Source organism: Alligator mississippiensis, chromosome 6 (genome assembly GCF_030867095.1).
Source record: "Alligator mississippiensis isolate rAllMis1 chromosome 6, rAllMis1, whole genome shotgun sequence".
NCBI classification, from domain to species: domain Eukaryota; kingdom Metazoa; phylum Chordata; order Crocodylia; family Alligatoridae; genus Alligator; species Alligator mississippiensis.
In genome coordinates this window covers 67476935-67549023 of record NC_081829.1, presented here as the reverse complement: position 1 = coordinate 67549023, position 72089 = coordinate 67476935, and the positions used below count along the sequence as shown (strand labels likewise).

Genomic DNA, 72089 nt, shown 5'->3' with positions numbered 1-72089 from the left:
GAAGACCAAACACTCTAGAAGGAGGGAGAACTCTGAGCAGCCTTGACCTGGGTCAGACATGCCATGGAGGGCTGGGCTGAACCAAGAGCAGCTTTGTCCTGGGTCAGAGATGCTGGGGAAGGGGCTGGGCTGAGAGCAGCCTTGCCCTCGGTCACAGATTGCAGGGTGGCTGAGACAAGGCATAAGACAGGGCCAAGAGGCCTAGAGAGCAGATACCCAGAGAGGCCTGAGACTGAAAGAGCTGGACTAAAGTCAGTGGGTCAGGGCTGGAAGCCTACAGCCAGACAGGCAAAAGCAGAGCTAAAGCAAGAGGATTGACTGAGGCCTCTACAAAAGAACTAAATTGTGGACAGAGTAACATCTGCAAGACATGGACGTGACTGTAGGGATAGAGGAGGCTCAAAAGTCCCAAGGCTTAAATAAGGACCATTTGGGCCATAGGTGGTGACCGCTGGCACACAATGCCAGCTAGGTACCGGTAGGTCCACCAGGGTGAAAACAAACACCTATGGAGAACAGAGTAGCATGGAGCCAGTGAACCAAGGATCCAGAGATTCTGAGGGATCTGTTAGATTGGTAAAGGACAGTGAGAGCACTCAAGGACTCAGGGGCAGCTCCCCAATTAATAACAAAGGAACATCAAGGCATGGCAGGAGAGATAAACAAGTGGGGTTTATATAGAGGACTAGGGGTAAGGACAGGATTAGGATGACTCTAGGGGGTGCCATGGCTGTCCCAGGGCCTGTCCTGCTACAAGTCCCTTGAATCTGGAAAGGTTGAGAACTCTTGCCCTACATGTATAGTGCACTGTGGTTGGCAAAGATCCAGGAGGCATGAAATGGGAAGAGTGTCTTGTAGAATTAGGCATATTAAAAATAACAACTACTGAGACTAGGAGAAGGGGAAATATGGCTGTTGAGGAGCCAAGATACAAGGGCAAATTTGGACACCTATTTCTCAGCATATATACTTCCAGATAGGTATAATGCCTCCAAAATGAGGCATGTACATTTCAGTAAGGAAAATGTATCACATGTATCAAACGTATCATTTTAAGGCATCCTTCATTTTATTTCAAAACCCGTACATAACATTGAGGAGTAAATACATTGGCACTATTTAAGTGCAGAGGGAGATTGAAAAAATTATTCAATGAAATGTATTTTGCCCAGTTTGCACAACACAACTTAACTTGATCTTGAGGCTGAAGGCAAGATGGAAATAGTGATCATACACTTGTTCAGAGACTTTTGCAATAACACACACAAACAAACCAAGCAAACCAAGGCACAGACTTGAACATAATGCACTTACTTTATGTTCCAAAATTATGACCATCATGGTAAAATTATTTCACTGTTTTCATGCTAGACCAATTAGCTAGACATTCTAATTAAGGGTGAGATTTTTAATGAAGCTTGTGCTCCTGTGCTTGTGCTCCTGAGTCATTTAAATCCTTTTGAAATTACCATTCCATGTATTGCCTCAGCCTGAAGCTTAAGAAAAATTAATGTAATAGTTTATCTTCTTTATTTTCAGTCTCATTCTAAGGAACTCTACTATGTATCTATTTTCTCATCTTCCTGTAGTTGTAGCATTCTTTCTGGCTGTTTGGTCCTATCATTCAGAAGTAATATTTTTTAAATATTTTATTATTGTTGTTATTATGAATCAGAGTAGATTGACTTAATCCATTTAAGTGCCACGTAAATACATAATCTGTTTCATTGCATAACACAATACAGCTCCCAATGTTTAGAGACAGACAGCCATGTTATCTGAAATCAGGCAGAAGAAAGGACTGGTTTTTTGCATGATATAATTATAGACTAATTAAAACAGAGATGTGTAAACTGTCAGAAACAGCAGTTTACTTCATAAGATGCAAAGAAGGGACAGGATCTTCATATCTGGTGAAGTAAGCTTCTGCTTAGGAAAGATTATGCATCTCTGTTTTTGTTAGTCTATAACTATAAGATGCAAATCTATCCTGGCTTCTTCAGTCCCGATGTTTGCCTATTATTTACATGATAATCACTCTCTACTTTGTAATGTAAATTGTATTCCAGTTAACAGTAAAGAAACTGATAAATGGAAACAGCTGTTAAAGGGCTGCTACTAGACTAGTTTTCATTTTAAAGGTTTCTTTCTCATGGCTGGCATTGTAATGACTGTGCTTCTAATAACACGGCTTGCAGTGCTCTCTCTCTCCTCAGTTTCAAAACTTCCAATAGCAACTCAAGAACTGACTAGCTCCTGTCATTTTTAGCAGCCCAGAAACTGACTATTAAAATCCTTGAAAATAATGGGAGCACATCTATTTCAAGGTGCTAACACCACAGTACTGGTATCCCATGCACTTGCTGAACATTCCTTATATGGCTTTCTTTCTGTTCTAAGGGTATATTCTTAAACGGCATACCTGTACAGCATAACTATATACACTTATTTAAGTAATTATAATCTAAATTCCTTCAATCTTATGAATTTTAGTTTTAATAAATACAATTTATATTGATGAAACAAAAAACGTTAAATGTTTTTAGATGCATAAATTTCTATATAAACTTGAGAATCTAGCCAAATTGGGACTTGGGCCGGATCCAAACATGCAGGCAAGTGTGTTTTGTAGCGCCACACATTAATCACACATCTTGCACATTAAACTGTGTACAGCACTGCTAATTTGCAGCACTGGGGCAAAATCTGCTACTAGGATTTCCCAGTAGCAAAAAGAACATGGAAGAAAAAAGCAGCACAAAGCATGCCAAAGTGGAGGCCACAGCCACAGGGCTTCTTGCTCCCCTGTCCTGGGGCACAGAGGCTCTGCAGTGCCTCTCCCATGTTCTGCCCCCTGGTTGACTGGGGTGCAGGGTGGCTGCCTGCCAGCCAGCCCTTCTCCTTCTCTTCCAGGCCCTAGTATCCCATTGCAAAGCTCAGTGGCAGGGGCATGCACAGTCATGGGCAACCAGTGCCATCTGAGTCAGGGGCACCAGTGACCAATGAGCGACCAAATCTCGCTGACTGGAGGGTGGTCTCCCCATGCCCAATCTCGCCAACGGGGGAACCCCCATGGCAGATCGCACTCACCTAAAAGTGGCCGCGGAGTTTCTGGAAGTGGCCACAGCCAATGCTTCATTCCAGCTTCATTCCAGCTGGCGCTTGCAGGGGGGGGCATGCCTAAGCGGGGAGTGCGGCCTGACATGGGGTGCACCAGCGTTCTCAGGGGGTGCACATGCAAATTTGTGCCACTACTACTTGTGCTGCTGCAAATGCACACAACCCTGCTCATGTGGATGCAGACAGGGAGGGAGAAACTATAAAATAGGATTTCTGGGTCCACAGTGAGTTGATAATCCTCATGAGATGCTATTGTGTTGTCTCAAGTCAGAAACCAGGTGCTAACTCCTGATGACTCTGCCAGTCTCCTGAGCCCTGTAGCACAGCCCATAGGTCCCTCTCAGAATCAAGCTGTTAATACAGTAATGGCTTGATCTCAAAAGTTAGATACCTTTTACCTCTTTTTTTCCCTTTTCTTTTCTTTTTTCCTTATAGAAAAGGACAAAGGTTGTAATTTTCAGTAGACATTCCTGGATTCACCATATTTACACCATTGTAATAAATATAAAATTATAATTTAATAATTATTTCATTACTTTAAATTACAAGTTTATTCCCTAATATACTTTGTATTGACCTCAGATTTCATTAAAAATAAAACTCTTTTTATACTGTATTTAATACACTTATTTAAATAACAGAATTAAAATCCAATTTAAAATTTAAAAAATCTAACTTTTTTAGATAAATAATCACTAATTTCTATCAACCTGGTAACTCATCCTGTTGGTTTATTGAGTTTTCTTGAGTTGCAGTGTTAAATCTTGTAGATTTCCCTATATTTATTAATTGTTCTTTCAAGTGCCATAAACATTTATTGTGCTGTTTAAACACTAACAAAATAAATTGCATTTCAATGGCAAATCTCAACATTGACCTTTCTAAAAAGTAACATGGCATAAAGCTTTTAGTTAAGCTCCAAGTTCCTACTGACACATTTTCAAATCACTTGATGCTAGTGTGAAATTGTGATGAAGAACTTTTAATAGTCATAAATGCCTAGTAAAGTAATTCTTCTGAGTGAGAGATCCAATAAACAGAGGGACATGGCATTTCCCCAAGAAGTCTTTGATATCCTTTGGTTAGCCAATGGGGAGCACAAATATCTTTTATACTTGGGCCTGATCCTGCTTTCTTTATGCTGCCAATACTTGCAAGTACTACAGGCTGTGATCCACTGGGGTGTCTGTGTATGTACTTTTTGTATTTTAACTGATTAAAATAACTTAACAGCAAATTGTTTTTAAATGTAAAAAGGGGAGCATGAACTAGCACTGAATCCAAAATCAGAGAGATAAAAAGATGTTAATTTAAAACACAATTACAGTCTCAGTTTAATCCCATTCTTTAATCCTGTCACATCAGTAGAAACTCAGTTGGAACAAATCTCAAAATAAATTGGGGCATGACGTAGACTGTGTGTCCCCAGAACTAACAGAAATGCCCAGTATATTTTAGTGGTTTCTTTATTTGTGGTCTATGAAAGAAAAACCATAATGTTGTACACTTGGACTAAAAGGTAAGGTTAGGGTTGAGAAGCCTTATTATGATCATATAGTATTCATGAATAGGAAGGCTGAATCGAAACAAGATTAACTCTATGCTAGTTTATTACAATATGTTGTGGTCACCAGTCTATTATGAGAAGATTGTCGTGTTTTTTCAAGCTAGCTTGGTCTGGGTTTAGTCAAGTTACTGTTTCTAGCTTGGAATTCCAAGGCACACTCAGATTTAAGATCTAACCTAGCATCCTTTGGGATGTGAGTGCTTTAGTTCAGCAGTCCTGTATATTCAGGTGTTCTCTGTGCTGCAAGGTAGCAGAATTGGGGAAGGAGGGGGAGTTTTGACCCTGGGAGATCCCAGGATCAAAAAATCCATGCGAAAAAAGAACAGAGTGGTGCACTCAGGGGTATGCGCCACCTGAAACTGGAGCCTGGCTGGCTGGAGCCACACTCCAGCTGCCAACCAGAGCGGCAGGATCACCACAGCTGCAGCTCCTCAAGGCCCCCGGGACCCCAGGTAAGGCTGCTGGGGCCAGCATAGTTTCTGGCCCTAGCCTCCCCTACCCCACCTGGGGTAACCTGCTGTGTGCCAGCCCAGAGGGCACATGGCATGGGTGTTTCCCAAGGACAAATACCAGCAACACAATATGCACCACTGCTTCTTGCCCCTAGGAAAACAAACATCCAGGGGAAAGAAGCTTAGCAAAGGAATACCTTTGTTATGCTCAGTTTGACTCCTAAAGCACTCGGGAGTTCCAGATCTTGAAAAAACTCCAGGAAATACATTCCAAGCTCCAGTCCAAGTTCTCCCTTTTTATGAATCTGTGGCTCACCAGGGTCAGGCACTCTCCTTGGGGCTTTCTTACATTTAGCAATAGTTGACCCATGCTCCATTTCATGTGCTTGGATTGTGACTCTCCTGTTCTTTCAGTCATACTTCTCCCTACCTTTTCTAGGCCTTATGTAGGTCAGAGAGGATGTCTCCAAACTGCAGTTTTTATGGCTTCTCAGATTCTTTCTGTAAAGTGTCACACCTATTCTGGGCAGGGCAGTTTTTGGGAATGTAGCATAATAGGCTTGCCTCTTGGACAAATCCAGACTTGTATAGTCACACAGGTAATATTCCCACACAGTACAGTGTGAAATTTATAACTGATACCATCCTGTCCCAACATCCTCCAGTCATCTTTTTTTTCCAGCAGAATGCCAGATTGAAACATACTTGACTTCCTTGTGAGAATTTGCTTATGTCTATTATACATGAAAATTAATGAAAGACGTAATAGGAAGTGTATAAAACACTGAGACCAGGCCACCTGTGGTTATTAAAGAGCCCCATGTCCTTTTTGATGAGGCAAAAAAAAAAAGGCATTCACTCTGGTGTCCAAGCCAGATTCCATTTGGAGTAACTGCATTTTGTTCATCTAAACTTTCCCTTGTAGTTTCAAGGGGATGGTAACCTTTATGTCCAGTGGTTTTTTCAGACATTGTGAAAGGAAAAACAATATGCAGAAATAAATAAGTGAAGGGAAAAACTCTCACTTTATGTATAATGTTAGAGTAAAATGAGAGTAACTCATTTTTGTCTCTCTGACTCATGCTGTCAGGCAATGAATTATCCAAGATAAGCAACTCTAAAATAGCCACCATAGTATTTTTTAGTCGTATGGCTATTGCTGGCAGTCTGGATATAAATAAACACAAACCATGATTTCACCGTTAACCAGTTGATTGTATATAGTTCATAAGAATAGACGTCCTAGGAACTTGTCTCAGTTCCCCCACTGACTTGCTGTCTGTCCCAACACAAATAAACATGGGACAGTAAAGTTAAAACATATCAGAATTTAGAAGGAATCTAAATGGCAAATGGTAGGATTAGTATGTCCTTTTCCTAAAATCATTTATTATATCATGGTTTTGATGGTTTTAAAGTGAGAAAAAACTCTTATGGTCAATTTCTAGAAAATACGTTTGCACTTTTGTGTAATAGAGACCTAAGAATTTAAATCAGTGTTTTTTTGTGTAGCCCAGGTAACTCCGGTATATATTCCCCTTCTTCAACTGAAAGGAATTGTTAGCTGGCAGGTGTGCTGTGGGGGAACTGCAGACCACTCAGTTTCCCTCTGTCCCTATAGAACCAGGCCAGGACAGTCAGGGGACTTAACTATATACAAATTTATTGACATTAACTTATCACAAGGAAAAGAAACATGGATATAAACATATGTACACTATATATATATCTTAACATAAACAATACCCTCTGGGTAAATGCTATAAAACCTTACCCCAGTGCTCCAGATACAGGCAAGTATATGATCTGAAACAGATAAACCCTAAAATAAACATAGATAGCTAACAGATAAACTATAGATAAGTATTTCGTGTTTAACAAAAGATGAATAACATACCATTTTGCTATAGTTCACCACCAAACAAGATTTAAATACCACTTTAAAGAGCTGTTGATTTTAACTTTTCGTTTTTATGCTATTCATTTGAAAGGTGATAGTATAGTAGAAAGTGGTCTGCCAGTGATGAAGGGAGAACTCAGTCTGCAAAACTAGGAACACTGGCTCTGTTTTGGGCACGCTTCCTGTAGAACTTCCACTTTAACTCCTTCCCCTCTTTTTCCTTTGTTATCAACTTATGCCAGAGTTCAGGAACCTCCTCCCACAAATGCAGGCACACATACTTTCCCAAAGTACATAAGTGCTAATGGCATTTTAGGTATTTGCCATACAAAGAAAACATTTTTTTTTCATAGTGGTTTTGCTCTATTTTTTCACTTGATATCAAAAAGAGGGAGGCTTGGGAAGTTTCAGTGAGATGTGCATTTTTCAAATATAACACTTAGCACCTATGCTGGGAGTGGACAGCGACATTACGGGTTATTTATCTTCATTACAGACATATGTAGGTGCTTAGCCACAAAAAATGAAGCTGATATTGCTGTAATGAAAAGAGAATGACAAAAAATTATCTACTTTCTAATGCAACAGTTTTGATCCCTGAACTCTGTCCCAGCAGCTGGACACATACTAGAAAAAATATTAAACAGTTAGTGACGCAGAGGAAATCACACAAACCAAACCAAACAAGGACACCAAGGGGCACACCAAACTGTATATTTTGAGGTCAACAACTAAACTACTCAGAACTTTGATCATGCTGCTAAGAGCCAAATTGCATCATGTTTGAGCATATACATTTAAAGATAAAACACAGGATGATAAAGCTTTGTTAAGAAATGTTGTGCTTTTCAAAATAATAGGTGGAGAGAACTGGTAATAATTGTGTTAGCATAAACTCCTCAACCAGTAGAAACAAAAAGGCTTCTTGCTTGGTTTCACTGAGCAAGAAGATTTTTCTGAAAAATGTGTTGCAGATTACCTAGAGATCTAATCTCTAGTAAATTCTCAAGAAACCTTGTTCTCAGGGGCTACTGATGCCTTTAACTCTGCTGCTGCCTTCCCATGGCACATTAAGAGGGGTTGTTTTTTTTGGTTCCCCCACCCTGTTTTTTGAAAACTGCAGTGTATGAGAGGGGCTGGATTGGATGGAGTAGATGTTCTTGTGGACCCTTATGGACAGATGTTCAGTCAAGATTGCAGAGGATTGAACTCAACGACCCTTCTAGTTCTATGTCTCTGTATAGGCTACTTGCAGATGGTTTTTTTGTTTTTAAACACTCTGGTGCTTTACTTTAAATTTGGTGATCTTCCACACTGAGCCCAGTGCATGCCCAGAATAGGCAGCACCTTAGTTGTACCCAGTTCATCTGATGTCTGTATAGATCAGGTGCCTTAGTAGGGATTTTTTGGCACTTTTCTGTAGTAACTGATTGATATAGCTTTAGCTAAAAGCGCCAAAAAGCCCCACTGAAGCACCCGATCTATACAGATACTGCAGAGCCAAGTCAAAGTAATGCATTACTGCTTCCAGTAAAGTGTGAGTTGTTTGTTTGTTTTCAACATCTGCAAGCAGTATCTCAGAAAAAAAAAGTGCTTGATTAGTAGGGCTGTGCAAAATTACACTGGTTGTTTCGATTCGACACTGTTTCGACTAATTTCAAGCTCTGAACACTGAGATCAAATCAAAATTAAGGGCTTCAAAACAGCCTCGAAACAAAACGAGGCTAGTCAAAATGTTTTGAGTTTCAAAGCCAGCAGTGAGAGATGCGGGAGAACCAGGACTGCGCTCCCAGCACCAGCTGGGAGTGCAGCCCTTGTTTTCCCCATCTCCCACTGCCGGAAGCCGATAACAGCACAGGGGAAGGGAACTGAGCCTGGGCTCAGTGCTCCACCCCAGTGCTGCGATCCAGCAGGCGGCACTGCGATCCGGTGGTGGTGGGAGGGGGTGGAGAGTCAGCCCAGCTGGGCTCACTTCCCTCCTGCGCTGCAATCGGGTGTGGTGGGAAATGAGCCTAGTTGGGCTGACTCTCTGCCCCCGCACCCCAGCAAAATATCAAAACAGCATCGAAACAGCCTTTCAGTTTCAATGGAACGGAACGGAACAGCTGTTTCAAATTGAAATGAAATTTGAAACGGAACGCTGTTCCATCAAACCATCAAAACTAAAGGCAAAACAGAATGGTGCTGTTTCGCACAGCCTTATTTATGTAATACTTGTTAAAACTCTGTTAGCGACTAGGTAATTTTAAATCCACTACTGATTGTATCTGTCTTGATAGGCAGGCCTCTGAGTGGTTAACTTGTGGCCCCCAGGCTCCTAGTCTGGCTGCCACTCCCTTCATCACTCCTTTTCTGCAGCCAGAATATCTGGGCTCCCTCCTCCAGTTTCTGTTTCCTGTTCCCCTGCCTGCATAGGGAGGGGTGGGGGAGAAGGCAGGGCAGGGCAGCAGGTGGGCCAAGGCAGCCTGTGCCCAGGAGGCTCCCTCTCAAATGAGGTAGTATATTTAAAAAAAAATAAACAGAAGAGTTTTACAAATGGAGGAAAGTGTGTTTTGTTTGTTTTTTAATGATGCCAGTACTCTTAGAAACAAGTAAGTCAGAAAATGTTTGTTTTGGTAGGTACTACTGTTCTGTTGCTATTTGCAATGCAGGAGAGTAATAATAGGTGTACTGAGATTTTTTTTTTAATTCAATTTTATACTCTTTGTTACATGAAGCTTATCGCATGTCTCTTTTTCTGCCCACCCTGTGCCTTAATTCATTCTGAGACTAATTTTGCAATCTGCACCTCCAACTTCCATGTAAAAATAAGGCTAAGTCTCAGTGTAACAAAATTTAAACGTTCCTGTACTGTAAAGAGCCAGGAACTCAAGAAATTTGATTGTTCTCAGGAAGGTAAAGGATAAGCCAAGTAAAAAGGTATCACTAAACACACCATGTTCAAAAGAACTCTTTGTTCACAAGAGATTCAGTGATACCTATTGTGCATATAAAACAACTTACATTTTATTCCAGGAATCATAGGGTATGACTGAAACTCTCTAATTTTCTCAGAATAAAGTGTTAGTTGCCCTAAATGCAGAAGAGGTCCTGGAAGTTATTTTTAACAATGCTTTTAGCACAGTGGGCCTAATTATAAGAGAAAAGTCTGTGCTTGTATTTCTTTTTTCCACGTTCTTTTGTGTTCCCAACACACATTGACTTTGTAAACAACTGAGGATCATGTAAATGATCTTTTTTTTTTTTTTTTTAAAGAAAAACTTGCTCATCATAGACATGGTGCTGTCTATGCTACTCTAACAGGTCAGCAACCTTAGAAATATCAGGGAAAAGAACTGTGGCAAACCAACATGACACTGCCATAATGAGATGTATTCGATTTGTTTCTGAAATCATGTTTCTCTTTCTGCCTCCTGGTAACGAGGTAGCTAGAGCCTTTACAAAAAAAAAATTGTCCTCACAGTTTAACCCTTTCCTTTATAAAACTCTTAAATACTTTGGAAATCAATATTTTTAAATTGTTGTTTTTTAAATTATCAAGAATGTCTTAAATTTTGTAATCTGTAGTTTTAGCTTGGCATCATAATTACAGCTTTTCAACATCAAAGGTTTAAACAAACCTTGGCTTATTTGCCTGAGAGTAAACTCATGGGCCACATCCACACATGCAGGCATGTACAGCTACAAACCTGTTTGTGGCACCACAAACCGCATGCCTTGCATGTTAAACCATGGTCCATGCTACTAATTTGCAGTGTAGCAAGCAGCAGAATTTGCTACCAGGACTTACTGGTAGCCATAGGAGTCAAATCCAGGAGCACCTAAGTTGTACCATTTAGATGCAACTTTGTGTTGCCATTGGTGTAGAGATACACCTCAGCACTCCTAAAAGCTTTCTGGCAGATGACTTGGGCCACAGCTTATTTCACTGCTGAACTAATCACTATCTTCAGCTTGCAAGGAGGGAGCAAAATAATAGCTGTACAACCTGGGTGGCGAATTGGCTGGAGGGTCGCACCCAGAGAGTCGTGGTGGATGGGTCGGTTTTGACCTGGAAGGGTGTGGGCAGTGGGGTCCCGCAGGGTTCGGTCCTTGGACCGATACTCTTTAATGTCTTCATCAGCGACTTGGGCAAGGGAGTGAAATGTACTCTGTCCAAGTTTGCAGATGACACAAAGCTATGGGGAGAAGTGGACACACCGGAGGGCAGGGAACAGCTGCAAGCAGATCTGGACAGGTTGGACAAGTGGGCAGAAAACAACAGAATGCAGTTCAACAAGGAGAAATGCAAAGTGCTGCACCTAGGGAGGAAAAATGTCCAGCACACCTACAGCCTAGGGAATGACCTGCTGGGTGGCACGGAAGTGGAAAGGAATCTTGGAGTCCTAGTGGACTCCAAGATGAACATGAGTCGGCAGTGTGATGAAGCCATCAAAAAAGCCAATGGCACTTTATCGTGCATCAGCAGATGCATGACGAATAGGTCCAAGGAGGTGATACTTCCCCTCTATCGGGCACTGGTCAGACCGCAGTTGGAGTACTGCGTGCAATTCTGGGCACCGCAATTCAAGAGGGATGCGGATAACCTGGAGAGGGTCCAGAGAAGGGCCACTCGTATGGTTAAGGGCTTGCAGGCCAAGCCCTACAAGGAGAGACTAGAGAAACTGGATCTTTTCAGCCTCCGCAAGAGAAGGTTGAGAGGCGACCTTGTGGCCGCCTATAAGTTCATCACGGGGGCACAGAAGGGAATTGGTGAGTATTTATTCACCAAGGCGCCCCCGGGGGTTACAAGAAATAATGGCCACAAGCTAGCAGAGAGCAGATTTAAATTGGACATGAGGAAGAACTTCACAGTTCGAGTGGCCAGGGTCTGGAACGGGCTCCCAAGGGAGGTGGTGCTCTCCCCTACCCTGGGGGTCTTCAAGAGGAGGTTAGATGAGCATCTAGCTGGTGTCATCTAGACCCAGCACTCTTTCCTGCTTATGCAGGGGGTCGGACTCGATGATCTATTGAGGTCCCTTCTAACCCTAACATCTATGAATCTATGAACCTCCCTATTCCTCTAGGTTAAGGTTGTCAAATACATGGTTTGTGGGGCTTCTCACAAGCTGGAACACCCAGCTCCATGGACCAGATCAGCCTACAGAGTCCACTGCTGCAGCTGCCAAAGCCCCTATTGCAGCAGCAGCATTATTAATCTGAGTAGTTTCTGTGCAGCTCTGCAACCCAGGGAGTTAATGCTGCTCATTCCACCTATCCACCCTTGGCTTCCCTCCTTACCTGCTGCTGAAATCAATTGCTCTTGGTGACTAAGACCACTGGCAATGGAAAAGTGGTGGAGAGGGGAGCTCTGGCAGCTATAGGGATTAACCTGCAAACAGCAGCAGCAATGTTATCTGGTCCATGGCAAGCAGTCCAGATCTGGCTCATAGGGCCAATGACTTTAACACTCCTGCTCTAGGCCAGGATGTGGCTCGACCAGAGAAGGAGGGGTCCCTATACCTTCCAAAGTATAATTGACCCTAGCTTTTAAGCAGACCATCAAAGTGGAGGGGAGCCTCTCTCTTTCTTTCACCCCACACTTGTTCACTGCACAAACTGTTTTTAGTCAATTCTTAATTGGGAAAATCCTTTAAAGAGAGTTTGTTTTATTAAGCACTGAGTAAGGACTATAGTTGCTGGCCTGTTTGGAAGCAGTGCATATTGAAGTCTCAATATGGCTGAACTACTGAGAAGCAAAAAAAAAACTAAACAAAACAAACAAACAAAAAAACAAACAAAAAAAATTCTACCTCCTGAAATCTGCCACATATATATGAGTGGATGGGAAATGTTTATTTGCTTAGCCAGTTCAGCTTGCCAGTTCTTTTAAAAATGTTTGCTTTGAAATTTCCACTTCCTCACTGGTGTTTTTGATGAACCAAAGCATGCTGAGTTTAAAAATAGCCAAAGTTATCCGTATATTAAACCACACCTAGAAGTTTACCTTTTCACAGTGATGAGTGTAAGCTTGCTTAAAAGAGCTACAAGTAAGGAGCACAGACAATTAGTTTATTTGCTAAATCAAAATATGAAAATGTGCCTAGTACTTCACCAAATGTTCTGTCAGCAGTCACAATGATCTTTCTGATGACGGTGTAGAATTTCTCAACTAGTGGGTTGTGACATATATACTGCCTGTTGCTTTTCACATGTTTCATTTGACTGAGATTGGCAGCAGTGCAGTGCCACTTGTGCTTAAGTACCAGAACTAAAGCAGGGGTAAAAACTGGATTTGTATAAAGATTCCAGGCTTTGTGCACACAGCTGTCTGAACACGTTGCCCAAGGTTCTTACCATCGCAAACTGTTATTTTATACAGCTACTACAACGTGGAGAAAGGTGGTTTATGTGTTCTACTATTTTTGCATCTCCACTGATTTGTATTTAAGGCCTCACCACTTGAAAGTCTTCACTGATTTGGGGTGCCTTATTGTTCAGGTATCCTGCTTGAGACTTAGCCTTGGTTGATGTTAGTTGAGTCTATAGATCAGGCCTTTAAGGGCAAGATCCAAATCAATCCTGTAGGAACCTTCACTTAAGCATTGCAAGGCCTAAAATGTAGGTTTACTGTCCCAGGAAGATGTTTGAAATCAATATGGTTACATACCTAGTATCTATCTACAACAAATAGGAAGACCTAATCTTTTCTCAAACATGATGCAGAATGGCTAGGTGCTAACTGTGGGGGAGCCTGAAGTTCACCAAAAGGGAATACTAAGCACAGCGTGCCTGAACTACTGCTTTCTCCAGGGCTTAGGTAACTAAGGATGCCTGTACACGAGGCTGCTCCAACGCATTGTAATTATAGCACATGGCAGGGTCTGTTAATTGAGTCTGCTGAAGCATGGTACTTACTGAGCTCCATCAGCCTCACACATCGTGTGCATCAGCATCCCTGCACTTCAAAATGGTGGCAGGGGTGTTTGAACTAAAGCTATTCAAAGAGCTTTAGTTCAAGCGTTCCTGTTACCATTTTGAAGCATGGGGATGCTGATACACTGCAGCGCTTTTAAGTGGAGCAGCTCTAATTAAAGTGCCACTTCCCTTCCCCCCCCAAGCACATGCAACAGTGCCTGTTGCATGGTGGGGAGGGGGGATATGTCAGGCCTGCAGCCTTGAACCCAGGGGTCTTGATGTCAGAATGTCTCTGGTAATTCTGCCTCTTTCCTGACCTCCTACTTCCCTTACGTAGCCAGTTTCTGGATTTGATCACCTCTCAATCTCCTAGTTTCCTGATCCAGTTTGTCCCTGAACTCTGATTGTCTTCTCTGACTCTGGCTTGTAACTCCATCCAGTACTCTTGTTGTCATGGGGGGTCAGGCCAACTCTCAGGATCTCAATATTGCGCTGTTAGACGGGAGGGTGTGACACAATTGCACTTATACAAAACATATACAAATCAATTAGGTATATAGACACACACATTACCAGCTCAGGCACATACACATCCAAACCAGCCTAGGCACATGCATACTTATCACCAATTCAAACTATACACCCCAAAAGTTAGACACAAATCACTAATTCGTATATCATGTACACAATTCCATATATATAGATATAGATATACACACACACACAGTCACACTAGCAACTCATATACACACATGTTCAAAATAACCAGTCTAGGTTCATGCACACCTATCACCAGTTTAAGCCCATACACGCTACACACACCAAATTTAGACAGAATCAGTTACCAGTTACTAACACCTGCATATCCAATACACATACATGGATTACTAATTCATATACCACACACACACACACACACACACACACAATGATATCTATATATGTATATATGTGTGTATTCACTAATTCACACACATACCACCCACCTACACATACACACAGGTAAGTTCCTAAGTTGGGTGTTGTGACGTGTATGTATGTATGTGCTTGGTGTACTTGGGATACCTGGGGAAAGGTTAAGGTAAGAAAGTAGAAGTGTAGGGAGTTAAAGTTACCAGGACCGGGATTAGAACTGGTAGACTACAGGAGCCTGGGCTGAAGAACTGAGGCTCGGGTGTAACTTTAGGTTAATTGATCTTAATTGATTAAAAGACAACAATGCCCAAAGCCTGCAGAACAGGGAAGCATGCAGCACAGAGTCTGGGGCTGGAGCCAGAGCTATGGGGGAGCTGAAAAGGTAGGTAGGAAGAGGGGAAAATGGGACTAAGGGAAAGTGTGGGTGTTAAAGAGGGACTCTGGGTGTGGGGAGCCAGAGGACGGCTTTGGGGCAGCTAGAGAAGTTGCAGGGAGTGGCAGTAGGTGCTGGAAGCTGGAAAAAAGCTCCAGCTGCTGGAGAAAACTACAGGACAGCTAAGAGGAGCTGGGAAGCTGCAGGAAAACGGGGCGGGGGGAGATTACAGAAGGTGCAGGGGCAGCCTGAAAACAGAGATGGACAGCAGAAAATCATAGGAAAAGCAGCAGACAGCAGGGCAGCAGGAAAGCAGAGAAAGGCAGTAGAAAGTCACAGGGAAAAGGCAGTAGGACCAGAGGAGGCTGAGAGGTGGCAGAAAAGGGGAGATGGAATTGGGAGGAGATTGGGAAACTAGTGGAGAGGGTGGGGACTGGAGTTGAGAGAGAGAGAGAAAATAAGGCTGGAATTTAAGATAGGGAAGGAACTGGGATTCAGTAAAACATGACCTAACTTGGGGTTGCAAATGACAGTGGTTTTATTGAACAGGGGAGATGGTGACACAATGTCAAATTGGTTCCCTTGCAGCCACCCACCCACCCACACAATGACAGCAGAGGTTAGAGAGGCTTGGTGCAGGGGCTGAAGTCCACTGAAGTCCAAGAGGAGAGAGAGAGACAGTTCAAATTGTAGGAGGAGGTATGCAGGTAATATCTACCTATCTAGGCTGGAAAGGGGTCCTTGTCCAGTAGGTGTTGTCCAGAGCGGGGTCTCTGTCAGGGCCTCTGGGTGGATAGGTGGTGTGGCATGGTGCTGGTCCAGATGGAGAGGGCATCCCACTGGGTCTGTCTTCACTGCCCCTTTTTATAGGGGCAGACCTTGTGTGACAATAGTGACAGGAGGCATGCCAAGGCAAGGGTCAGCTCCTGGCGTACTGAGCATGTGTGCTCCATGCAGGGACGTGCAGTTTTGGATGTCTGTAATGGTGAGAGTTGCTGGTTTTGCAGGGTCCTTTGTCTTTCATATGCTGGTCTTGTCTCTGTTCCTGGGTGATGTCCATGGTTCCTGGATGAATCAATGCAAGGTGATGGCCCAGTCATTACAGGCCATTCAGTAGAGGCCTACTACCATTGAATTTCAATCATTTCCAATCATACTCATTCATCCGGGAACCAATTTACATGGGAGGGTAAACTCATACAGTTGCAACACAGGGGATGCCCAGGCAGAGGACAGAAGATGGAGGTTTGACATATAAAATGGAAACCTGGCATGACTTTGGTTTACTTACAAACACGGGCCTAAACCATACAATATCCATATGAAACAATAAAAATCAATATGAAAATGATAATAATACAATATACAACAGTAAGAATCAATACAAACCTAATAATAATACAATATAAAACAGTGAATATTCAAAACCAAAAACTTGCTACCAAAATAAAAATGTTTAAAGCTTATCCTAAGTCTAAGCTCATTTATACTGGTCTATAGGGAATAGAAAGGGAGAGAAAAAGTCAGAAATGGTTGGGGAAAGGGGAGGGAATGCATTTTAAAATAAATAAAAAAAAGAAAAAACGGGGGTTTTGCTACACCCTTGATTCCTGATTGGCCACCAGGCCTAGCCACCCATCCCATGCACTGACACTAAGTGGGACTTCATAGTTGCACAAGTACAATTTTTGGTATTTATGCACAATTTGAATACTAATGTATTCCACATGTATTCCACATGTTTTTCAGCTACATAATGCCAGTGCTAATCATGAACTCACTATCACTTTAAACAGTCAGCCTCTCAAATTCGAAATCCACCCAGTTTATCTTGAAGTCACTCTTGACCAGATTTTAACTTATAAATCACATCTCTAGAAAACTGCTTTGAAAATCCAAACAAGGAATAACCTACTTGCCAAACTTGCAGGGTCCATTTGTGATGTCATTGCCTCAGTGTTGCGTTCATCTGCTCTTGCACTGTGTTATTCAGTTGCAGAATATGGGGCCCCTGTATGGGCTTGTTCATCACAGAGCAAAATAGTGGAAACCCAACTGCATGCTATAATGTGCCTTGTGTCAGGCACATTGCACCCCACTCCACTCCCATGGTTACCAGTGTAACAGGCAGTTTAAAGGGCACTTACCTTCAGGGTGTCCTGCATCGGGTTCTGCCTAAATGCTTGAAGAACACTGTACCAGGAACTACCATCAATTTTCGTAGTATATTATCCTCAGCAGGAGGATTAAAAATTCAAAACTCAGTTTGGGAGCCCAGGAAAATTCCAGGCCAGGGATTGGCTGGGCAGCTCCCCTTAAACCCAGGGTGGTAGGAAGAGGCATGCGCTGAGTGAAGATTCATAAATTCATAGATTGTTAGGGTCTGGAAGGGATCTTGTAGATCGTTGGGTCCAGTCCCCCTGCACTAGGCAGGAAAAGACAACTGGGGTCAGGTGACCCCAGCAAGGTGACCATGCAGTCTCCTTTTGAAGATTTCCAGGGTAGGTGACTGCAACACCTCTGGAGGGAGCTTATTCCACTGTCTGGACACCCTAACTGTGAAAGATTTTTTCTGGAATTGAGCCTGAAGCAGCTTTCCAGGAGTTTGTATCCATTGCTCCTGCTCTTCCCCAGGGGTGCTCTACTGAACAGCTAGCTGTTCACAGAGTTCTTGATGGTGGGGAAGAGCCTGCAGCATGGTCCCACCCTGCAGCTGCTTGCTGAACTGTGAGCAGGCAGGGAGCCAGTAGAGCACCTAAGGGTCAAGTAGGAGAGAGCAGCCCCTAGAACAAACTCTCAGAGTTTGTGAGCTGGCTTGACAAATTCCTTTGGGTGAGGACATAGACCCGGGGAGCCCATAACCCTGGGATGCCGATTCCCTGCTGGGTTTGGAAACTTAGGGGTTGGTAAAAGAGTGATTAAACCTTGTGTGAGTGGCCAGGGAAAGGACTGGGGCAGAACTGTGTCAGTTTGGTGGAAAGCGATGACAGCAAGGGAAAGTTCCCAGGACACCTGTAAAAACTAAGACCCAGGAAGGCACTACCTGAGGGGAAGCCTCTGTGTGCCTAAGGGCATTTTTACATGTGCAAGAGCCACAAAGCCGGGCACTTTGAAAAGTGTACAGTGCTGTGATGCTTTCAGTTGTATAAGTGACAAAATGTGCATCAGAGCTTAAAAAATGGTGGTGGCGCACTTTTGAACTAAAACACTTTGGTGGTGCTTTAGCTCAAAATTGCACCACTGCCATTTTCTGCGTGCTGATGTGTATTTCGCTGTTTATACAACTGCATACGGTGGAGTGCATTGCACCTCAGCTCATGTGCAGACCAGACTTGATTAATTGAGTCTGCTCAGAAGCAGCGGATCCCTGGCTCATTGCCAAACAAAAAAGTATGTATATAAATGCCCTAAGTGTCTAAAGGGGAAGAGAGACCAGAGGTGCTGTCTGGCCTGCCTGTGGGTGAGTGGTTTGAAATGGGGGAAGAAAACTAAGGGAAAGAGAAATTCTGGCCCAGGTGAGGTTACAAGACAGGAAAAGGGGCTGAAGCTGTGCAACCAGAGTGCGCAGTGAAAGTTTCAAGGCATATAACTACTAGGGGTTTCCAGACTGTGTGGTTGCTAGTGTCCATGGCATACAGCTTGAGTATTCAAGGGCCATAGCATCCCAGCTGTGCAGGCACAGCGTGCTCTTTCTGTGTGCGCTTAATTGTGTAAATAGCTCTGTGGGCTTGGAGAGGCAGCACACAGGCAGAGAAGCATGTACCGAGGTGTGTGGGGAAGAAACTGTGTTTTGCAGGGGTCTGGAGTGAGAACAGCCTCTGCAGCCTGCGAGACGCTTAGGCCTACATGGTATAGCTTAAGACAGCTGGAGCCCTCAAAGCAAGTAATGAGAGGAGTGAGGGCATAAGTTGGGGGAAAAGGTTTATTAGTTGTGAATAATTAATTAGGGGATTATATATGGAGTATTTACCATAGTGTATAAGTTATTAGCTTTGTATCCATCAACTTGATCATCTCTTAAGTGTAAATAGTTATTAACTACTATTTTTGTATAAATTCACCCTGTTGTATTGTAAGTAAAGTATTTAAAACTTTTTATATCATTTAATATTCATTTGCATATTATAATTATTCCCTGTATATAATTAAATTCTGTAAATAGCTACTTCCGAGTCTGCAACGGTCTCTCCTTTGCAAAAGGGAACCCCTACTCTCAGGGAGCCTCTGGCCACTCCTAAGTGAACTGAGCAGGGGTAAAGCTACTTGGCACCCCAGATCCCGAACATCTGGACATGGCTGCAGGTAGCACTGCGTGCTAAGGGTTACACCAGTATTCAGGAACATTGCCACTCCCCATCTCCACCATACAAATGCTGTAGTAAACTTACTAGCCAGACTCTGGGATAATCCTACACTGGCAGAGCACTGAGACATATTACACCCATCAATAGTTTGGCTCCCTTCAAAACTCCCAATATGGTCCACCCTTTCAAAAACCCTTTGACTTTTTCTTACTTACTCAATGGCATGAAGAGCGGTCAGCACAAGCACCAATCAGTCAGCACATCATCTCTGACCCTGCAGTTTGTCAACCAGGATTTAACTGGCCACTCTGTTATTGGGCACTTCTCAACATTTTTCAAAATGGACAGGGTCACTGTGCCTCAAGCCTATACCAATGGGACATTCTCAATGACAACAAATGCCCTTGTGGACAAGTTCAAACCATGTCTCACATAGTTGACTTGTGTCCATTTACAATATTACCTGGTGGTCTTCCATCTCTTCACAGTGGTGAGAACATCACCTTAAAATGGGTGAAACAATATGCCAAAACTGCATACACTAAATAAGTAAAATGTCACAAGGGGGTAGAATTTGGGGACAATTGTAGATTCTGGTATGTTCCCGAAGGAGGGACAGAATTGATTAAATGCCTGCAACTATTTGATATAGCAGCCTTTGAAGGTGTGCTTTATTTTTATGCACTTAGCTATTATCATTAGCTTCCACAGGACTATAGGCTTTGCATTACCTGGACAGTAGATATCTGTTGTAATAATTAGGCCTAGTGTTCCTGTGGATGAGATTTGATTTTTTTTTCCATGGAGTTCTTTGGACTTTTTGAAAGAAGGCACTATAAATATGTTTTCATATTTTATATCATTGCTTTCTTCAGTGTATATTCATGTAGTTCCAAAATTGGTGTACATACCAGTTTACCAGTTTCCAATGATAAGATTGCTTATGACTCCTGGTTTTCTGGCCTTGCTATTTTTAGGGATAAAAAGAGCATTGCATATACTTTGATGCAGGCGTGATGCGTAGGGGGTGCACGTGCACCCCCTGAGCATGGCAGTGCAAAAAGGTGCTGCAGACACTGTTGGCAGTGCCTATGGGTGGTCACCACTTGCCACTCCACTGCCAACACTGCTGGCAGCATCTGTGGCTGGTCCACGATCGCTGCTGGCCACCGCCAACACTGCCGGTGGTGCCTGTGGGTGGTTGCCGACCCCTGGTCGGCACTCGCCACCCGCCTCCCCCGCTGCCGCTGCTGCCAGTGCCGGTGGCATCTATGGGAGCTCCCCCACTTGCAGCCAGGCTCCTGCTGCTGCCAGCGCAGCCATGCCCCCTAGCCACCGGGGGCACGCATCGTTCATGTTTGACACGTGCAGTCACAGAACTATACACTCATGCAAGAGTTACTAAATATTTTTAATCCAGCATAAAAGCGGTTTGTAAGGACTGACCAAAAGTTCAGTCTCTTAACTTTGGACCACGCCAATTCAGAGTACGTATGTACATTTAACTAAAACACATGCTACTACGAAATCACAATTAATTTTGTTTGGCATATTTGGAAATTAGTTCATGAAATTGTTGTATACTTGCTACTATTTTATAAAGTGAAAAATAATGTATATGAAAACCACAATGAGTTATCTGTAATATAGAAACAGGCTAAAAATAGAAGTCATCCAAAAGGAAATATAAACAGAAATGGAGGGAATTCAGCAATCCTTGGAACATGAATCAACAAGCAGCTATAACAAAAGTTCATCTCATTACACTTTTTGCACTGCATAATGCAGACTGTAATCTTAGAAGGTGAATACATACATCCCATAAAATTCCTCTCTGAAATATGGCTGTCATTCTGTAGCTGACTGACACTGCATTAAAATAAGCAACATGAATGTAGTGTAGAATATTTTTGGTTCTTGTGTAACGGCTTTATATGCTGCACCTGTTTGGTGCTTATTTTAGCTTAGCCTTAAACCAGGGATATGCAAGTCCCCCACAAAATGGAAGGAAGAGTGTATTTTTCTGAACTTGGGGCTAGATTCTGATATCCTTAACTAGATTTTCTTTCTGTCTCAATCTTTATACGTTCCAAGGGCAAGGTTGTGACACCATTAATTTGACTGGATGATACCTTCAACCAAATCCAGTCTCAGTTACTTCACTGAGACAGTTCATGGTGTAGGGTTATCACAATCTGGCTCTTAAAATTAAAAAATTGGTAGTGACAACCAAAACCAAACAGGTGCCTAAGAAGCAGAACCATATACAATGCCACATGAAAAGTATACTATCTGAATGCAGAATAACTGATGACTCACTGTTGGCAGTTCTTCACCACTTTAAGTCCATTCGCATACTTGCATTGTGTAGCGTTTTGCGTGATTACAGCCACATTTCCACCAGACTTCTGAGTTACAATGAAGGGAACATGGGAGGAGGAGATTTAAAAAATAAACAAGTGGTTTCCACCTACACCAATTTAGAAAGGAAGATATGAAGAGTGCAATAATGGAAATCCTCTATAATAATTTGCTTTGTTTGTGTTTTTGTCATTCTGTCACGCTCAAAAAAATATATTTGTGCTCACTTTTCTTGACTTTTAGTGATTGATTTCAATTAGCTATGGTGCACTCTTGGTATCTGAGCAAAAACTGTCCCTTAACACCCTTACTTTAACCCATAACACCCTTACCAAGATGAAGCAGAGAATAGACGGCAATTGAATGCAGATAGAATGGCAAGAGTAAGACAAAATGAAACAAATGAGCAAAGAGGACGTCATAGAAAAGATGCAATGGAAAGGCAAAGGGTTCACAGAGACAATAGAAGACAGGCTGAAAGAGTAGGCAACAATGAATTCACTGAAGACGAGATTGAGGAACATAGTTGTGGATTGATGAATGTGGTGTGCCAATTTTGTAACTCTTTAAACTTCCAAGCTGAAAGACTGTCAGATGACCAGTTCTGGGGTTGTTGTCATACAGGTAAACTGATTCTGTCTCCAATAAGACCATTTCCAGAGTATTTGCAGGATTTGATGATGAATTGGAACAACGAGCATTACCAGAACTTTAAAACAAACATTCAATTGTACAACAGTGCATTATCTGTTCAGCAAAGATCACTGTGATGAGATGTATGCTTCACGGACCATGTGGAGGACTGAATCCAAATGCATCATGCATGGAAAACCATCAATATCTGAAGAAATATCCAAAGGAGTTTACAGAGGAGACACTTGGAAATGTTGATGGATACCCGTTGTACAGAAGAAGACTGGGCAGAACAGATCAAGTTAGTAATGACACAGTGGATAACAGAAATATGGCTATAACAAATAGCCTGTTTTTGCCCAAAATTTTTGACGGGCTTTTACATTAGTATGGTAAGAAATTAGGAGGCTTCTATCTGTTGCTAATGAAGCCTGTACCAATGCCTGAATTTGTTGATACTTAGGCTACATTGAAAGCTTAAATGACCCCTGGAGGTGAGCACACAGAATAGAAAACTTAGTTTCTCCAATTCTATGTAACTTATTTCACATGTGCATGCATAGTTATGGAATGGAACATTTTAAATAAATCAGATGCACAGAAAATCAAAAATAAAGGCACATGAAGTGAAAGGTGATATTAGCAAAGCGGATGCTTCATGGGAGATGCAAGGCAGAAAGTACTGTACCTTTTCACAAGTTCACAGCTATTCTTAGTGACAGCATTGCTTCATGAGTGGCCAGGCTGAAAGCACTGCAGGGCTTTTCTCAGCCACAATGAGAAAGCCAAGACAACTTGCCTTGGGAGGTCATGTTTATGTTTGAACACTTTGTTCTTCATTAAGGTGACATCACAATCCTTCTCTCTTGTTTCTGAAGGGAGATTTCATATTTTCAAAATACTGTTCACATAATTCAATATAAATTATATTAAATCTATAGATCGCTAGTAAATTTCCTTATATGGTATCATGGAAGTGCACAACTTCACCTCGAACAGCTATATGCCCTGAAAACACTGTTCTAGCTTTAAAAAACTGAAACTGTAAAAAATATTTATGTAATTATAAATTACATAAATTTATTATTTATAGGCTGCCTATAAATTCATCAGGGGAGGGCAGCAAGTAATAGGAGACTCTCTATTTACTAGGGCATCCCCTGGAGTAACTAGGAACAATGGCCACAAATTGATGGAGATCAGATTTAGGTTGGACATTAGAAAGAACTTCTTCAAAGTAAGGGTTGCCAGAATCTGGAATGGGCTTCCAAGGGAGGTGATGCTCTCCCCTACCATGGGGGTGATCAAGAGGAGACTAGACAAGCACCTAGCTGGCACTGTCTGACCTCAGCGCTCTTTCCTGCCCAGGGCAGGGGGTCAGACTTGATGACCTACTGGGGTCCTTTCTGACCCTAACATCTATGAATCTATAATTTGAAAAAAATGCATAGTATTTACTCAAAACCAAAATGAAGTTGCTCCTCCCCCACCTCCATTCAACATGGAGGAAAACCAGCCTTTGATTCGAATATCAGTGCTGGGGCCAGAGCCTCTGGAAGTGCTGTGGCATGGCTGTCTTGAGTCAGCAGTCCTGGAGTCAGTGGGAGCTACTGTGAGCCTGGGTCAGGGGCCAGCAGCTATGGTTAGGGATTGGGCAGCAGACTGGAGATGGCACAGCAGCACCCAGGGATTGGGCAGGGAATGAGGCATCAGTGCATTGGAGGTCAGGTGGGGGATGGGGCAGCAGTGAGTGCCAGATTGGGTAAAGGATGGGCAGGAGCCCAGGTGGAGATTAGGTGAGGGATGAGGCAGCAGCATGCATCAGGGATTGAGTGGAGGATGAGGCAGCAGGATGTGTCATGGAGTGGACAGGGGATTAGGAGGCAGTGGTGGTTCGGGATCAGGCAGCAGAGTTGGGTCTATGAGCAGTTGTGGACAAATTTAAAATGAGCCTCCAATAGTGAGATTCTATAAATGAAAAATTGTAACAAATTTATAATATTCCATTTGTAGAATCGAATTATTGAGAGGGTTTTAAATTCAAAGTTGTCTTGGATTTGGGTAAATACAGTATTTTGAAAAGCAAGTTTTGATAAAGTAACATTCTCATTTGAAACAATTTCTTTTTTATATAGAGATATGATAGTTGGAGACAGCTGTTTGAATTAGGAAATTGGTTCATTTATGGCAAAGTGGGCTTGTCCTTCCTCCCCTCTAGTGTCAAATATTAATTGTCATAAAAGTGAGTCTTTGAGTAAACTGCACTGCATCTCCCACTGTGTATTCGAAACCCCCTAATTAAAGTTTTGGAAGTATATTCTGTATTTTGGTGCATTCGTTCCTGCTATGTTTGACGTGTTTCACAAAGACCAAGTGGATCTTCTTTGACTTGACTTAGTTTTTTATGTACATAGTATAATATTTTTGTTTGTAACATTGCTAGTCTAGACCTGTCTAAATCTCTTAATCTCTTTGGGCCATGTTCTAAAAGAATTTTTCCATGTCCCATCTCTCCTGTTCACGATAATCCAGAACATTATTTTCATTGAGCAATTGTATGCACCTGTGGTAACCGCAGTAATTGTTTGCTTGGGAAAATATTAGGAAAACATTGGTAATTTAGTAGCTGTCACTTAGTTCTCTTTAATATGGTTTAACAGCTGGAACCGAGGAGGAAAGTTAGTACACTATGGGTGCATCTGTACATGTCTAAGGCTACTGCACAGTAGCCTGTCACATCAAAAACACTGCTCATATGCTACTGCACAATAGTTTTAGGCTACTGTGCAGTGGTGTCACTAAAAAAGTGCGTGCCAGCACTTCTGCGCAGTAGCACTGGTTACTGCTCATTAATTTAGTATTTGATTATAAAAGTACTAAACTTAATGCACAGTAACTATAGTGCATTATAGATGCAACTATAGGGCAACATGTAGATGTGCCCTATGAGTAGCCAGCTCTTCATGGACTGCAAGAAAATGGTCTGATAGTCCTCAAACCTCCAGTCTAGTTTATAAAAATTGAAATGTGATACAGCAAATCAGGGATGCTCAGCTGTTTTAACAGTGTTTACTCCATCTTAATTCATTAGTTGTTTTACAGCCCACTTCTTTCAGCTTCTTACTAGCAACATTGTTTGTGACTCCAGTCAGAGCAACCGCTAATGCAATAAAATTGGACTTGATTTAGGTATTTTCAGTGTCTTTGAAACAGTTAGTATTTAGTACTTATGAGAAAAAAAATACGTTCTCCTTTTGATCTTATTCACAAAATCCCAAATATCTTTCTAGCATAGTTTTTATGAAGCCTGGTTTCTTTTCCACCTGAATATAATTCCCTAGATGTTCATTCCTTTAGGAAAAGAAAGGATGGAGCTGTCTGGCATTTTGGATCCTCTTCCCATAGCACAGTAACCTTTTCTGGGGGCAACTAGTCTGATTCCATGTTGTTACCAGCTATTGTTATTCAGTTGGTCTAATAAAAGATATCACATTTACCTAAATAACCTTGTCTGCCTTTGTTAGCAGTGGGTTTTCAAAGAGCCCAGGTAGCACCAGTACAAGCTGGTATAAGGAAGTGCCTGAACTCTGTGGACAATCAAAAAGGTGTTGGTAATTTGAGAATAGGGTGACCACCATTTCAAAATGGAAAGGCAGGTCACATGCTTGCCTCTCCTCTCACCTGCCTCCACCAGGGGCACAGCCAGAGCCAGAGCAGAGCTGAATGGAGGCAGATGTGGGCTGCTTGCTTGGGGGTCCCCACCCTACTGCCTTTCCACTAGGAAAGGAGCCCTATGCCAGCTGCATGCCACACCCCATCCACCCAGCAGCAGTGGGGGGAACTACTCTATGCTGCCGCCACCCATGCTGCTGCTGGGCGGGCAAGGGGCACCTCACCATGGCAGTGCAGCCAATGCAGGGCTCCTGGGGGTGGGCAGCAGGGCAGGGAGCCCCAAGGCTGCAGCAGGCAGCCTGCATCCATCCCTGCCCTGCATACAAATTTGGTGGGCACATGCTCCCAACCATTCCCTGCTGGTAGTGCACGTGGCAGTGGGGAGGCCCCACTACCCCACAAGTCGCCTCTGGCTTCAGCCTGCTCCCAACTTAGGCCCCATGCACTGCCCTGGCTGGGCAGCGCCCTCAGCCCTTGCCATGCTCCCTCCCTCACTGTGGGGGCCTCAATTTGTGCCCTCCACCCCTCCTGTGCTCCCTCCCCCACATATTTACTGGCAGGGAGCTGCCTCCATGCTGCCCAGCTATTCCCAGCCACGTGCCTGTGTGCAGGCATGCACATACATGTCCCGCTGCCCCCAGCATCCTGCAAGTGAAAACCTGCTCCTTCCCAAACCTACATCCCTGCAGGATACTGCAAATCCCAGACAAATGCTGTCCTGGAGTCACACAGCCAGGGATGGGGACTTGATGTTCCCGTTCCAGGACTGTCCTGCTGCCCAGTGACGGACGGTGGCCACCTGACTTGAGAACCGCCTAAGGATGGGACACACCGAAGTACAGAACGTGCTTCCCAAATTCCTTCTCGTTCTCTTTTCCTTCCTTCCATACAGTGCCCTGTGGGTACCATGCGGTTCACTACACCGCATTTCACATGCTTTAATGCTGTTAATAATGCACTTGGCTAAATAACACTTTGCTGGGTTTCGCCCCACCAACTCCAGGCCTCCTCAGCGCCACATTACAAATCCCAGTTGCAAGGGAATCGTTAAGGGCTTGTCGGGACAGGTGAGGCGCGGAAAAGGCATGAGGTGACGGGCACGCAAGGTCACTCCGGCCGCTTGAAGCCCGTGACCGACACTTGAGAAGCAGGGCGGGACTCCTCTGGCGCGCACCGAGCGGGGGGCTCCAGCGGCCCGAGGCAGGGACACGCACGCCCGCCCACACGGACACCGTGGGAAGTGCCCTCTCGCCGCGCTGACAGGTGCGCGCATGCGCGGAAGGCCCGGCCCAGGCGCGCCAAGGACGCGGCGCGGCGCCAGCGTGCGCACTGAGGGCCGGGCCAGCGTATGACGCGGGGCAAGGGGGCCGCGCACGTGCCGGCCGCGCGGAGTGGGGGGTGGGGCTGCGTCAGAGGCGCTCGGAATGCGCGCGTGAGTGGTGGCGGCGGCGGCGCAGGGACGTTGCGTCCAGGCTCAGGCGGCGGCCGCCCCCCCGCCCCCAGCTGCGGGCAGGACGCCTGCGCCGGGCCGGGGGCGGGCCTGGCCGGGGGCTTTGGAGCTGCACGCGGAGCAGGGCGCTACTGGCGGGCGGCGCACAAAGGCGAGAGGCAGCTGCCGCCGCCATGGGGGAGCCGCTGCGCGCGCCGCCCGCCGTCTCGCCACCCGCCGCCGCCGCCGCCGGCCGCCCGCTGCTCAACGGGCTGCACCACGGCTGCCGCGCGCCCGCGCCACCGCTCGGCCACGGCCCCTGCGGGGAGGCGCCTCCTGCGCTGCTTCTGCGCCCCGACCTGGCGCTGCCCGGCCACGGCTCCCCGGCCAAGCGCTGCCGGCTGCGGCGGACGAGGGACTCGGGCAGGAGGCACAGGCCGCGTAAGTGGGGCCGGGGCGGGGACGGGTGACTTTGCCGGGGTCGCCGCCGCCGCCCGTAAGCTTCGTTCTATGCCCCCCGGCTGCCACCAATGCCGGGCCCGGACGGCGGACGCACCCCTGAGCCCATGTGGGCCGGGCCGCGCCGCGCCAATGGGCGGCCGGGGGCGGGGCGGCGTCGGGGCTCGCGGGATAAATGAGGAGTCGCCGCAACCATCGGGCGCGGCTTGCGGCGGGGGAGCGCGGGCCGGGGCTCGGGGCGCTCCGGGGGTCGCGGCTGTGGGCGGGCGGGTCTCTGCACGTTCCTCTCTAGTTGTGTGCTATCATGAAGCTCATCATAGCCAAGGAGCGGTGTAAGTAAAGAGCTGCACTTCCTCCAGCAGCCCCTCCACACCTGCTGGTCTCTCCTTCTCCCCTGGTTTTGTCCCATTGAGTGGCTGCCTGCTTGTGTGGGGATGCAGAGCACTGGTACCCATGCCTGCAGGCTCCTGGATGTGGGTTGTGAAGTGCAGGGAGGAATTCACACTCGTGCATGCACACACAAGTCTGGATGCGGATGCACTCTCAAGTGCAGGGAGGAATGGACATACATGGATGTTGTCTGTGAAGTGCAGGAAGGCACACAGCAGCACACTTTTCTGAATGGTGTCTCTGAAATGCAGGGAGCAACTGAGGTGGGAGCAAAGCACAAATTCTTCTAACTGTCAGGAAGTATTACTTACATGGTAAATTTTAGATCCTATTTAGAATGTATTCCTTGGGATTAGGGCAGACAAGGTTCCTTGGGTGAATTTGATATCTTTTATTAGACTTTGGGATTAGGCCTCTGCCTTGTGGGGGGCTGGTTAACTAACTGCTAAATTTACTCTTTTGGGGTTGTTTTCCTTTGGGGGGGGGCAGGGGTTAAACCTGTATGTTTCAAGTGTGTGTTCTGAATGTAACCCTTATCACATTTCTTAATAGCCTTTAATTGTTTTAATGGGTGTTATTTTAATATCTATGCTCCAATATGAAAGGGAGTCATTTGATAATTCGTGTTTTTCTTTTCATGTATAATAATACAATTGTGAAATGTCATTATGAAGCAAACAGCTTTTTTTTTTTTTTAACACCATACTTTCTGTAGGGGTTAGAATGGAGAGTTGTTAGCTTCATTCAGTTTCTGCTTTACATAGCATGTTTAAAGTTCAGCATATTCTTAGAGGGTACTTGGAAATACTCATAAAAGGCTAGTGCCAAATTATAATGACTAAAATAAGCACATAGTGGCTCTTGGATTTTGTTTGTCTAGTCCAGAAGATCTTTTCCAATATTGGAAATTTTACTGGTTTTTTTTCTTCCTTTTTTTGGAGGGGGGGCAGGGGGAGGAGAGAGAAAGGGAAGAACCTTCCCTTTACTTTGGAAGCAAAGGACTTTCAAGGATGACCTTGGAGACACTATTGGTTTTGTAAGTAGAGACACTGTACCTAACAAGGTATAATACAGCATTGTTTCTCAACATGTGGGTCATGACCCAAAAGTGGGTCACAAGAATATGTGAAAGGGTTGCAAAAAAATTTAAAAAATGGATCAGCAAACCTTAAAAATGGATTCTCCTTTAAACATGGGAGCCAGTACACTAGGGGAAACTTGTTAAACTGTGATTTTTTTCCCTTGCAGGCTGGTAGAGTTCCAACCTGTGAGGGGCTGCTTGGGGGCTACATGTCCCTCACACCCTTCTCCCCACACACTCTCTCCCACACACACTGGGGGCAAGGTGCAGCCAGTCAGAAGTGAGGGACACTGAGTTGGGACTGGCCATTGAAGTTTGCCATTGAAGTTAACAAATGGGTCCTGGCACATACAAGTTTGAGAACCAGCAATTTCTTGTTCTCTGGTGAGGTCATGGTGGTGGTGATGATTTCCCTGATTAAATTTATAATCATTTCTTACCTGATGCAAAATGAAGATCTTAACAAAAAACAAAGCAACCCCCTTAGCATCCCCCTTACCAAACAACAAAAATGACCAAAAAATCTAGCTGTAAGAACAGAACAATCTTGAAGTAGAAAAACCTTTGAACTACATTTTAAAAGATTTACTAATCAGGAACCCTGTCCTCGCCCCATCCCATTTCCCTGAATAGTTTATTTTAATGTTAGACACTAAATATTGCATCTGATCTTTAGTGTAAATAGTTATTTAATGAATACAACACCTGTAGGCATTTATTCAAAGTTGGTACAGTAAAGTGCAGGTGAATAATGGCCAAATAATAGTCTCTGTTTTTGTCCAATTTAAAAATTATACTTAAGAATAACAAATCTAGTGTTATATTTGGTGTACAGTAAAATAAAAAGCCAGACGAGCGCACTTTCTGTGCTATTTTGATTTATATGTGATTAAGCAGAGTCCGCAACGAAGTGTCAGAAATCTTAAAAATATCTCTTGATTTTATGAAAAACAGATTGATAAGACTTCGAAGATGATGAGAATCTACACACAAAAATAGAGTAAGGAAAAATAATTTCTTTACCCTTTTTTTCTAAAGTAGAGCACAAACTTGTAGAAATAATCCTACAGTAAAGATTATATATAAAAGCATTATAAAAAAACATAGTAATGTTGAATCAATCCAGCGTTGCCAGATCCTACTGCAAACATCAGTAAAAGGGGAAATAAGACTGATTCTAGTGAGACCTTTGGGAACTCCTATGCTGAATAGGTAAACAAATGAGTAGTTGAGTTTCTTTAATAATTGTGGAGATCTGGGGTTTTTAGAATTATTTGTACCTCAGTGTGAGGAAAATTTTATATTTAATTATATTCTCCGAGTTTAATATTATTGCTCATTTTAAAATGTTTGTAATACTTGCTAGATATCAAAGCTGGAGAAAATAATTAAGCACTGATAGGATTTCGGCAGGGTAGTGAAAAACCATCCTGTTTTTCTGGTTTTATATGGTGTTAAACACTGTCCATTGGGAAATACTTTATCTGTTAAGGTCTTATTGCAAAATGTAGGTGCCATGTGGCAACTGCATGAGATCTTTAGCATTGCTTACTGGTTTTGCTTTGTATGGTGTGACATTTAGTAATAACCCGGCAAGGAAAACCTGTTAAACTGCAGATATAATTGTGTGTTAAATTAGAAGCATTCTTAGTTGGTATGCTGTTATAAGAGTGTGATAACAAAGATAGCCTGGGATTACAGAATTTTTAAAGGGGAGCTAAAAGACTACTGTTAAAGTTGCAGTATCTGCTTAATTTTAGCTCTGGGTTTGATTCTGTCTTTCTTTGACTTTTAAGAGGCATTTATTGCAGAGAGGGTGACAAATCGGGGCCAGTAGAGAGTATGTATAGATTGGCCTGAAGATCTGGGCTTCATGGACAAGGCCTGGGCTCATGGTCTGCAAGGCCTGCCTGTACACTCTAGACTAAAATACACGTGCGCGCACCCCCTCCCCCCCCGAACAAAAGGACTATTTACACATCTAGAGTTCTGCCTGTGGGGACACCCATGGGGGCCTCAGGGGTCGACCCGCATGAAACAAAGTCCAAGGCCTCGGCCCGCTGGACGCATCTCTGCAGCTTGAGCAGCCGGTGGTGTCACAGTGCAAGGAGCAGGCGTCCCTTTCTGTCTTTCTTCACTAAAAGTAATTTTAGCTTGTATGCAATGAAGTGTAGTTTCGCTACAAATATCAAGCCACTTGTCTAGTACAGATCATTTGTGCAGATAACTAAGGCCTAAGTCAGCCAGCTCTGTTACTCTCTGGTTTTCCAAAAGGTTTCAGATTTTTAAACCAGATAACCACAGTGGCTTTTGCAGATCTTTTATAGCATCCATATTGTTCCTTGAGAAACCTATTCGGGTATATTTTGCAAGGCATGAAGTTGTGATGAACAGAAAGATAAAATTTCACTCTTTGGTTGATAAATTCCTGTTTGGATGAGAAACTTAACCTCCTTCATCAGTCCATTTCAAAATAGAAGCTGGGCTACCACTTCACTAATAAAAATGAGTTTCATAGTGTTAGTTTGCATTGATGCTTGGGAAGAATCACGCTTAGCAGGACCTAAACTAGGCCATGTAGCCTAGCTTAGACAAATTTTGGGGGTCTTTAAATGAAAAGAGTTTTAAATTTTACCCCTAAATTAAATGCCAATTATTACAGAACATATGTAACTTTAGGAGAACAATATTGATTAATAGGAGGGCAGTTGCAGTGTATACAAGTTATATATTTACTAAATATTCCAAGATATAGCTTCATAATTACAGCAGTATATGTTAGATTGGCATGGTCGCTTACACCCATGGTGTTTATGTCCACATCATGCATCTTGTAATGTACTTCTAATCCCAAATGGTTTTTTTTCTGCCTGAAATGCGAGATTTATCCTTCTGCAAAGACGTGACATCATCTTTCAGTGTGGAACGTCAGCAGCGTTAATTCTGTTTGTTGGATGAAATCAATAATATATTGTCCCTGTAGCTTCAGATGAAGAAACTAAGTAAATGGAACATGATCACATACGAAGGCTTAAGAATACTTGCTTAAAAATGCTTCTGAAACTTGTGGTCTCAGCCTGAAGAAAACACCTCTGGTACCAAACTGTTCCCTACCACTACACTAGAAAAATGTTTTAAATAATTATGAAAGAGTGCTGTTCAATAAGTGAGGAAGGACACAAGAGCATTCCTAGCATCCTGTGAATTGAGATTAAATAACTTTCTTTCTAACAGTAGGATTTGGACATCATCAATAATAATTTAATATTAGATGCCTCATGACTTGAATGGACCCTCCTTACTTCCAACAGCTTAGGCAGACCCAGAGAATAGAATTCCCTGTTAAATCATCCCTACTTCTTGCAGCGCCTGTACGTTGGTTGGAAGTACTTTGCCCAAGTAAGCCACTATGGCTCTGCTTATCTTCAGAAATCACAGTTTGAGGAAATGTGGTTGCAGTATGTTTGATTATTGCACCCAAACAAACACCTGTTTTCATGTTAAAGTAAACAAAATAAACTTTTGGGTGTGCTTTTCTAGATAAGAAGTAGATGCTTAATATAAGCCCTTACCAAGTTAATGTTCTGCTATGTGTTGTAGGATTACTTGAGAGGATTAACATATGGTTTTGCAACAAGTCTTGCATACATTCAAACTAAACATTGTTTGAGGCTATCCAGTATCCACCCCTGTTAGATGCTTTTTTAGAGTGAAGCTGCTAGGACACAGTGAAATACTTGCATTTAAAACTTATTTTGGAGCACTTTTATTATAGATGCAAAAGTTGAAATAAGAGTGGCAATGCAGGTATTATTGCATCTAGGTTCTACTCTTTTTAAAGGAAGCATTTCCCAAAAACAAGGGAAATGTCACCCTACCATACTTATTTACTCTTCCTTTTCTCAGTTGTTGAGAAATAGCAGTGATAGCTGACAGTAAAACAGGAGGTTCTTTGCCTGTCAGAGGATCGGGACTAAGCATCTTCAACACAGAAAGCCAGTTATGTTGCATACATCTGGTGGTGTTGTGGAAAAGGTAAATGCAGTTCTAGGATATACCAGGCAAGGTATTTCCAGTGGAGATAGGAAAGAGTGTGGGGTTTTTTTGGTTTTTTTTTTTTAACATTGCATTTTACAAGGCATTGATATGAGCTCATCTGGAATGCGCTGTACAATTCTGGTTACTCATTCTCAAGGAAAAACGAACTTAAGATGAAACAAGTGCAGAGACAGACTACCAAGATGACCAAGAGAATGGAGAGCCTATTCATTTAAAGGAGGGTAAAAGTTTGGAGTGCTTAATGTAGCAAAACAAAGGCTGAAAAAGGATAGGATTGCTTTCTATAAATATACCAGAGCAGATAAATACTAGGAGAAGAGAAGAGTTACTAAAGTTCAGTGTTGATATGAGAACAAATGGGTCTAAAGTTGAAATTAGGAAATCAGTGAGGCTCTGGAATAGTATTTCACAGAAGTAATAGGGGAAAAACTAAAATAGTTTCAAATTTGATCAGTTTATAAGAATAATTATATGATCTGGTTGCTAGTGATAACAGGACTTGGCTTGATGACCCATGAGTCATCAATTCCAATGTTTCCATGAGTTATGGTTCTGGTGGGACAGGGTATGTGTCCATGTTCCCTTCTGAACTCTTGATGGCTTTCTTCGTAATTCTGGTTATAACACTGTGCAGTAATGTTTTCTTTGGTTCATGCTGTGTAAAGCGTGTGTGGAAACTGGGTGAGATGTGCTGTGAACTTTCCCCCAGATAGCACAGCTGTTAGCATGCATCACATTACCTAATTATGTAATCTTTTAGATACCTTTTATTTGCTTTCTAACATGCTTCTGCTTTGCGGTGTTGATTACCTGCAGGGATTTTTATCTTTTGTTAACAGAATCAAATCAGTAATTGGCACACTGTTTAAATGTGTGTAGAGTAATGCTGGAGAGTGTGTTACTTTTTCACAAGGAAAAAATTATGGTTGGGTATGTACATTTTGAGTTGCTCTTCACTGACTTTTTCATACATTTTGTTCCAGTCGTTCCAAGTGTATCCAGTTCATTGTGGGGCTTTCTGTCTTGATGCTATGATTCCGAAGAGTATAAAATTGACAGTAATGCCCTGGCATCTAAACTACTGCAGTGCAGTGCCATAGTAGGGTTGTCTTCCTCCTCCTTTCTCTAAGCCAGCACATCTGGTAATACTAATAGTTAAACTGCTTATTGGCTCTGCTGAGCAGAGAAAGATCCACTCCTAAAAAAAACTTATCATGTGATCATGTGGCTTTGCTTGCTGAAGGAGAGTTGTGCTTTTTAAGGTAGTTTAAAGAGTATAATGTCTCTGTAGGGATTCAGTGACTTTTTTATTTCTCATTTAGTAAATCACACCTATCAAGAATGGCAAGAAGTACCGAAATCAACAAAAAGGAAGATTTCTCTGCTTTTTAACTGTCTTGTTAAATTTCGATAGCTCAAGTAACTTGATTTGAATTCAGATCATTCATGATTGGTTGTCAGAAAAAACACTAGATCTAAATTGATCCAGCCATATTTCTTTTAAAGAGTAGCAGAACCGAAACCTACTGGCTGTTGTGTACACTAATTCTTTGTATACTGTCCACCAGTGGTTGTAACAGTGAGAGTATTAATATAGGATATTCAGAATCATGGCATTCATTAACCCTGCACATCAAGAAGACAATAGAAAGATTGCCAGCAACTGATCTGTGTGAGTACTTGTATCAAATATATGACTGGATGTAATGCTGATGTAGGAGTCTGAAGAGACATTGCAAACTTAATTTCAGATTTAACTTTTGCCAGTACAGTCTTCTAAATTCCTAACATCTTAAAAGTTAGCATTTTTTTTATTGCTAAAATCCTTACTTGGAACGCCATACATTCTTTCCAGATTTTTCTTCATGCTCTAATACAACTTCCATCTGTTTCGGGGAACATCTTGAAACGTTAGATCATAGGAAAGTAGGGGTGGAAGGGATCTCAGGAGGTCATTTAGTCCAGCCCCTTGCCCAAGGCAGGATCATCCCTGACTAAACCATCCCAGCTGTCTGTTCAGCTGCTCTTGAAAATTTCCTGGAGTAGAGATTCCACCACTTATCTGGGTAACCTATTCCAGTGCTTGGCCACCCTTGTAGTTGGAAAGCTCCTCCTAATTTCCAACTTAAATTTCCTCTACTGCAGCTTGAGGCCATTGGTTCTAGTTAGGGGTGCACCGATGCAGATTTTTGTGGTTGATACCAATAGCCGATTTTTAAGGAGGCATAATGGCTGATACTGATCTGATTTCCGATGCAGCTGCGTGCAGCTGGTAAATCTGGTGTGGTGGAAGGGCGGGGGGGGAGGGGAGATAGAGGCCTCTGCAGTGAGGAAGGGAGTAGGGCTGGGGCCGGGGCATGGGATGGAGCTGCGGCTCTGGTGGGGGGCTCTTGCTGCTGTTCGCACCCTGGGGGGGGGACACATGTGCCCCGGATCTGCATGGGTGTGGCAGGTTGCTACTATGCGCTGATTAGTCCTTGGTACTGGATTAAATGTTAGGATACCTGCTAATAACAGCAGTTGTGCATGAAAATCTAGACAGGTGTTTTATGATCCAACTCTTGCTGCATAATACTGAATTTGAAATTTAGGAAATTGTTGCGGTCATTATGCAAGAGCGGAAGAATTATTTGCTTCTTTATGAATGTGTACTATGATATTGTAACAAATTTGAAAGAATTTATATAAATATAAAAAGCTAAACTATTTTACTGCGACTTTTTTAAACTCTTAGAATATGCCTTCATACAATGCTGTTCAGACTTTGGTTTTTGATAGCATATTTAGAGTTTGTTCTTCTCCTAATATAAACGCACGCCCTTTTCCTCCCCCCCCCCCCCCTCCCTCCCCCCCGGCATCATGCTCACTAGGAGCTGGTGTATGAGAGATTTTTCTTCTGAGATGTAGGGCATAGATGGGTGAGTCGTTGATAGAGCAGTAACTTTCATCTGAATGTGCGTGTTTTTGCCTCTGCAAGGGGTCTCCTAATTTATTCTTTTTACTATGTGTGTATACTTCTATATGATGTGTTGCACGTGGTAGCACAGATGAAAATCTGACACTAAAGAAGTTTTGTTATTGGTTTTAATAGTATTTAGAACGCGTTAATTTAACTGAGTTTACCTGCATGGGTATCTGTGCTAGTTAGTGCATAGTGTATGTTGTGCTAGTTAAGTGTATAATTTACCTGTATTCTATATTGCATAGGTTGATCATGGTGCTTTTTTATGTTGTTCACCTAATTAGTTAACCAAATCACTCAGTGTGAATTTTTCTTGATGTGCCATGTCATTAAAGTTCTCTGCAATTTAAACAAAAATTAGTACAAATTAATAATGAGGTGAATGTCCTGAGCTTTACTGTGTTGTAGCACAGTGTAGCGTGGGCTATTACTATTTACACTGCCTTTCATAGAAATGTTAAATTTATGTGCTCAGGACCCTATGCTCAGGGATTTTTAGTTTTATTTTTTAAATAAACCAAAGTTCTAGATTTTTTGGTATACAACACCTTATATGGGAAGCTTTCATATATATCCACAGGACACAGCTTCCAGGAAAATCAGGCTCCACTGAAGAGTTTCCACAGCTTTGCATGTGGATTGAAGGGCAGTATCCAATTAGGCATATTTAATGGAACTACTATATCATATGCCATGAAGGTGAATTATTACTGTATAAAAATGCTTCCAAAAGTGGCTTTGTAGATTTTTTTGTTGAGATTGGCTAAGTACAGACATTTGGGGAGGTTAAGTTGAGTCGAAAATGGCCACCTGATTTGACTTTACCTCATCAGTACTGACCTTACACTTACAGACTCAGTCTCAGTGATTGGCAGTCAGTCTAAACCTGTAACTGTACAGAAGTTCCATACATACAAACCAGTCTAAAAATTGCAGAACCCAGTTTAAGATAAACCGGGATCTGTGTAGTATCAGACTTATTTGACTTGCATCAAACCAGTGCATGGAACTTCTGTACATGTTCCCTGCACAGCCCTGGGGCTGGGAAAACCCAGCCACTGGCCCCAGCTCCAAGGCTGCTCCTTTTACTCCCGGCTCCCTGCCCCAGTCAGCTAGTCCTCTCAACCCCTATCCGACAAGCTGCTCTGGGTGCAGCTGCTTTTCCCAGCGTTAGCTACTGCTGGAGCTGAGCAAGTAAGTCCGGGTGGTGGGAGGGATGGAGGTGTAGGTTTGCTAGGAGGGGATCTCCTCCACCCCACCCATAGGTTTTGTTGCCAACCCCCCTCCCCCTCCCCCCATTGCCTGGCAGACCCCTGGTTCCCTCTAGCCTGCTAACCCCCTATCCTGACTTACCTGATATTGTGTAGCCATTTGGAACCAATTGAACCTCCCCCTAACATTTCCCGAATGTCTGTACTTGGCCATTAGGTCATCTAGTCAGACAAAATGAAGTTCAGGCTGAGGTAGGCCATGACACCTTGATGAAAGTCTTGGGTTTTCTGTTTTACTAAAATCTGGATGCATAACATTATTGTTTGTTACATCTGTATTTGCCCAACTGTCAGCAGTCGGTCATCTCTCTCCAAGCTTATCCCTGGTGTCTTGTCTGTCTAATGTGTGGTTCTTGGTGAGACATTAAGGTAGGGCTGATGTTGCTCATTAGATCATTTTGTTAGCTTAGGTCAGTTTACAGTTTGTCCTCATAGGTGTAGGACATTCACCAAGAAAAAAAAAAACCTGTTTGGACTGTTTCCACCCTCAGAGCGTGGGTCACCAGTGTTCTGGTTTAAGTCTAGAGACAACCACCGTGACAACCGTGAGACGTTCTGGTTGATGCAAGGAAAAATTTATAGAAATGCCTTGAGTAAGGAGTGTCACAGTTGCCTCGTTTGGTAGAAATGTGACTCGAAGGATTTAAAAACAGGGAGGGCATTGATACATGAAAGGGAGCTGATACGAGTTTATTTGAAAGTTGATTAGGTTTCATGGACCAAATTTTATTGAATAAATGTGTTGGTTTCTGCATCTGCTTGAGGTGTGGGGTGTTCTTGATAGGGATGTTAGTTTGTAAGAAAAGGTATAGAGATGTCAGGTGATTTGGGCTTGGAAGTAGAAACTTAACAGGCAAAGTGTGCCCTCACCAGTCACCCCTATGTATAGAGAGAGGTGTCAGTTCTCCCAAAGCACAAAAATAACCATATTAAATGCTTAGTACTTACAAATGTGTTTTAGAGGGGTAACATGGAAATTCCTCTCCATAAATAAATAGGCATCTCTGCCAAATAGCTTCTTTTTTGCTGTTGAAAAAGCAAAGCTTTTATCATAAATGAGTATGCTTGAGGAGAAAGGCAAGATGAGCTACTATGGGAATAGTGTAATTTCCATTACACCTATCAGCCCTGGTGTACACAATCTGTGCCCAGGAAGTTGGTGTGGAATAATAGATTTTTTAAAACACCGAAATAGTGTCACCAATTGTTTCTTCCTTTTAAAGTCTTTAAATCTTCCACATTTAGTGAAGATATTGGAGGGGGAGGGTGTTGTTTTTTTTCTTTTGTGTCAAGGGTGAAAAAAGTGCCATATCTGTATGTATACTGGGAGCAGTTTGCAAAACTAGGCATCTTAATTCTTGTTGAAGGTAGATAGGTGAGTAGACACTATTTTTGGGAAGTGATTTTTCTGAATAAAGAGCAGAATAAGACAAGGAGTAGAGGAAAGGGTGACTTGGGAAACTTTTTTTTTTTCTTGTTCCTTTTCCATTTTGCCTTCAACCAATTTTGAAAAGGATAAGACTCAAATTCAGTGTAACTGAATAAACACTGTTTGTGAAGAGTTGATATCTGTAGTGCCAATAAAGAGATGTTTTCTTGCAAAAACATTTAATGATATATTTCTTATGTTGGATTATATTCTTGTAAAACCAAAACAACTTGTTTTTCTGTTTGCATGAAGGGTTGCTCAGTTTGCCTGAATTTTTGTTTGTAACTTGGAAACTTTATAAGGCCATATTCTTAGGTGCCAGTACCTGCAAATAGGTGGGCAGGTCACCCATGATCCTTGTGCTCAAAACCTCAGTCATGTAAATTTTGTTACCTTGAATTTCAGTTCTGTTCTTGATTAACGTAGTAAACCCACATATATTTATAGCAGCTTTTTCTTCTCCCCTCAGCATTTCCATGGTTTGGAATGGATATCGGTGGAACATTGGTTAAACTGGTCTACTTTGAACCAAAAGACATTACAGCAGAAGAAGAACAGGAAGAGGTGGAAAATCTGAAAAGCATTAGGAAGTACTTGACTTCCAATACAGCCTATGGTAAAACTGGCATTCGTGATGTCCATCTTGAACTGAAAAATTTGACTGTGTGTGGACGCAAAGGAAATCTGCACTTCATCCGTTTTCCCAGTTGTGCCATGCACAGGTTCATACAGATGGGTAGTGAAAAGAACTTCTCCAGTTTGCACACCACACTTTGTGCCACGGGCGGTGGGGCTTACAAGTTTGAAGAGGACTTCAGAATGGTATGTGAAAGATTCATTTTTTTTCAGTGAGGATAATGTATATGAAAGAAAATTTGCATTTATAAAAAATTACAATAAACCAGTTCAAAACTGGAGACACTGATTTCAGAATTGCTACCTGGAGAGAGCACTCTTTAGGATAAGAAAAGAGGAAGGTGGTATTTCTATCCTATTTCTCCTGATAATAGCTTCACTATGTTTGAATATATTTTAGTTTTGATATTCAGGAAATTGTTATAGTAATTGCATGCAGCTCATAACCAGTTAATATGTTGCATCAGACTCCTAAAATGGTGCTCAGAGTGCAGGACAAGCTTCTGTTGTGAGACCATCTCAAACTAAGCTTGTAAAGAAGCAAAGGACTATTCACAAATGTGTCAATTTCAGTGTAGCCCCTCTTCCTGAGACTTACTCAGGACAGGAGAAAAATGGGATTTGTTAGCCTTCCTAGAAGTACAACAAAAACCCCAGCTTTCCTTGACTAAGTGGGAGAAGAAGTTAGTAAATAAATAACCCTTTCAAGGAGCCCTCTCTCTGAGGTTGAGAGAACTCAAACTCCAGTACTCCTGCTCATCAGTCTGATGCAGAGAGAGAGAAGAAATTTCCTAGGAAACTAGGTCCCAAACCTTTGCTTGGAATTCCACCCAGAAACCAGAGAGATCCTGAGACACCAGTCTAAGGATACGCAAACACTGCATATTCTCATTCCAGAATAACAAGGCTTTAAGGTCCTCCTGATTTTTATTATGTTCAAATTTTAGGGTCTTATCTTCTAGGCTTAGTTGGATGATATTTTCTAACATGTTTCCACATGTCAAAGTTAGACTGACCATTCTGTAATCTTTGCATCTTCAGTCTTCCTTTTTTTTAAAAAAAAGGAAGTATCCATACTTGTGTTTTTCATTTGTCATTGAGCAAGATCCCATAGTTCTCAAAGATGATAACCAGTGGTTCTGTGATTACTGTACATCAGCCAGTTCCTTGAGTACTTTATGGAAACAACAAGTTAGAGATTACTGTAGGCTGCTGTATCTCCTCCCCTGTCCCTGCTGCTAACTGCCTTTTATCTGAAAATTGACCTTTTTGTGAGCAGTGAAGTAAAAAAGGCATTAAACAGACCTCTATACCATCCTTTCAATTTACTGTTCACATTTAGTAAGGGGCCTTGCACTTTTTGGTCTTCCTGTTACTTCCAATATACAAGGTTTTTTTTCTTTTATATTCCTTGGTATCCCTCTCCTAATTTGTGCATTACTAATTTGTTTATACTTGTATTCAAATACTCATCCTTAAGCAGTTTATCTCTATTTCCAATTTATGTAAGATTCCTAATGTATGTTATGATGGTAGCTACCTAGTCCTGTGATTTCAGTCATGCTGGATGATTGATATTCACTTCTTCTGAAGAGAGTTAGCACTTGATCATGTGGTTCACTTCATTGGTCTTTCACATGTGGAAGCTGCTTTGTAAGGGTGGGGGAATGGTACTGCTTTGTGATAAGCACTGGGCTTGAGTAGGCAAAGAGTGGGGAAATATACCTTTTAGTTTTGTTACAGTGAATGTTTGTTTTTGTAGTAAGAAACTACAGGTACAGCAAGCAGTGATTCTATTTAGAAACTTAAACTAAGTTAGAAAAAGTAGTATACCATTACAACTGGTTTTTTGTTGTTTTTTTTCTGGGACCAGAAAAGGAATGCTTCTGTGAAGCTATCTGTCACATTTGTCAAATCTTGGATAGCTGCTTAAAGGAATATCGGACCAGTCTGCGATGAAGTTAAACACTACATTTTTTTGTAATGTACTAGTGCCTAAGGTCATTGGCCTATTGTGCTATTACTGGACAAGAACTCAGTAGTTAAATGGCCCTTTGGTTTAAGCAGGTGAGACAGAGAAGTAGGAGGGAAACAAGCATGTAGAGAAAGGGAGAGTAATTTACCCCAAGATCACATAAACTGTTAGCAAAGTTGGGAATAATTTGAATTGCATCCACTACCCGACCCTGGATTGCAGAATATTTAAGAACAACACTTGCCCCCCTTAATTTTTCTAATGAGTAATTAAAATAGGTAAAATACCTATTTCAGCAGAGCATGATTGTTTTAGGTTGACTATTACTCCTTGCAGTGTAGCCGTCAACTGGCTTTGCTAGTGGTATCAGTCTAGTTGCAACAGCACAGAGGTTTGGGGGTGCTAACAGCCTGAGTACTTATCCAGCTTTTCAAGTGAGTTTTACAGTTAGCATTGAGCCTCAGGCTGTTTGCAGCTGTGGTGCTGGTTGTATGCGAGTGAACTAAAGCTTGGTGTGGGTATGTCTGCATTACAGCTGTGATCTACGGTGTCAAAGTAGATCCTTTTTGATACCTAATCTACCACCTTTCTAGATCCATATTTTCTTCTCCAAGCAAAACATTACTGTTTCATAAGCAAGCAGTAGTCATTCAGTACTAAGAAGATAAGAAAAACTGTTTCATTAACCCAAGTTAACTTACTTCATGTCTGCTATTTACTACTACTACCTGGCTGCCAGTTTCATTTATCAGTATAAAATCTTTCCTTGTTGCTTTCCAGTTCTTCTGTTCTGACTTCCCCAAACACTTTTGCTATTTGGCTCTGTCACTGTTCATTGCCTTTCCAGTTCTGGTGGACTCTATACCTTGGCTTAACTGTTGTGTTTTTAATGCTGTAAGCAACAGGAGAGAAGTATTCTGGAGCCTTCTCTTGGTTAAACATCTCTAGAAATTAAGTCTTGGACTCTGCTGTGTCTTATAGCAAACATTACTGTTTGAAGACTTGCATGTGTTGATAGTTACTATAAAAGTCAGCAACTGCCAGATACCTAGATGTTTGGCTGACCACTAGTGATCCTTGGACTGTAATTTGTCTATCTTTATTTCTTGCACGTACCTTATGATGTTTTAATGTGAGTGTAGGCATATAGGATAGGAAGGTATCTCCTGGCTCATGAAGTCCAATCTGGCTGTTACAGGCACCAGATTCCTTTCCCTACACTAATCAAATGCCAAATTACTTACGATTTATTACTTAAAAATAAAAAATAAAATCCTGTATATAATCATGCTGGGACAGGCATTAGTAACCCATATCCCATGAACTGGATCTGACCCACTGAGCCATGGGGCTTTGTCCATATGGTGGTCAGGCAGTGGAAAGAAGCAACAGGTGTGGCACCTGGGGCGGGTCTGGTAAGTGCAGCACACAGATTGACAGAAATTTAGGGCTGGAAGGGACCAAGTGCAGCCCAGTTGGAAATAGCCCGTGCTTGGAACTAAGCTTTATTAAAGTGCCTCCGTCTGCTCCCAAGTATTGCTCACCCATATTATAGGAGCTCATACACAAGGTTGTATGAGGTCTTTAGTAAATTGTAGAAATATCCTTTTATTTTTCATAAAATCAGCAACAGAATGCTTAATATGACTGCATGTATGCAGAATTTTGGAGTTGTGTATATTGATTGCCAACTTTTTGTTTAGCCTGTAGCCTCTGTTTGTATTTTTTTTCCTGTAACATTTCAAAATACTACTTCTCCTTTGCAATTGTGTAGCTGTAATGGAAAAATGGCTGCCTTATTTTTTTGTTTTCCTGTTTTCCAAGGAGCAGTGTTATTGCAATATTATAGCTTCATTCTTTTATTCCCTTTAAAAAAACACTTGGTTTCAAAATATGGCTTTGAGTCAGTTCTAACTATTTTCTGTGGATGTGATCTTCCAGTTTTTATCCCTTTCCATTCTCTCTTCTCAGACATCAGTGTTTTAGTTTTCCGTGTCTCTTTGGTCCTTTTCTTATTCTGCCTTTTCTTTCAGCGCTTGAAATGTGTTGCTTCCCTGCCAGTAATGCGTTCAAGCACTTTTCTTTCCCTTTTATTCACAGGGAACAAAGTATGAGATTCAGTGAAGGTAATGCAGAACCAAGGTCTTGCAAAAACTGCATGTTTGTACATTTTTCTGCAACACTTAGTGCACTTGTCAACTGACTCTACACTAAAATGGATGGGAAAACGCATAGTTTATCTAAAAGCAATCTAGTTGCACCACACTTCATACATGGCAGAGTTCTTTCCTGTTTCAGCAGTAAGCTTTCAGAATTGCTAAGCATCTTCAATTCCAAATAAAGTCAGTGGAAACTGCATGCTCATCTTCATCTCTCAAAATGTGTAACTCCCTTGGTGTGACGAACAGTTTGTGACAACTGTCTGGATTTGGCTGTGTAGCCTGCCTCTTGTGACCCGGGACATGGTGAAAGAAAGGGATACAAAATGGGGACCATTCTGTGATTACAGGCAATAATGATTGGTAGTCCAAGTCTGCCAGACTTGGACATAGAGCTCTTAGCAGTTCAACAATTTTCCCTCACTGTTCTAAGATGTGACTGCACTGACTAGTCTCTTAAACCTGTTTGTGTGGTCTAGCAGTTCTGATGTTCAATGATGACCATAAATAATAAGAAGAATAAGACTTTTCCTAACCTGGCCTATTTTCCTTTGAATGAATGTTGTTATTGTACAGTTAGTTGCCTTTACTTATATTGCTCATCTGCTGGATATCAGAACAGCATCTCTTCCATAGTTTGTCACAGATTTCTGACTCATCTAGTCTGTGTTAAGTTTCCCTCTTCAGTAAATGGGGTAGTGAGTTCTGTAAAAGGCTAAAGAGGATGTGGGATTCTTTGCTTGCTCACCCAAAATAAACATGATCCTCAAAGTTTTTTGTACTTTTTCCTGCTGATCTCAAATGCTTGCTATTTTTCATGATAAAAATACTCTGTAATATAATGAAAAATATGTCATAAGATGTCATTTAGCTTATGATGCAGAGAATGTCCTGATGAAATGTATGAAACAATGAATATGTATTTTTAAATATTAGTCTTTGGTGTGTGTGTGTGTAAACATGGGAAGCGTTGTGTGTGTAGACAAACATGGGAGGTATTATATATGTGGGCAAGTTGTCATGCAGAAACAGCAGTTCAGGCATGCCTTTGTTGGGACAGGATATTTGCATGCAATGGTTCAGGTTCTTTGTTTGCTTTAACATAGACCTCAGAATTTACTATGGCTCCCTTAAGTAGGTAGTGAACATCAAGAATACCCTCCAAATCCATGGCTTGCTTTTGGAGGTCAAAATTAGGAGGCATTGCTTTCTGACAGACCTTCATGTTGTCAGGGTACATGCCCTTGTTAACCAGCTGAAAACACAGTCTTCTCCATCAATGACCTATGTTGAAAAATAGCCAGGTGTTTAGCAACAATATGAAAACTTTCTGCGAACGTTTAATATTTTTTTCAGTAATTTTAATTGGGAAAATAGGCATTTCTTTCAGATTGCCCATTGGAATTCCATTCTCAAACAAGTATAATGAAATTGTATTTATATGCGTTTGATTTAACTCGAGCTGGGTCTTAACCTCCAAGGATGCAGATTCCACAATCTCTGGGTAACCTGCTCCGTGACTCATCAAAAGCGTGCAAGTATGCTTTCATTACACCCTTGTTTGAGAATGAATCTATGAAACTACTCTTCTAGTGAGAAAATTCTTCCTAATATCTAACTTAAATTTTCCTTGCTGCACTTGAGACCACTGCTCCTTGTTCTGTCACCACTGAGAACAGTCCAACTCCATGCTCTTTGGAACCACCCTTCAGGTAGTTGAAGGCTGCTATTGAATCCCCTCTCAGTCTTCTCTTCTCCAGACTAAATGAGCCCAGTTCCCTCGGCCTCTCCTCATGAGTCATGTCCCCCAGCCCCCTCACCATTTTTGTTGCCATCTTTTGGACTCTCACCAACTTGTCCACGTCCTTTCTGTAAGGGGGGGCCCAAACTGGACACAGTACTCCACAAGTGGCCTCCCCAGTCCTGAATAGAGTGGAATGATCATGTCCCTTGACCTGCTGGCAGCAACACTTACCGGTGTAGCCTAGTGTGCTGTTAGCCTTCTTTGCAACAAGGGCACACTGCTGGCTCATATTCAGCTTATTGTCCACTGTAACCCCTAAGTCTTTTTCTGCATATCTACTTAGCCAGTTGGTCCCAAGCCTGTAGTGATGTGTGGGATTGTTCTGTCCTAAGTGCAGGACTTTGCACTTGTCTTTGTTGAACCTCATGAGATTCCTTTTGGCCCAATGGAATATTGCTTTACTTTATTGTTTGTTACGATGATTTTTATAAAAATGTTCAAGAGGTGTGTGTGCTCTTGGTGTTTGCATCTGTTAATAGTATAGCAAATCTAATTTACTACTTATGTGTTGAAAAGTGAAACAAAAACACACAGATACAAAAAGTATAAGAATGAATAGGTAAAGGCCAGTAAATGTTTATCCTGTATCTGTTTTTATTTCTAAGCAGATGCATCTTCTTGTTGTTATTTATACCATTTGAATCTATACCTATATTCAGGACGTAAAATCTTCTTTTCCAGTGCATGTGCATAGAGATGACCATCGCAGGCTGCGGAGTCGACCTATACAGGGCAAATCAACCTGTGCAAATCAACACAAAGCCGGCCCAACTCCGCAGGGGCCCCCCAAAGCATGGGGCCAAGGGCAGTTGCCCCAATTTGCACCCCCCAGGGATGGCCCTGCATGTGAGATGATTCTCCAAAAGAGTACCATCAGCTACTAGATATTCTGAATTTGTTTTTAAAACAAGCCACTAGTTGATTGCACAGATAATTCATCTGTAGGAGGTTAACTATTTAATGGACGAGATGCAAACTGCAAGAAAAGTGGTAAAATAACCCTCCCTCTAAAGGAGAGAGTGCTTAGGTTCTGAATAATAGCAGTGTGACCACTGGGTAGCTGTGAAATTTATAGTGTTGTCAGGTTCACTCTTCTGGTACCTAGATTGTTGGAACTCTAGTTACATACTGGGGCAGAGGAGTCAATAGTAGGATCTGTGAAATGGATAAAATAACAGATATCCCTGTTACTGTTGCCATCACCTTTGAACAGCCAGGTAACTCTATAGGCAGAATGGTGAGAAACATTCTTCCTTCTAGTTGCCCAAGGATGTCTGGAGTGAAAGGAGCTTCATATTTATCAAAGATAAATGGGGAGAAATTCCTGGAATGGCACCACACTACAAAAATCTTTCTTTTTTTTTTTTGTCAGAATTTTGGAGAGTGGTTCATTATTTTCCAGGTGTTGCTTCTGGTTAATGGAGTCAGAGCCTGTTGCTTGTAAGTCGTGTTCTCAGGCTTGCCAATGAATGGAAGATTTCCAGAGCACAATGTGAGCAGAGCAGGGGAGAAAGAAATTGATTTAAACTTGAGAAGTCTGTTTAGAGAGAGTCTGGGTAGAAGAAAGAAAATATATAAAGCAGGATAGCTGAGAGCTCAACTGTTAAGTGATGGGGAAAGAAGCTGGAAAGAAGAGAGGAACCGTAAGCTATTATAGGAAAGAAAATTGGGAGCAGTGCCCAGAAAAGTTGACCAAAGCCAGGGAGATAAAGTGAGTAGAGCTGTTGCAATTGTTACAGATTATTAAAGAATTGCACTGTATTACATGTATTGCACTATTTCTCAAAAGTGTTTTCATATTTCTCAATGAAAGGCCAAATAAGGTAGATGAACAGCTAGCTGTAACTTATTATTAAATTTAGATGCATATTTTATATAGAACTCAAGTCGTAACAGTTTTACAGATGGTTTGAAAATGCAAACAACTAAATGTTTTCATCTGAAGAGTCTGATTTATATTTTTTTATATAAATAAATGTATATTGCTTTCTGCCATAACAATTTCCAAGTAAGATCTTAGAAGTACTTCAGGGCTGTTCCAGAAGTACAGCTAAGAATAGAGTTTACAGTGAAGAAAAAGGAGTATTCTGTTAATCTGAAAGATTTCATTCCCTCTTTTAAACGCAAAGTCAGTCACCTTATAGATAATTTCTTTCAACTAACATCTGGGGCTTAAACCTTCCCAAAGGGGCTTAAATTTTCCCAAAGCAATGAAAAATTCTTCCTTTTGTTGTGACCAACACAAGCAGTCAGTGAACAGAGGCCCCATTAGCAGTGTCAGAGTGCTACCAGCTCTCCCTGTCCTCTTGTTATTCACTTGTTTCTGGAGTCAAGTTGAATTACAGCAGTTTGGCCCCATGAGTGTGACCAGAGCTGCCCCTTATTAATTATACTTGCTGCAAAGACTTTAGCATTTGAAAACTACTGTTTGCCAAGTATATCATGGAGGAATGGGATTGAGATTGAATGTATGAAACAAAGGCTATCTGTAGACCACTGAATTAATATAGAGAAGTGAATTTTGCATTGCTTAATCTGCATAATGCTTCTGTTTTAAGTCCATCTGTAATGTATATAGCATTTTGTCTTGTTGAGTCTAGTGTTTGTGTTTAGAGGATGAATAGTGCTATATCATAGGCATGTAGAAAAGAGAGTTAAGGTTATTGTGTAAATATATTAATCTTTCCTTTTGAAACTTAATCTCTGCATTTACCTCAAGAAATAGACCATCTCCTAAGAAAGGCTAGTGTTTCATAGTAAAATTTTTCCAGAAAAGAATTAGAGAGCCAAACTGTAAAATGACGGGGTAGTAGTACCTTTTGGCCCTGAAAGCCAGATAAATGGCATGGGGTTGAGCTGTGGACCGAATCGGGCCCTGCACTGGTTCCACCTGACCCTGCGCACCTGGGTTGGGCATTGCACAATCTCTGTACATTCAGATCAGGCCCTACACCACCCTTGTGTGATATGATCAAGCCCTGTGCCAGGATCCAGTCATGGTATCCCATGTGTTGGGATTAGGCCCTGGCATCCTGTCCTGCCCCTGCTTTGCATGCTGGGATTGGGCCATGTGTACTGGGTTTGGGTCCTAAGCTGCCATGCTCCTGTGACTTGGCCCTTGCCCTGCCCTGTACACCCAATTTAGTAGGCATAGATGTGCTATTGGATAGCAGGAGAGCACTGCTACCCTTGCCACCAAGTTTTTTCAGACCCATGGGGAGATGTTTTGAGCCAGGTAATATAGCACTGGGGGCTATATCAGGGGTTGAGCACCCCGATATCCAAAACTTTAGTAGTGGGGGAAACAGTAGAGTGAAAACCCATTAGCAAGTAGAAAAGGCTTTTACACCTAGGGTATGGCATTAAGGAACAATTTGATGTAAAACATGAGGGCATAACCAAATATCCATGGTCATTGCCATACCATCTTGCCTCCTAATAGTCACCTAATATAGCCATGGGAGGAGAACAGGTTGAGAAAGGAGATGTTCCCTGAAAGACTGTCCTAAGAGGGTATCACATAGTATGGAAACTTTTGAGAAAAAATGCTTCCTTGAATATCTTCTTCCTGCTCTTGAAGTTCTGTTGATTTGACTGTGCTAAGCATAGAAAAGGATATAAAGACAGCATTACCATATGAGATGAAATGTTTCATTAAAATATTGTTTATATAGGTGATGTGTTAAGATGCTGTGTATCCTGAATAGAACTGCTGTCTATTCCTATCAAATGCTGTAAATAGGTGTAGAGTAGTGCTGCAGCTTTGAACTCAGACTTTGACCTGTAGTTTTCCTGGGATTTCTTCAAGGCAAAGGAAACCTGAAATCTACACTGTGTAGCACATGATTTTTCTGATTTACCTGTTGTCAGGCAGACAGCAAACTCATTTCTTTTTGAGACTTGATGTTTAAATAAAATTTTGGTTACTTTTAATGTTGACACATTATGCAATTCAGATAGTACTAAGTGCTTTAGCAGATCTCTTGTCCTTCTCTGTGTTGTGTTATACTCACAAGTGTTCATTTATTAACTTGTTCTCTTCCAGATCGCTGATCTGCAGCTCCATAAACTGGATGAACTGGACTGCTTGATCCAAGGCTTGCTTTATGTTGATTCTGTTGGTTTCAATGGCCAGCCAGAATGCTATTATTTTGAAAATCCTGCGGATCCTGAACAGTGTCAGAAAAAACCTTACTGCCTTGATAATCCATATCCCATGTTGCTGGTTAACATAGGCTCAGGGGTCAGCGTTCTAGCGGTGTATTCTAAGGACAACTATAAAAGAGTTACGGGGACCAGGTAAATATACTAATGCAATGCATAACTTTGCTGGTGAAAATATATCTGAATTTTCATTTTCCTTGAGGTTCTGTGTAAGATATCGGTTTAACTCCCTGGGTTACATGTGCTTCTTTCTCCATGCATCAGATTGTGGCCCTTCTCACCACATCTGTAAGATGACAAAATCATCTAGGAGTAAGACTGGAGCACCATATTTCAACCTCAGTGCCCTTGCTGCATAGGAAATATTAAGACAGACAAGAGATGTTAGACCAGGGGTGGGCAATTATTTTGGCTTGAGGGTCACTTAATGAGTTTTGGTGACCTGTCAAGGGCTGCATCCATCTTTGTGTCTCTCTCTGTCTCCCTCTTTCCAGAACCCAGCTGAAACTAATTTGCCAGGAGCACCCCCCCCTCCCCCCCCCCCCCCCGATGTTCAGCTGTGGATCTAGATGGGGACTCAGTGGGTGAGTGGTGGCATCAGTTGTGGATACCACTGGCAGGTTCTGCTTTGGGGTTCCTGAACTGGCTGGGGGCATCCACAGCTGATGCCGTTGCCCATCCACCACAGTGGAAGCCCCTGCCCAAGTCTACAGCTGATGCTGCTGGGCAGAAGAAGTCCTGCCTGCCCACCTGGCACAGTGGAAACAGCCCCTAGCCACCTGGCACCATGTGGCAGCCAGAACTGGAGCTGTTGGCTGTCCACAGGCCAGATCCAGTGAGTTAATAGCTTGCCCGTGGACCATAACAAATGTGGTGATGGTCTGGAACTGGCTCGTGGGCTATATTTTGCCCACCCTTGTGTTGGACCTTGATAGATGCTAGGGAGCATTGGCCATTAGGGTTCATAGGAAGCTATTTTTTCCATGTGGTGTTTTCTTCTGACCAATAGGGAAGAAATGGCTGAGGCTGTGAAGGGTTGGGAAACTGGGAATAAAATGATGATTTATTATTTTAAGACAAGGGAAGAATGAAGTTAGCAGAACTAAACCATTTGATTTCAACAGAGAAGAATTCAACTGACTTAGGAAATGGGTAAGGTCCCATGGGAGGACACACTGAAGGATAAAGTGGCCCAAGAGAGCTGGCAGTTCAAGGGCACATTGGTAGTGCAAAAAGCTATTCTGACATGAAGAAACAAGGATAGCAGGGGACCAACATAGTTGCAGGAGTTCTCTGATGCCTCTAAATCTAAAGATAACATAAGGACAGGCAAACCGCCATACTAAGAAATAGCAAGAACTCACACAGGCAGAATTGGAGAGGTACAGTTAAAATGAATTATACCTGGTTAGGAAGACGAGAGCAAAAAGAAATAGTTCTGTAAAGATAATGTGAATCTGCAGCTGAATAGCCAGGGTGAGCTATAACAAGATATGAGAGCATGAAGCTGCTCACCAGCTGTTTTGCCTTTGCCCATGCACACAAAAAAACTTGTAACAAGAAAGCTAATGAAGTCATATGGACAAGGGGAAAAGCAGAGGATCATGATAATGAGAAACCATCACAGAGCTTTTTGATTGGTTTGAATAACTAGATCAGTAGGCCTGATGAACTTCATCCCACAGTACTGAAAAAAAAGTAGCAGAAGGGACCTTGGACCTCTTGGTAATAATATTTAGGGAGTCGTGGGAGATGGGTAAGGTTCTCAGAGGACTAAACAACAGCTAATGTGGTTGTCACGGCGGGGTCCTCACGGAGGGCCGTGATCTCCTTGAGGCCCTCTCACCGCGCTACTTCGGCCCGAGGGCACCCTCCATTCTCGCCTGCCACGTCTTGATGTAATATGTAATAGGGAGGCTGCCTTGTGTTTCCTCGGGCACGTAAGCTCCTGGACCCCTCGTGGGTCTCCCCGTACAGTGGGTGCTACCCAAGCACCCCAGCCTTATGGGCTATGCGTGGCTCCTACCAACCCCTAATACCACGCCCCAGGCCTCGCAGATGTAATGGACGTTGTCCGGTCTGTATGCCCGCTTCCCGGGCCTCCTCTCTAATGTGGCCCACTCTGGGCTCCCTCTCTCATGCCCAGCCTCTTGCTGGAACTCTTGTCTTGCCCACTCTGGGCCTCCCCTGCCGGTGTGGTTCCGCTCAGGGACTCTCTAGCGGGCCTCCGGTCCTATGGGCCAACTGCACGGGCACCCTCTCTGACCCTGGCTCACCGTGCTGCTACTCCCTGTCTTCTCGGGGCAACCGCAGCACCCTGCCTCAGTCTGAGGGGTGTTGCCGCACTAGCCTGCAGCCGGACTCTCTATGCCCGTCTCGGGCTTCTCAGTATGGCCCCGCTCTCTAGGGCTGCTCAGTATGGCGCTTCCCCTTCTCTGGGGCTCGCCGTGCCCACACCGGGCTACTCAATAACGTACAATGGCACTCCCCCCTCTCTGGGGCTCGCCGTGCCCACTCTGGGCTACTCAATAATACCACCCCTTTCCTGGGGCCGGGGTCTATGTTCCCCCACACGCCATCTGGGGTCTAGGTCCCAGTCCGCAACCTACGGGTTGTGCCCGCGACCCACTGGCCGCGCTCCTCGCCGCCAGTTGCTCACGCACTGGCGTGCGAGTTGCGCCTTCCCTGGCGCTATGAAAATAATGCGCCCTCTTGGCGCTAGGGCACCCCACACTCTCTGGGGTCCCTATGATTGAGGCCTCCTCCAACCCCTACAGCCTCACCCAAGCCTCTGGGTGTAATAACACAAACACAAAGCAAAACCACAAGCCCCTAGGCTGTAACATAACCACAAGCCGCATGGCTAAACTCTAGTGCCCATCCTCTCAGGGCTATCGTGAGCTGTACTTGCACATCCTGCTCCTTTCCACATCCTCACTCCCAGAGCTCCTGCCTCCCAGGCTGCTGGCAGAGAACTGCCAGCCTGGCCTCAGCCCTGAGCTTTATAAGGGCCAGGCCCTGCCCACTACAGGCAGCTGGCTCCGCTTGGTTGCTCCGGCAACCCGCAGCTGCGCTCATTACCTGAGCAAGCCTCAGCTGGTCTCGTTATGTCAGGCCAGGGCACGCTCACTCGCTCCCTGGCAGTTTCTCCTCTATAGGAGCAGGGGCACCGAGGTGCCCTGCAACAGTGGTCATCCTCCCTCCCCCTTTAAAAAAATAAACCCCGAAGAAGCAAAGGCTGCCAGCGTACATTGATTGAAGAACAAACCATGCCAAATCATTTGATCTACTTGAACAAAGCAGTGTATTTTCTTGAATCCAAGACAAACTGTTCTCATTTGTGGCTCCAGCCAATGGCACAAAACACATGCTGCCTGCAGTCCCCACCCAAATCGGCAGCAGCAGAGGCAATGGCTGGCACCTCTGGCTCCAGCTTCAGCTTCAACTGAGTCGTGGAGCCAGGGCTGGAGCCAAAGTTAATGCTGCCGCAACCACTTCTGCTTGGCTAGGCAAGGACCAGAGCCAGCATGTGCTCCATACTCCAGGCCAGAGCAGGGTTGGAGCCAGAGCCATGACTGAGGGTAAGCCAGACTTTGGTGGAAGAGAAGTATGGGGGGGTGGGGAGGGAGACAAGCGAGTGGGGGGGGGTATAGGGGTAGGCCACTCCCTCCCTCTCCACCTCACCTTCCCCTTCCGCTGCTTTCTCTGCTGCCGTTGTGGGGAAAATGTATTTAAGATGACCCTCCAATAATTTTCTGTGTATAAATTGTAGTGTTTATAAATTCTCTATGAATAGAATCTAATTATTGGAGGGTTGTCTTAAATGTAAAACTGCCTTGCAGTGGGTTGGAGTTGGGTGGATAAAGGCAGTGTAGAGGACCTGGTATACTTGAACTAAAGTAAGACTTTTAATATTAAAAGTCCCACATGAACTTCTATTGGAAATGTATTGGAGGGTAGGAAGAGAATTAAGAAGTATCCTGATAGTTTGGAAATCTGGGCTGGAAACAATAATTTGAAGTTCGGTGCAGACAAAATACAGAAGAATAATCAAAAATGAAAATATAGAATGAGAGAACTAGCTGGCTTGCAGTATTGCAGAGAAGGATCTTGGGATCCTTGCATCTGCTAACTTATGCGAGTCTCTAATGCCATGGCAAAGAAAGAAAATGCAATTTTGGGCTGCATCAACAAGTATTAGGTATAAGACATGGGAGGTGACAGGGCGACTACTTGGTGCATGTTAGGCCTCATCAGTAGTATTGTATACAGTTCTGGGTTTCACATTTTAGGAAGAATGTGGAAACATTGGGGAAGGTTAAGAGGTAGGCAGTTAAGTTGCAAGAGGTTGGATGGCAACCTGAATGAGGAAAGGTTGAGAGAACTAGATGGACGTACAAGAACAAGTTGAGAAAACTAGGTGTTTAGTTTGTTTGAATGCTTGTAGAAAAGGTGATGTAAGGGAGCACAAGTGTCTGAAAGTGTTAAAGTGTCTGAAAAGCTGCTGTAAAGAAGGAAAACAACTTTTTTCTTTTGCTGCAAATGGCAGGATGCAAAGCAGTGGCTTCAAATAATAGCAAAGTAGGTTTCAATTGGGTATCAGGAAAAACAACCGTAGTGTTAGATCCCTGATTCTTAACCCCAGGGTTCCCTGGTACCTGGTGGTGCCTTGAGATTCTTTCAGAGGTGACAGGGGATGCCATGCAGTATTATCAATGCTAGGTGTGCAGACATGATTTAAAAGATGAACCCAATGATTTCAAATAATGCATAGTGTTTTGTTATGTTCTGTTTTAGACAAAACAAAAAGTTGACCAGCTGGAGTCCGAGTTCTTTGCAACAGAAAAAATTGCTATGTTATTTTTCCATAATCAAAAAAATAAGTGAAAGCTAATAGCTAGCATTTTCTGAGGGTGCCCTAACAAAAGGTGTCTTGACCCAAAAAGGTTGAGAAACCCTGTTTGGAGTAATGAGGCAGTGGAATAGACTGCCTAGGAAATCTCATTCATTGGATGTTTTAAAGGAGAGGTTGCAGAAGCATTCTTCAGGAATGTTTTAAGAGTAGCATTCCTGTGTTTGTGTTCGGGTACATAGGGAGATTAGCTTACTTAAGGTCTCTTCCAACTGTGGGAGTCTCTTCAGTGCTCTGTCTGAATTACATGCCTTTACTCCAGTTCCTCTTTTCTTTCTGGGGATCGCTAATGTCAGCCTGCTGCTTCTCTGGCCTAGAAGAGATCTTGAGTATTGGCCAGTGTTGGCCTATAGCTACCTACATTTTAGGTGTGTGCAAAATGGGCCATATTCAATTTGAATTTGAAATTGGGGGACACTGATTTGATTTGTTGATTTTCGGACCACTGTCCCGATTTTCTGATTCAGTTGAATCCGAATCTGAAGATTCAATGCTGATTCAGAGAATCAGCGATTTGGCCATAGATGCAGCTTTAAAAGTTTTTTCTACATACCTCGAGGTACCAGGCAGATGGGGTGTCCCACGGGAGTGTGGGCGAGCCCCCCACATGCCTGGCGGAAGACCTGGAAGTGGACCAGAAGTACTTCTGGTCCACCTGTGGGTCCGCTGCTGAGCGCACTGGGCCGCCCCCCCCCCCCCCCCCCCCCGGCCACTCTGGCTCAGTGATCAGCTGCAGGGGGACCCTGGGTGCCCTCCCCAGACCCAGGAGGCACCAGTTGCTGAGGTGGGGGAGGGGGGGCCCTGCACGCTCGGCAGTGGACAAGAAGTGCTTCTGGTCCACTTCCGGGTCCACTGTCGAGCGCACTGGGGACTCCCCCGCACTCCTGTGAGACGCTCCATTCACCCCATCATCTCCACATTTACAAGCCACCTGGTACCTTGAGGTATATAGAAAAAACATGTAAAACTGTCTGTTTCAATAATTGAATCTCTCTGAATTCATTTGAAGGGTTCCAATTCGATTCAGAGAGATTACAGGGTCTCCCGATTCGATTCAGATTCGGCTGCCAAATTGGGCTGAATCTGCTGAATTGAATCAGTGCCTGAAGCTTTGCACAGCCTTACTATGTTTATGACAGATATTATGGCAGCAGCTAGGTCCTGGCACCAGCTCTCCTCGAACCTGGACTGGGTCATTTCAGTTCACTTCTAGAAAATGTTGCTAACCACTGCTCTAGGCCATGTAACTCCATAGTTCCCTAGTTTTCCTCTTTCTAATTAAGAGGTCTGGGGGAACTATAGTTATGGACATTCCTTGTGGTATGACTCCAGCCATAGATGGAGCCACGAGTGTCTCTTCAGCTCTTCAAATTGTAGATGTAAATTCTTGGAGTAGAGCAGAAAAATGGGAAATGAGTAGGAATGGGGGCTGAACAATGTGGCTAAAACTCCTTAAATTAATTTGGTGTCTAAGAACTCTGCTCTCATTCTAGTCTTGGAGGTGGAACATTCCTGGGCCTGTGTTGTTTGCTGACGGGTTGTGAGACCTTTGAAGAAGCACTAGAAATGGCAGCTAAAGGAGACAGCACTAACGTTGACAAACTGGTGAAAGATATTTATGGAGGGGATTATGAACGATTTGGCCTTCAAGGATCTGCTGTGGCTTCAAGGTACATATTAACTTGGTTGGCTTCAAAGAATTCAGTAGAAACTTGCTGTGTGCCCTAAACTTTTCAATATGCAGAATTATTCATGTTTGAAATTCAGCTGGCTGTATAGAGTAGGATCTCTTGCTCCTCGTTCTTGTTTTTTAATAAACTTAGAAGTATTCAGTGGAAAGGCTATAGTTCACTTTCACTTAAAATGCAGTCTTTTTGGATAAAGAAAAACCTACTTTCTCATTGTAACTATTTTCACCCACTGTGTTTCTGTTCTTTAAGTCCTTTTTCACTTATTCTTGCTTTGCTGAAAGTCAAGGGTAGGGTTGGCCAATATGTGGCATGGGTCCTACAAGTGGCCCAGGCAGCCTGTCTGTGTAGTATGCAGCAGATTGGGGAGGGGACAGCAGCATGATGGTATATAGGGCAGAAAGCAAAGCAGCAGATCAGGTTAGGAGCACAGGGCTGGGATCAGAATGCAGAGCAACAGATCAGACTGGGGAAGAAGATTTGGAGTGGGGCATGGGAGTGGGCCATGACTAATTTGTGACAAACCCACTAAAAAAAGTTGGTTCCCCACCGGTCAAGGGCATCAGATCCAAGCAAAATTGTATGTTTTCATGGATCTACTTGGCTAAATTTATCTTGCAGCTTTTCTAAGTACTTTGCATGTGAAGGGTTGGTCTCTTCCCTACAGCTTTGGCCATATGATGAGTAAAGAAAAGAGAGATACCACCAGCAAGGAAGACTTGGCCAGAGCTACTTTGGTCACTATCACCAATAACATAGGCTCTATTGCTCGAATGTGTGCACTGAATGAGGTAAGACTGCAAATTCACTTTGGTTGAGACCTCTATCAGCAATCTAATAAATGGATGAAAACATTAAGTGTATATTGCATGTATGACTCTTCCAGATAGATGCAAATGCATTTAATTTTAGCTTCCAACTCTTGCAGTCCACTATTAACATCTTCTATAAAGGACATCTCACTTGCATGATGTTAGGATTCCATGAAAAGCAAGGGTTTTTATAATAAATATGTACTTTAACTAACCATCTGTTCATTTATTCTCACTGCTAGATCACAAGAACATTAATGTTTTATTACATCAGTGCTTTTAATTATTTCTTGATGTAGCAGCTTTTTGTTACTCCATAACCAAGCATGACTGCAGCAGTTTATGTACGCTACCTTTTTTGGCTTCTGTGGTTTACCTTTTGAGAATCTTTTACTAAATTTAAAATGCTCTAATTTTCTGATCCAAAAATACTGTGGAAGGATATCATCTTGAGTCATGCATATTTTCAGTATTCTCTTTGCTTTCAGCTTCTTTACAGTGTTGCCTTGTGGCATGGAGTTCAAGCAGCATTGTACAGGGCTATCAAAGCGGAGAGAGCTGCAGCAAAGTGACATGTGTTGCATTAAAAGGAAAAAAAGCACCCTGTGATACTCTGCAACAGGTTTAGCCACTGGGAGAAAATTCTTAAATCTTTTTTTAAAGGGATAGGTGCTTTCATTTTTAATCTACAGAATTAACTAGGGGGGTAGTCAGGTAGAATAAATAACTTGCATTTACCTCAGAATAGACTTTCTATACCAGCACTTCATGAATTTAATTAATCTTGTTTATGCTTATTTCAGAAGTGTGACATAAAAATGTATTTGTGATATGTGAAAGTATATGAGCATAGAGAGAAATCCTAGACTAGCCGTGAGGAGTTAGTTCCTAATCTAAAAGTAGCAACCTTGCAGGAACAAACTTTCAATGAGGTCCCTGTTAGTTAATCCACTGTTCAGTTTTGACTCTCTTTCCAAAAAATGCATGGTAGAACATAAGAGATTTCCCTTTTCTGAAATCCAAAGTAGAGGCAAATTGAATACATTTAGCTAGGTTATGTCAATTGGGTAACCTGGAATAATTTGGCTAAAGGCAGAGTAGATTTACACCTTTTATAGACTAATCAAATTGTATGTAATGGACTCACTTCATCAAAAGTTCATCACTGGATCTGGTATTGGCAACAGGAGATGACATGATAGGGGACCTCCAGATCGGTATCCATTTGGGAGACAGTGATCACCTTATAATAGAATTCAACATAAGATGGCGAGTGGGTAAGGTAACTAGTAGGGTGAAAGTGCTAGACTTTAGGAAAGCTGATCTCAATGCACTCAGGCGATTAGTCAAGGAAGCACTGCAGAGTAGGAGTTTTGATGGGATGGGAGCCCAAGAAGGGTGGCTGTGCCTAAAGGAAACGATCCTTCGGGCACAAAGCAAGACGAACCCCGAGTGAGGCAAAAAAGGGAAAGGGGCCAGGAGGCTTCCCTGGCTGACCAGAGAAATCCAGGGCAGCCTAAGGGCCAAAAGGGGAGCACATAAAAAGTGGAAACAGGGTGAGATCACTAAAGATGAATATACCTCCTCTGCTCGTGCTTGTAGGGAGGCAGTTAGGCGGGCCAAAGCTACCATGGAGCTGAGGATGGCAACCCAAGTAAAAGACAACAAGAAATTGTTTTTTAGATATATTGGGAGTAAAAGGAAGACCCAGGGAGGAATAGGACCACTGCTAAATGGGCAGAAACAATTGGTGACAGATAGGGGGGACAAGGCTGAACTCCTCAACGAGTTCTTTGCCTCAGTGTTCCTAAGTGAGGGGCACGACAAGTCTCTCACTGGGGTTGTAGAGAGGCAGCAGCAAGGCGCCAGACTTCCATACGTAGATCCTGAGGTGGTGCAGAATCATTTGGAAGAACTGGATGCCTTTAAATCGGCAGGCCCGGATGGGCTCCATCCGAGGGTGCTGAAGGCACTGGCCGACATCATTGCAGAGCCACTGGCAGGAATATTTGAACGCTCGTGGCGCATGGGCCAAGCCCCAGAGGACTGGAAAAAGGCTAACGTGGTCCCCATTTTCAAAAAGGGGAGGAAGGAGGACCCGGGCAACTATAGGCCAGTCAGTCTCACCTCCATCCTTGGTAAAGTCTTTGAAAAAATTATCAAGGCTCACATTTGTGAGAGCCCGGCAGGGCAAATTATGCTGAGGGGAAACCAGCACGGGTTTGTGGCGGGCAGATCGTGCCTGATCAACCTAGTCTCTTTCTATGACCAGGTTACGAAACGCCTGGACACAGGAGCAGGGGTGGATGTCGTATACTTAGACTTCAGGAAGGCCTTCGATACGGTATCCCACCCCATACTGGTGAATAAGTTAAGAGGCTGTGGCATGGATGACTACACAGTCCGGTGGCTGGCGAATTGGCTAGAGGGTCGCACCCAAAGAGTCGTGGTGGATGGGTCGGTCTCAACCTGGAAGGGTGTGGGCAGTGGGGTCCCGCAGGGCTCGGTCCTTGGACCGATACTCTTTAATGTCTTCATCAGCGACTTGGACGAGGGAGTGAAATGTACTCTGTCCAAGTTTGCAGATGACACAAAGCTATGGGGAGAAGTGGACACGCCGGAGGGCAGGGAACAGCTGCAGGCAGACCTGGATAGGTTGGACAAGTGGGCAGAAAACAACAGGATGCAGTTCAACAAGGAGAAATGCAAAGTGCTGCACCTAGGGAGGAAAAATGTCCAGCACACCTACAGCCTAGGAAATGACCTGCTTAGTGGAACGGAAGCGGAAAGGGATCTCGGAGTCCAAGATGAACATGAGCCGGCAGTGTGACGAAGCCATCAAAAAAGCCAATGGCACTTTATCGTGCATCGGCAGATGCATGATGAATAGGTCCAAAGAGATGATACTTCCCCTCTATCGGGCGCTGGTCAGACCGCAGTTGGAGTACTGCGTGCAATTCTGGGCGCCACACTTCAAAAAGGATGCGGATAACCTGGAGAGGGTCCAGAGAAGGGCAACTCGTATGGTCAAGGGCCTGCAGACCAAGCCCTACGAGGAGAAACTAGAGAAACTGGACCTTTTCAGCCTCCGCAAGAGAAGGTTGAGAGGCGACCTTGTGGCTGCCTATAAGTTCATCACGGGGGCACAGAAGGGGATTGGTGAGTATTTATTCACCAAGGCGCCCCCGGGGGTTACAAGAAACAATGGCCACAAGCTAGCAGAGAGCAGATTTAGACTGGACATTAGGAAGAACTTCTTCACAGTTCGAGTGGCCAAGGTCTGGAACGGACTCCCAAGGAAGGTGGTGCTCTCCCCTACCCTGGGGGTCTTCAAGAGGAGGTTAGATAGACATCTAGCTGGGGTCATCTAGACCCAGCACTCTTTCCTGCTTATGCAGGGGGTCGGACTCGATGATCTATTGAGGTCCCTTCCGACCCTAACATCTATGAATCTATGAAAGCTTATGCTACACGTACCTCTAATTTAGTTAGTCTAGAAAATGCAAATCTATCTTGCTTTCTGCTTGACTTAAATCATTTGGCTACACATCACTGAAATTCTGTCCCGTTCACCATAGACTTGCAAAAAGGAATCTCTTCCTTGATGCATATCAGCAACAGCAGAAAAATATGCAGGGGCTGTGGGGAGCAGCAGCTGTGGCACCAGCTCTAACTCCAAGTCCAAGTTGGGACCAGAGACGGAGCCAGAGTAGCCACCTGAGCCCCTACTTGTACTGGAATCCAAAATGAAAGGCTTTCACTACCCCCCCATGTTGAATGGGACAGGGGGGACTTAATCTTGGATTTTAGTAATTACAGTAATTTGCATTGTATCTTTTCCTTATCTGGGCATTTCAGCAATTTAACAAAAAGGTTCTATAATGTATAGATCAGGCTTGTCCAACATACAGCCTGTGGTCTGCCATGCAGCCTGCCAAGCCATTTTATCTGGCCCACGGCGGTGGCAGTGCCGCTGCCACGGATTGCGAAGCTGCGGCAGCGGCAGCACCATGGAGCACGGAGCAACGGCAATGCTGAGCCGGCAGCGGCGAGGCAGGCAGGGAGCACTGCAGAGTGGCGGCGTGGGGCCACAGCGGCGAGGGGTCCGGCATGCAGGCCCCAGCCGGAAGCGAGGGGAGGGGAGCTGCTTACCCCCGCTGGGCCTGGGGGAGCGGCCCCGCGCAGGAGGCCAAGCAGCGGCCACTGGCTGTACCAGCCTGCGCCTGCCTCCTCACCTCCCCCCCCCTCCCCCCCCCCAGCTTCAAGCCAGTCCTGCTGCCCTGCCCTGCCCTGCCCTGCCCCGCCCCACAGCAAGGCGGCGCCTGCTCCCCCAGCCAGTCTACCCCTGGGCACTGCGGCTCTCCGGGCCTGGCCGCTGGTGCGTGAAGCCCCGAGGGGAGCTGCTTCTCATGTGCTGCTGGGGGCGGAAGGAGCCTGGCCAGGTCTGCACCGGCCAGCAGAAGCGGCGGTGGAGCTGTGTGCCGCTCGGGACTGACAGGTGCAGGCTCGTCCTGTCCCAAGTGGCACATGGCTCTGCCGCCACTTCTGCTGGCCGGTGCAGACCTGGCTAGCCTCCTCCTGTCCCCAGCAGCACATGGGAAGCCGGCTTCAGCTGCATACTGCTTTTCCTGGCTGGTGCTGACCTGGTTCTGCCCAGGCGAGTCCTGCAGCACCATGTCAACCTGGGCATGGCACCGGCAGGCTGGGTGGGCCCCAGGTTAACCCCAGCCTGGCCCTGTGGCTTCTCTAGCACCAGGTCAACCCGGTTGTAGCCAAGCAGCTCCTGCAGCACCATGTCAACCTGGGCATGCATGCCATGTGAACCAGTACCATGTCAACCCCTGCAACTTCATTGGTGTCAAAGGTCATGTGACATCACTTCCTGATATGATATCACTTCCTGTGATGTCTTTGAATATGGCTCGCTGGCCCACTGGGCGATAAAAAGTTTGTGATCCGGCCCCACATTCAAAAAGTTTGGACACTCCTGGTATAGAGCATGCCAACTGTTATGATTTGGTATGATTAAACCTGAATTTAGAGTGCCTTCATTATGAAGGCTTTCACCTTTCAACCTTTAAATACTTTAGCTGTATTTTTTTAAAGTAACAAGAATTTAATGTAAGAATACAGTGTTTTCATTCTTTTTGTATGCTTATGATGAACAGTATCTTATAAATACTTAATTTGGTCTGAGTTTCTCAGTAAAATGTGTATGTCCATTTCAGTTACTACTTGCTTTGAGCTTTCTTAAAATTTCATATCTGGGTTAAAAAAATGAAATCTAAGTGAGGGGAAGTTTAAATTAAGGTACTCAGTTTGCTAGTGTTGCTTTAAACGTTTCCCCCCATTCCCTGTCTTCGTTTTGTCAGCGGTACGTCTTACAGGATAGAAAGTCCTGTACTCTTTTAAGGAAAATGGAGTATTTTACATTTTAACTATAACCCTTTAAAATGCCAGCTTTTCCTAGATTCCCATCTAAATATGTCCATTGAATGAATGTACACAGGTATGGCCTGACTCAGAATGGTTAATTTGACTCTTTTTGCTTCTGTAATTGAAGCAGTATTATATAAATTGTTTGGTCTGTACATACGAGTTCCCTCTAGTCCTCCCTCCCCCCTCAAAAGTTTTTGGCTTGCTAAATAGGCAATTATGTCTTGATGTACTTTGTCACTGCTTGGTGGCAACGCTGAATGAGGATGTCATAGTCCAAATAAACACATTATGCAATATTAACTATTTCAGTACTGCAAGGTATACAAAAGTAATCTGTAGTAGTCTTGGACATTAGTGCTTGTTTCAGCCAAATACAGCTGCAATAACTTTTCCTCTTCGTTTAGAGAAGTCCCTAAGTTTTAGAGATGACATGTGGGCTCTTTTAAATTCAGTAATTTTAAAATTACCAATGCTAGATTCTATTTTTCTTTTTGCATTATTAATAGAATTAGTTTGGATGAGGTATCTACAGGAATAATTATGTCTGCAAGGACATTCACAGCAGGTTGTGGTGTTTGAAAGGAGATTGTTATGTGAATGACTGTCCCTGTAACTTCACACAAGCTTTCCATGAAAACTGAACACAATCTGCTGAGACCTAATAAACTTGGAAGCCACATTGCCTTATGACAGCTACTTTTCATGGTGGAATCGGTTAGAGAATTTTGTTAAAGCTTTCTATTCCTGAATTTCAAAAGTAATCCTTGTTAAATATTTCTCACAAATTCCCCTCGTGGATTTATTAACCATCTTGATTTTTTTCAGAGACTACTTCACTTGAGAAATGAAATATTAATAAAATAGTTGTACTATGGAAAAACCAGTGCTATCCATTTCTGTTGTATCATGAAAACTCTCTCTTACATTTTGCATGTACCACGTTGATTGTATATCAACTTTTTAAACCTGTCCTTCAGATAAAATATTCCTTCCTGATGCTACTTTTCTCCTTGGTAATAGTTGTTACTAAGTAGTCCTAGTCTCTTAGTTTAAAAATTAGAAAATGCTAATGTGTACAAAGCTAGAAGTTCCCAGGATGCGTGTGTGTGTTCGTTGTTGTTTTTTAATGGTGGTAAATTTTATGTTTGCATAAAATAATGTTCTAAATTCAGGTATTTTCATCTCTGTTTTGATTTTTACAGAACATTGACAGGGTGGTTTTTGTTGGAAACTTTCTCAGAATCAATATGATTGCTATGAAGGTGCTAGCATATGCCATGGATTATTGGTCCAAGGGACAGCTGAAGGCTCTGTTTTTGGAACATGAGGTATTCATTGCATTCCTTGTGAGTTATAAGAAAAAAACTATCTTTCTTTTGAGTGTATAGAGTTGCCATGCAAAAGACTTCTCAGAAAGAAAAAAATCCATGGACAGTTCTTTGCAATAGCATTTAACACAAAGGTTGTTTAAAATGCTCCTGATTTTAAATCCCCAAGTTTAAGCAGTTTAGCCAGTAATCTTCCAGGAATCACTCCCCTCCTAGAACCCCCCCTTTTTTTTTTAAATATACGGTCATATGTGTAACCTTCAAGCTGTTCAAGGTTTGGTAGACTAGTTGAGATTTTCTTCTCTTTCTTTCTGCAGAGGTGATAAAATTTAGTTTAGAATAGAAATTGTTTTACTTTTAAGTGTAATGTCACTTAGGGTTCCTAGAGATGTTCAGGGCCCCACTCTAACTTTTTTATGGTGCTTTATATAAAGCCCCATGAGTTTTATAGTTTCATAGTAGCTAGGGTCAAGAGGGACCTGAACAGATCATCTAGCCTGACCCCCTGCCACAGGCAAGAATGAATGCTGGGTTTACAAGACCCCAGACAAGTGATCGTCCAACCTCCTCTTGAATATGCCCAAGATAGGGGCGGGGACCACCTCCCTGGAAAGTTGGTTCCAGATTTTGGCCGCCGTAATTGTAAAATATTGCCTTCTGATTTCTAACCTAAACCTATTCTCCATCAGCTTATTATCATTGTTCCTTGTCACCCCAGGTGGTGCTAGGGAGAAAAAAGCTCTGCCTATTTGTTGTTGTTTCCCCCCCCCCGATGAGCTTGTAGGCAGCCACCAGGTTCCCCCTTAGCCGCCTCTTGCTGAGGCTGAACAGGTTCAGGTCCTTCAGTCTCTCCTCATAGGGCCTGTCCTGCTACCCTCTTACCAAGTGGGTGGCCCTCCTCTGAACCCTCTCCAGGCTGGCCACATCCCTTTTGAAGTGCGGTGCCCAGTACTGGACTCAGTACTCCAACTGTGGCCTAACCAAAGGCGCATAGAGGGGGAGTATCACCTCTCTGGAACAACTTGAGATGCACCTTTGGATGCATGACAAGGTATGGCTGGCCTTGCTGGCTGCGGTCTGGCATTGGTGGCTCATGTTCATCTTGGAGTCGATAATGACTCCGAGATCCCTTTCCGCCTCTGTGCTTTCAAGAAGGGAACTCCCCAGCCTGTATTTATGCTGTGGATTCCTTCTCCCAAGGGTAGCACCCTGCATTTGTCTACGTTGAACCCCATCCTATTCTCGTCTGTCCACTTTTGTAGTTTGTCTAAATCTAGCTGCAGTCTCTCTCTCTCTCTCTCTCTCCCTCTCTCCCTACAAGTGTGCCTACCTCGCCTCATATCTTAGTGTCATCAGCAAACTTGGACAGCGTGCTTTCCACCCCCTCGTCGAAGTCACTGATGAAGATGTTAAACAGTGCGGGCCCGAGGACCGAGCCCTGGGGTACCCCACTGCTCACATCTTGCCAGGTTGAGTACAACCCATCCACCACTACTCTCTGGGTGCGCCCCATCAGCCAATTTTTTACCCATCCAACTGTGCAGGCATCAATGCCACAGTCACTTAATTTATTGATGAGGATGGGGTGAGAGACAGTGTCAAAGGCCTTCTTAAAGTCTAGAAAGACTGTCCACAGCAACACCATCATCCAAGGATTTAGTTACTTGGTCATAAAAGGCAATCAGGTTGGTCTGGCAGGACCTGCCTTTGATGAACCCATGCTGATTGCCCCGATCTCCCCTGCAGGCCCCCCACAGATATGCTCCTTGATGATCCTCTCCAAGAGCTTCCTGAGCACCGAGGTGAGGCTTACAGGCCTATAGTTACTTGGGTCCTCCTTCCTCCCCTTCTTAAAAATAGGGACCACAGCCAGTTTCCAATCCCCCGGCACCTGGCCAGATGACCACGAATGCTCATACAGCCAGGCCAAAGGCTCCACGATGACTCCTGCCAGCTCCCTCAACACCCTTGGGTGGAGGGCATCTGGACCTGCAGATTTAAAAATGTCTAGCCCTTCCAGAAGATCCCTAACTACATCTGCGCTGACTGAAGGCTTGATAGAGCTATCCCCAAGATTGTCCCTACCTCTGGTAGGTGGGATATCCCGGTCCCTGTTCAGGAAAACAGAGGCAAAGAAACCGTTAAAAATATCAGCTTTCTTGTCTGGCGTGGCCACCAGATTACCGTTTGTGTCTTGCAGGGGCCCTACACTGCCTGGTGCCCTCTTCTTGCTCCCAATGTACTTGAAAAAGTACTTTTTGTTGTCCTTCATCCTGGACGCTAGCCTAAGTTCCATTTCTGCCTTGGCCTTCCTTATAACCCTCCTACACTCCTGGGCTGAGGAGGAGTATTCCTCCTTGGTGATAGTTCCTCCCTTCCACTGGTTGTACGCCTCCTTTTTAGTCCTCGGGCATTGCTGAATGCCCTTGCTGAGCCAAGGGGGTTTCTGAGCACTCTTACCTCCTTGCCTCTCTCAGGGACTATTATCCTTTGGGCCTGGAGGATCGCCCCCTTAAAGTGCGACCATCCCTCGTGGGCTCCCATCTCCTCTACCTTCTGGGCCCTTAGTGCCTCCCCCACTAGTCTCCTAAGCTCATTGAAGTTGGCCCTTATGAATTCAAGGGCTTTAGCCTTGGTGTGAGCCCTAGACGCCCTGTGTTGGATAGTGAAATCCAGCAGGTGATGATCGCTATTGCCCAGGTGGTCAAGGACCTGCAGTCCCCTCACCAGGTCATCTCCCATGGCCAGGACCATGTCAAGCAAGGTGTTACCCCTTAGTAACTAGTTAGAGCTATTCTACCCCCCCTCCCATAACTCAGGATGTCAAAGGAGGTGGGATTGGAGCCTTTCTGTACTGGACCTGGCCAGCAGGCAGGTGTGCTCTGGAAACCTCCAAGGAGGCTATAGAATTGTCCCTCTCCCTAGCCCCTCCCCTACCCCTATCAGAGGGGGTGGGGGCGGTGGCTGGACCTGTGAGGTGAGGGCGTTCTGTTCCACCCTCCTCCCCCTTCCCCCATCTCTGGCCATTCAAAAGCAGCCAGCAGCTCTGCCTGGCTGCTTCCTCCTCTTCCCCTTCTCTCCCTTGCTGACAGCCCTGGGGATGGGACTGGGCTGGTGCTGCTGGCATAAACACCAGCTCAGCTCTGTCCCAGTGCAAAAAGTAACCCTGGAGAGAACACAAGTTCCCTAAGATGCTCTGCTTTAAAGCACCTTAATCTAATACTTAATTTTACCAGGGTTAACTTTTTGTGATATTGGCCATTTTAAGAGCACTTTGCAGCCATGTACTTGTGTTATGTCATGACTGTAGAGTGCTTTCAGGGGCCCAGTTGCACAAAAGAGGCGACCTTGTGGCTGCCTATAAATTCATCACAGGGGCACAGAAGGGAATTGGTGAGGTTTTATTCACCAAGGCGGCCCCGGGGGTTACAAGAAAAAATGGCCACAAGCTCGCAGAGAGCAGATTTAGACTGGACATTAGGAAGAACTTCTTCACAGTTCGAGTGGCCAAGGTCTGGAATGGGCTCCCAAGGGAGGTGGTGCTCTCCCCTACCCTGGGGGTCTTCAAGAGGAGGTTGGATATGCATCTAGCTGGGGTCATCTAGACCCAGCACTCTTTCCTGCCTATGCAGGGGGTCGGACTCGATGATCTATTGAGGTCCCTTCCGAACCTAACATCTATGAAAATGTCACTTGTATAAGCACCCTTAGTATATCCATTATTCTTTCTCATTTTCCCTTTGATTACTTAAATGAGCTGTTTGATGCATTTCTGAAACTGGTCCCTATCGTTTTGTCACTGTAACCAGCGTCAATTTAAGTAGCCTTATGTAGGTTGACTGACTTCCTAGGATGCATAATTTTATCTGTCTTAGGCTACTGACAGATGTTACAAAAAAAGGCACAATGGTATCTGATATGCGGTCTCAATAATTGCACTTTCTGCCATGTCACGATTCCATCCCATGCCATGGAATCAAGCATCAGATCCTATCGCACCATATTTCAGTGTGAGGAAAGCTGGGATTATTATGATCCTGGGTTCCCCCTAAACTGGCAGCCTTCACTCTTGTGGCCGAGAGCCCTGTCGGCTGATGGAGTTCCCAGCCACGAGTATGTGGTGCACCTCTGTGTTTGGGAGCTTTGCTCACTGGTGGGAGTATGTTCCAGATGCTGGGAGCACTAGCTATGTGTTCAGTTTAAAGGTGTGATAGGAACCAGCAACAGTTATTACAAAAAATGCGTGTAACAACTTTGTCACTTATTCCTGGTTTTATCTTGCCATTAATAGAATATGGCCAGGTCGCTATTTAATCGCATCTTAAGTGCAACATGTATCAGGGACCTAATAATGTATCCAGCCTTTACAGTCATACCCCTTTTTACATATTTCAAAATGTTTAATAGTTATTATTCTTTTGCTTTTTAAGGGTTACTTTGGAGCTGTTGGAGCCCTTTTAGAATTGCTTAAAATGACAGATGATCAGTGACAAGCCACCTGGACACAGATACCTATCAAAGATGCTGCTGGATAGAATGAAGCCACTACAAGGATGGAAACAAAGCCATTATGGCAGTTCTACCTGCTGGATTTGTAAATAATTTAGAATCCTTTTAGCTGATCATTAACTTTGGGTTTTGAGTTTATACTGCAAAATTCATACTGGGAATAAAGAGGTTTTTCTGTATACTGTATTTTTTAGGGAAAAATGTGCACCGTGGCCAAACATACAGATTTTATGGATTATTTTAAAAAAGTGAATATTGTTTAAAGAACGACTTATAATGAAAGATGCCTGCTTTTCTTCTGGGGTTTACTTATTAGTGTGGTAATTTTAACTTCATTTAATAATCACTCTAGGAGATTTTTATCTTATTTTTCATGACGTTTCATGATTTGTTCTTGGTTTCAAATGAAACCACAAAGCTAGCACACTTTACTGTTAACACTAATGTTGTTGATTTTTTTTTTTTAATCTTTTTTTTTTTTTTAGTCAGTTAGGACACTGTCCTCTCGTCACTTCCCCAAAAACATGATAACCTTTCTTAGACCTGTTTCTGTTGAAAACAGGTGCTAGTAAACCTGCAGGGGAAGGAATAAGGTCCAAAGTTTCTTAAAGTCTCTGCAGCTTTTTGAAATCACAAATCACGCTGCTATCTGCTTATTGCAGTAAAAAAAAACAAAACACGTGTTTTGGGCTCTCTTCACTGAAGATTTTTAAAAATTTAAATTGAAATTTTTAATTTGCGTCCTGAAACTAAAGTGAAAGTCTCTCATGGTGAGATTTTGCTCATACGTGGAAGGGTATGCTGTAGGGTATGAATATTTATAGATTTGCAGATGCTTGGAGTAAGAAAATAATGGGAGACAGTTTTCAGTATCTCTTCCTATGTAGTTGTCTTGGAGTTTTGAGCAAAAGGCAACTATTCCCTCCAGGATTTTTAAGGTCTGAGTATTTATTCATTATAGTTCTTTGTCTTGCAAGCCTGTATTTGAAAACAGACTTTTTGATGTTTTTCTTGTTTTGAGGGGTATTTTTTGTTTTTTTTCCTTCCTTTTTTAAAATTTATTTCCATATCTCAAACCTTGAAAAAGTTTATACCGACTAAAATGTTAACTTGTCTGGTGGAAATAAAGCCCATTACTAATGTGATGATTATATTAGGTCTGTGAAATTTATTCTTTAAACCTAGCTATGTGGAATAAATAGCAGAATGTTTTAGTGCCTTCCTGTTACTCTTATGATCGCTTTTTGGTACTGTGCTTTTTTTCACCTTTGCATTTTGGTTTTTGCTACCTTGATTCATTCACTTATTTCAGCCTTTATTAAATTGCTTCTTTTATGACGGGATTGAAAGTTTTGCCTCCTTAAATTCTATTACTTCCATAGGTTTTATACATTATGAGAACATATGAAGAACTTTGAGCATAATTAAGTTGGTCCATTCACATAACATAACTGAAATCAAAAGAATTAAAATGGGAATGCACCTGGTATAATGTCTCTAGTCCTCCATAAACACAGTAAGCTTATATAAAGCTTTTTTTTTAGCCATTAAAGTGTTGTGTGATCTTGATAATTGTAGTGGCTGCTCCAAACATTGTGCACTTTACTGAATGGTGAAAAACGAGAGTATTTGTTGCATATGCACTGTTTGTGGACCATGCCATGGCATGCCTGCTCTGCTGGAACCATGTCCCTAAATTGATGCAATGTAATTGTCCTGAACTGGAGCCAGGCATGCGCCACAAAGCTTCTTGTCTTGGGCCATGTACCCAATAAGCATGCCCAGCTCCATACTATAGCAGCCACCTTTATGCTTGATTCATGCATGGTTTAGTGCCCGTGGATCCAGTATATCATGCTTCATTGTTGCACTCTTGAACACAGCGTAGACATGCTGCAAAAGCTTGATTTTTTGAGTGGCTGTGCAGAGAGTGCTCAAAGAGGGGAAAAATTTGTAAGAGTAGCATCTTGCATAAAACCTCAGTATTTGCATAAAATTCAGGAAGTATGTAGAGGAGTGAACCTGGATATGGACTATGGTTGGGAATTTTTTACTTGAAAGAATGAGACAGACAATTTCTAATTTCTAGCAGCGTAGAGACATCAGATATTCTAATCAGCTTCACCTGGAATGGATTTTGGGGGGAAAAAAGCCTTGTATCTAACCTTCCAAGCAAAAGACTTACTGATCACATTAACTTAGAGATATTCCAAAGCTAGAACACCAAGCTCTGCAGAAATTGCTAGCGACATGAAAATATACAGTGCTATATGTTGCTGTGTAGAGAACAACTATTACTCATTTTCCCACTGATTCATTGGGCCTGTTTGAGACTTGCAGCAACTTTGTGTTTAATCACTTTATTTTTCAAGTATTGGGGGGGAAGGGGGAAGACAATGGAGTTTTCCATTCCCTTTGTCATTTTACTACTACTTTTTGCACTACGCCACTAAAAAGCCAGAGGCAAACAGATTCCAGTCACTTCTCCTGGCTTCTGTTCAACATGAATTATCCATGTATTTATTTATTTGTTGCATAGGATATTGGTAATCCTAATTACTGCTTATGAAACTGTTCATAAATTTGGCATATTTGTTTGGTTTGGTTTAGTTTTTCTTCTCAATGTTCATGTGTGGAAATATTACAAACTGTGTCTTAATGCTATTATTTTAACAAAGGAAGCAGTGCAGATGTTTTCAGTAGTTGCATTCACTGTTGTAAACGGTAGAGGGAACCATACAACTATGCATGGTTCTAGCATTCTTGGACTGTGTTTCACATACCAAAGGGATTATATTTCATTTGCATTGTTATTAAAAAAAAAAATATATATAATTTCCTGTCCTCCCTTTTTTCTTTTTGAGCTTTGTCATTCCAAGAAAGGAAACAAATTCCTCAGGACAGAGCCTGTCCAAAAGTGTCCCAACTCCAGAAATTAGATGTACATATTCTACAAACAGTTATCTTGAGTGTCTCAGCTGCTCTGAGCTACCTGGGTAAATTGTAAAATGAGAAGCTAGTCTTAACATACTATATCCTGTACTCGGGTCTCTCGGTAGAGTTGCTTTTAATATTCCATGTGCATCTCTCTATGAGCTTCAACCTAAAAATTCTAAAAGAAATATTTTGCAAATAATTCATAGGCAAAATTAAAGGTAGTGACCACACAACCTTATGATTACCAAAAATTTTTGGTAAACTGGATTATGCTATGAATTAGGCAGAGGGAAAGAAACAAAAGCAAGAAAAAAAAGAAACCAATGAGGAAGGAACCATAAGTGAATAAAAATATACTTTTAAAAGGTCCCCATTATGTCAAATAGTTTTGTTGCTTTATTCTCTCATGAATATGCTCTTACTGGTTGAAGTGAATGAAAATGTATGTAAGA

At 43.2% G+C, this 72089-nt stretch overlaps 1 protein-coding gene across 3 annotated transcripts; it reads left to right on the top strand.

The window, feature by feature from the left end:
* The first annotated feature begins 27640 nt into the window (after positions 1-27640).
* On the top strand, positions 27641-70043 carry PANK1 (pantothenate kinase 1). Of its 3 annotated transcripts, none has more exons than XM_059729954.1 (7): positions 27641-28064; positions 39744-40096; positions 49894-50147; positions 56418-56594; positions 57280-57403; positions 64066-64209; positions 68622-70043. In XM_059729954.1, exons 1-7 carry the CDS (start codon positions 27818-27820, stop codon positions 68679-68681), a joined length of 1359 nt encoding a protein of 452 aa, XP_059585937.1. In that variant the 5' UTR covers positions 27641-27817; the 3' UTR covers positions 68682-70043. The 3 variants fall into 3 exon arrangements, with proteins under 3 accessions (XP_059585937.1, XP_059585938.1, XP_014463342.1); XM_059729955.1 differs by having other exon boundaries at positions 27644-28064; positions 64066-64191; XM_014607856.3 differs by lacking the exon at positions 27641-28064 and adding an exon at positions 28332-28414.
* Positions 70044-72089: the final 2046 nt, after the last annotated feature.

Bases quoted from the DNA above. Each gene is read 5' to 3' on its own strand.
- PANK1 (XM_059729954.1), top strand. From the start codon at position 27,818: ATGGGGGAGCCGCTGCGCGCGCCGCCCGCCGTCTCGCCACCCGCCGCC. The intron at 40,097-49,893 runs GTATGTGAAAGA...GTTCTCTTCCAG, and splicing joins TTGAAGAGGACTTCAGAATG to ATCGCTGATCTGCAGCTCCA. The intron at 57,404-64,065 runs GTAAGACTGCAA...TGATTTTTACAG, and splicing joins GAATGTGTGCACTGAATGAG to AACATTGACAGGGTGGTTTT.